Source organism: Coffea arabica, chromosome 11e (assembly GCF_036785885.1).
Source record: "Coffea arabica cultivar ET-39 chromosome 11e, Coffea Arabica ET-39 HiFi, whole genome shotgun sequence".
Classification (NCBI taxonomy): Eukaryota; Viridiplantae; Streptophyta; class Magnoliopsida; order Gentianales; family Rubiaceae; genus Coffea; species Coffea arabica.
In genome coordinates this window covers 56,577,562-56,647,442 of record NC_092331.1, presented here as the reverse complement: position 1 = coordinate 56,647,442, position 69,881 = coordinate 56,577,562, and the positions used below count along the sequence as shown (strand labels likewise).

Here is a 69,881-nt window from a genome sequence, read left to right as displayed (position 1 = left end):
TAATTAAAGAATCACACGGGTTAATATAAGACAAGGTAGTCGACATTTTAATTACCGGTATACTAAAGTCTAAACTAATGTTTACAAAGGAAAAAGCGAACCAAGGAGAAGGTTTTCACTGAGACGTGTCTGAAAAGGATTGCCTGTCCTCAATGATTGAGATGATGATATGTAAATTGTGTCCTGTGGGGCAGTTTTTGCAATTATTTATGCATGTGCAAATTTGTTTTCCATTTTCTTTTTCTTTTTTTAACCACCTTTTTCACCAACCCTGCATTGAAGGAGCAGGTAATTCATAATTGTGCACCCTTCAATTTGCCTTCGATATCATGCCAAATCTAGGCTGAGGATGTTTGGTCCACTCCACTAGCTTGTTCTTGTACATCTTCTCCTTTGTCATTTTCATCCTCGGAAAACTTTTTTTGACTGTCTAAGGATTGCATTGATTTGCTTTCTCTGATCAGAAATTTACCCCTTGGAAAAAAAAAGGAAGGAATCTTTAGGTACCCATCAAAGAAGAGTGCAGATTTGGGAAACTTTGCTTGTAACTCATCTTTCTAATTTTTCTCTTTCCTTGAGCTAATGGAGAGAAACAAGTGGACCATCTGAAAGCACTATTGTGAATCTCAAAGATGGTATCGTCCCTTTTGACTATTGTATTGTGTTTCCTAGATGAGGGGTTGCTAGAAACATGATTGAAATCACATTGCCAACATTAAGTTTCTTAGAGGTCCCATTTGATGATAATGCCAAGCAGAAAACCGTCGGCAATTGAATCAAGTTGAGACGTAATAGAGAATTGTATATTTGCTTGAGGTAGGATCCATTCTATTTCAGTTACTGTAGTGTGTATGTTTCCTATGAATCTAAAGGACTTAGTTGGGGTTCATTAAGTAACCTGCTTTTTGTGTGGATCCTAAGTTTGACAGTGTTAATGTTGCAAACTACCATTTTACCTAACATCCAGTATGGCGATGTTGTTCCTCTTTTTGGCATTGATGAGATTGTGATAGGCCTCTCTATGGTCAAAACAATGTTGAAGGCATCTGAGGATCCCATTAATGTTTCTTTGAAAAGTCAGCTACAATTCTCTGTTCACAACCGACTGGACTGGTTATTAACAACCAGTGTGATATGGGAAAATGTCCTTAGTTGAAGAATGGTTGACGAAATGGCAAAAAAAATTCTTAAAAACTTGCTGCTTGAAGTAAGCTTTTCTTAAATATCTTGTCGATGGCTCCAAGAATTATTAAATGCGTTGAGGGACCTCCTATTTTAGTTTCTTTTCTTTTCTTTTTTTGTTTGCTTTTTGTGTTGCAGTAAATGAATTTATTTTATTTATTTTCTTAAATATGTTGATTAATGCTTTCACCATGTTGCAAAATGTTATTTATCGTGTTGCCCAATGATGATATTAAAAACTCTACTCTAGGGATTTGCAGCCTAAACTTAAAATAGATTGTAAGGCTAGGAGGCTAAAAAGTGCCCGACAAAGTGGGAAAAAGCGTCTCCATCATGGAGAATAGAAATATGGTCACCCTCTTACCAAAGATTATTTTCTTTCTCTGTTGATTAAAGAGCACGTTGAGAATTCTAATGGGGATATGCTTGTTTGGAACTCTGCTGTTTGTGAACTTTCTATATGGTTTAGCCTCGGACGCTCTTTCTAAAAATTGGCCGTGCCTTAGTTGTCTATTACTCTTCCCTTGATTTTCAAAAGATGAAGGTTTGACGATTTGTTTAATGTCTGAAACCACAGGTTTCCATCAATGCAGATGGGGTTACCATAACCTATCAGTTGTTGAAGATGTTGTTGAGAACTACCAGAAGGCCAAAATTCCACTTGATGTGATCTGGAATGATGATGATCACATGGATGGACACAAGGATTTCACTCTCAACCCTGTAAATTATCCTCGTCCAAAGCTACTGGCGTTCTTGGAGAAAATTCATGCCAGGGGCATGAAGTACGTTGTGATCATAGATCCTGGAATTGGAGTAAACAACAGCTATGGTGTCTACCAAAGAGGTCTAGCTAATGATGTCTTCATCAAGTACCAGGGGAAGCCTTTCCTAGGCCAAGTCTGGCCTGGAGCTGTTAACTTCCCTGACTACCTGAACCCCAAGACGGTTGATTGGTGGATTGATGAAATTCGTCGATTCCATGAACTTGTTCCCGTTGATGGCCTCTGGATTGACATGAATGAAGTTTCCAATTTCTGTAATGGTCTCTGTACAATTCCGAAGGACAAGCAATGTCCCTCTGGAACTGGACCAGGTTGGATATGCTGCCTAGACTGCAAGAACCTTACGCTGACAAATTGGGATGATCCACCTTACAAAATAAATGCTTCTGGAATAAAAGCATTACCAGGATACAAAACAATAGCCATGAGCGCAGTGCATTATAAAGGCATATTGGAGTATAATGCACACAGCTTGTATGGTTTTACAGAAACAATTGCAACTCACAGTGGTCTGCAAGGGCTTGAGGGAAAGCGCCCATTTATCTTGTCCCGCTCCACATATGTCGGTTCAGGCCATTATGCTGCACATTGGACAGGGGATAACAAGGGAACTTGGGAAGATCTGAGATATTCAATTTCAACAGTGCTAAATTTCGGTTTATTTGGTGTTCCAATGGTAGGCTCAGATATATGTGGATTTTATCCAGCTCCGACAGAAGAGCTTTGCAATCGTTGGATCGAAGTAGGTGCTTTCTACCCCTTCTCAAGGGATCATGCAAACTTCGCTTCTCCTAGGCAGGAGCTTTATCAGTGGGATTCGGTAGCTAAATCAGCTAGAAATGCTCTTGGTATGAGATATAAGCTGCTTCCCCACCTTTATACACTGAGCTATGAAGCTCACATCAATGGAGCTCCAATTGCTCGACCACTGTTCTTCTCCTTTCCAACAATCACTGAACTTTATGGATTGAGCACACAATTCTTGGTAGGAAGCAGCATCATGGTTTCTCCAGTGCTAGAGCCTAATAAAACCGAGGTCAAAATTCTCTTTCCCCCGGGGACTTGGTACAGCTTGTTCGATATGACACAGGTCATTGTGTCCGAAAAACCTCACAACCGTACATTGGATGCTCCTTTGAATGTTATCAATGTGCATTTGTACCAGAATGCCATAATACCAATGCAGCAGGGTGGATTGATATCTAAAGAAGCAAGGATGACTCCTTTTTCCCTTGTCGTGGCATTTCCGGCAGGGGCAACCACAGGAGAAGCAAAAGGGAAACTGTTCCTTGATGATGATGAGCTGCCAGAGATGAAACTTGGGAATGGATACTCAACATACATTGAATTCTATGCAACAACCGGAAATGCAACAGTAAAGGTATGGTCAGATGTTCAAGAGGGCAAGTTTGCATTGGATAAAGGTTGGATCATTGAAAAAATTACACTGCTAGGAATGGATACAATTCAAGGCAAATCATTTGCAATTGAAGTGGATGGAAATCCCATTTCTGATGTCTCCAAAATTGAATTTAGTGAGACGATGCAAAATTATCCTATGAAGTTGGGAGAAGAGGGAGACAAGAGGACTAGTGTGGTGGTTGAGGTTAAAGGATTGGAATTGCCTCTTGGTAAGAAGTTCACTGTGTCCTGGCAAATGGGAATTATAAGCTGAGGAATATAATCTCCTCCATTCTTGTCATGTTGTCCACCATTTTTTTCCTTCCCTTTTTAATTGTTGTGTTAGGCAAAAATTCGCTCAAATTCCTGAAGATTTTATAATTTATTTTAATAAGAAGTTGGTTGGAGAGGAGATGGCCTTTAAGTTGTGCTCATCCTTCTCCATTCAGATAAATTCAAGCGAATTAATTTGCGTGTAGATTGTCCTTCCTGTTTTTTTTTTTTTCAATCTACCTTTTTCCTCACCTTCATCTGTTTAATTTTGGATATCTTTTTTTTTTTATTGAATTAATTTTGGATATCTACTTCTTCAAATGTTTAAATTCATTAAAAGACGCAGAACAACCCCAGTAAAAACAATAAATTGGGAAGTTTTGAAGTTATGCTTATTGCTTTCTAACCAACGGAATAAATTCTGGGAAGTTAATCATTTATCATGATGAAATTATTTCCTTTGAATTTAACACCAACCAACATTTTAATCCAACTTGCATTCTGGACTTGTGGACCTGGGCCCAAGGTGACCCATCGAACGATATTAAAGTTGGAGTAGCCCAAGTTGGCCCCAATCCATAGTTATCCTCCTTTGACCCATGGGTTCCTGGTGTCGGGTTAATTTTTGTTGAAATATGGCAGAAACTGATTATTGGGCTAGCCGGTCCTTTTTTTTTTTTTTGCTATGTGAATTGTGATATATTTTTTGTGAATAATTATTTTAAAAGTTGGGAAATACATTTTTATACATTTAAACCTACTCATTATCTATACCACTATATATATACTATATATGAAAGGAGAACAACCGCTATGGTGTTAACTAAAGATGTGTCATATTGTGTATTTCTAAAAATACCCTTTATTCAAGTTATGTAGGTTTAAATTAACATTAAAAATATATATATAATTTTGATATGTAGCATTACATGAACGAGCTTACAGTATTTAAAAACAAAAAAAGAATCTCTTATGAGTCATTTTTGTAGTTGTTTAACACTGTCCTAGACCAGCTATTAATGAATATAAGCATGATGCGAATTAACAAGCAATTCACAAATTATAAATTTTTGTTGTAAAACACAGATAAATTGTTCTAGTATATTGTCAGACTTAATTAATACTGCTGGTGGACATTTCTCCCATCGGACAATATATATTCTTAAAAATAATTATTTAAAACAATACTGTAATATTTATTCTGATGTGATGTATGCGAGATAAAATGACATTAAAATTGTGTATATGCTACAAATTACAAGGTGAATAATATTTGAAAATTCATTTTGTAAATTATGCTAATCGAACTAATTTGACCGTTGTAAAAAGTGAGCCCAAATATGCTCGTAGGAAATTGGTTTGTTTGGATAGCTATTTATTTGCTTGTATTATCAACATATTTTTCAATCACCTTTTTATTTCACATACATCACATAAAAAAAGTGTTACCGTAATTTTTTCAAAAAACTTATTCTAAATAATCTGACGGTTACAAGGACTAATAATAATAATGCATCAGAACAAGGAGTAATAATGCATCATTCCTAATTTTAGTAAACTTTTACTATAAATACTATACTCTTACCTGATATCTTCCCCACTCCACCTATAATAGATTCGGTCGGCAAATGTACTGTAGTGCGATGTAACACAGGGATTGTACTGAAGTGGGTTGGGCGACGGGTGAAAGACTTTACAGAGAACAGGAAACATACGACTAACAAAGTTAAAACTTAATATAAGAGGAGAGAAGGGGGGGGGGGGGGGGGGGGGGGGGGGGGTGGGGTCCATTCACGGACCAAGAATGAAGCTAGCTAGGCCCATATTCCTGTGACAGCAAAATCCCGGAGCAGATCCCAGATTTTTCAAACGTATGTACTAATAAATGGATTCACGTTCATGAACCTCTTTTTTCTCTCCCTCTTTTTGTTTATTCTTCAGAACTGACAATTTCACATTTTCTTGCCCAAGTGCCAGCAGCCATTTGTTGGAATGCTACGTCAATGAATGAAGTAGTCATAAATTGGATGCAAGTCCAGCAGGGTATCTCCACAGTGGCAAGCGGTTGCCGGTGCCCATACGCAATTCCTATGCAAGAATATAAGTTGATGCTGAGTGAAACTCTCTTCTTTTTTTTTTGGAATGCTGACTGAAGTTAAGAAGAGCAAAATAGCGAAGTAAAATTATTATTGCAATATTGAAGTTTTTTTTTTAAAAAAATATATAGAACTCGAGACATCTTATTCACGCTCTTTCTTTCCATGCAACTATTGCCACTGCAGAATTGCAGCTTTGTCCTGTCTAGGGAAAAGACATCTAGTTTCTGGACCTTCTGGTTCGAAAACGAAACTGCAGACTTGAAAATCGAAATCACTTGTTGAATTGAATCAGTAGAAGACGCCTTTGCCAGGCAGCTAGGGAGCTGTGCGTCAAGTAAAAAAACCTTGTTCATTTTGATTTGATTTTAGGTGTTCTGTCCCTGAAATCTCGAAATTGATTTTTGACTAAAATAGAAAGGCATAACACATGCAACTTGATGGACTACACATTTTTCCAGGGAAAAGACATGGAATTTTTTAGATGTTCTGGAGCCCGGGCTTGACAGGATGATTTAGCTTACCTGTGATCTGGGAGTTGTACCTCGGTGCAGATTTCTGCTGAAAAATTGACCCTCACAAAGACTGCAGATATCTGCCCTTCCCTTACAAGTATTCCTCTTCCAAAGTAAATTCTTTTTCCTCCCTCAGGGCGTGTACGTGTACGTGTTTCTTCAACTATTCAGTTTAGAGCTATAATCGAGTCGAGCAACTCGACCAAAAACTTGATTCGGACTCTGGTTGATCGAATTCGAGTAATTCGATAAGGCAAGCAAATCAAGTTCGAGTATCCAGATGTAATGTTTGAAAATTCGTCGAGTCTTATTGAGTTTTTAAATTTTAATTCTTTAATATATTATTATTATGAAATTATCCTTATGTCCAAAAGAATGGTTGAATTTACGAAATGTTTTAGGTCGTATGAAAATTTTTAAAATACAATAACGTCTTTTCGCTCAAAAATTATCAAAAAAAAAGAAATTTTCTAACTCGACCTTGATAAAGCTCGCATTGACTCGAGCCAATGCAAGTCAAACTCGAGTTCTGTGAGCAATCATCGAACTCGAACTCGAGTTCCAAATTCCAATAATACTCTTTGCTCGTCCTTCTTACATGTCGAGTTGAGTTTGACTATCGCCAGTCGAGTTCGAGTACGGCGATACTCGAGTTCGATTCAACTCGATTACATCACTAATCCAATTTTGATGATCGAAGCTCCATATTTTACTTTTGGACTAATCTTTCTTTCTTACAATTTTTTTTTTTTTTGGTGGGTTCTTGAAGCTCAAGCATCTATAGTCATTTTTTGTGACAGTTTGTAAATCACCAAACCGTTTTTCTCCTAAAACAAACACACTATTTGGTTGCTAAATGACTTGAGGAGGGAAATAATAAATAGAGGAAACTATCTATAAAGCCGTGGAGTTCTATAATTGTTTTGTATAGAAATCCTCTTCTCTCTCTTAGAATGAATATTCTAATTAGTAATTTAGCAGTATATATCTTGAAATCGATGAAGAATGTTATAAAAAGTTGTCTTGTTTGGATTAAATTTTCTTAAATTTTTTACTCATAAATTTTTACGTTTTTCGTGAATATATTTTTTTAATCACCTTTTATCATATATATATCAAATTATTGCACTACATTTTTTTTAATGAAAACTCTAAAATAAATAGCAATTCAAATGGATTCTTAAACGATATTTTTAAAAAATTTAACGGTCGGACTAACTACGAATTGATACTTAAACTTGAGGGGAGGTTTTCAAGATTGTCCCCAAAAATTTTGCACAAAATGATTATCCAGGGTAAATTCAGCAGGAGAACCAAAAACAAAAAAGGCTACTGCTAGTAGTGGTATTTTGCAGGAAATAAATAATAAGGGGAGGAAATTGACTGCTGGGGGTGGGTCGGAAATAAATACATCGTCGCAGATCCAGTCGAAGGATCTTTTGACCCAAAAAACAGAAACAAGTCTTCCCGATATTTAAAGCCTTGCTGACCTCTAAGATGCCAACCGTTCACCGTTGAGAACGGTGCAACTGCGTCACTCATCTTCTTCACACTCTGCTTATATATAAATCTTGAAAATATCAACTCAGACAAAACCACAAAAAGTCACCCTCCCTGAACTGGACTGCGTTACTACCTAGTACACTGCAGCCTGCAATTTTCCAGGCCAATGCTTGCCACCGGTTTCCCAGCAAAGCCTACCTACTCCACCAAATTTTCCCTGTCTCTTTCATCAACTTGGGACCGGCGGGAAAGGATGAAGCCCAATGGATGAATGCTTGGTGTCCAAATCACATCTTGGGAAAATAAAAATGTTCTTTAAACACGTAGTAATTCATCTATTTTTATCATTATTTAAGGAGCGAGAAGAGAACACGAGATTAATTATCGTCTCAAAAAAAAAAAGAGAAGAGAATATGAGATTAGAATTCAAGATTTCTGATTCTTGAGATTTTAATCTTAGTCGTTAGATAAATTAACTATTTTTAGAAACATTATTGTATTTTAAAAGTTGTTGTTGCATTATTCTTGAAGCCCTTATTGGAAATATTTTATTTTAAAAAACTAGTTGGCATATTTGCAGAGAAACTTATTTGATATAATTTATTTCGATTAGTTATCATAATATTTTTTACAATGTAATACGTGTATGGTAACGTTATAATTGAAAAAACGTGTTTATGTGACAATAAAAAAAATTAAAATAAATTTCTATTGAATACAGTACTAATTATTATGCTCGAAGTGATTCAATAGTAGGAGTCAAAGGTAGGCTAATAAAGAACATCAACTAACGTTATGACTTTCACTGCAAATAACAGTACTAGTACTACGTAGCACATGCCACCCGATGACTTTTTTATGTGATGGGTAAAAAATACTAACCTATACAATTAAATGTGGACTTGAACAAAACTAGAAAACTTTTCCATGACTCCCAATATAGACAATCCAATCATCATAAACACATATTAGTGCAAGATACAGCTAAGTTGCAATTTATCCCACATCTATTATTATCTTTTTTATTTTTTTTCAAAAAGTATCTTAAAATTATTGGAGATTAGACCCCATATCAAGTCAATGATGATAATTAAAATATCAATAAATACTCTTGCTATTTTCTCCACATACCCCACGCCAAATAATCATTCACTTAACCAGATGATTAAACGTCAAAGCTAAACCAGACTTATTGTGTTGGATTGGGAGATCACAAATTCAGAATCTCTTACTTATAATTTCTTTCATTTTATTATTTAACTCAACTCTTCAAAAATAAAAAAAAAAATTATTTACTCGTATCACAAATATATTTTTCGATCATATTTTTATCTTTTTAATTATCTTTCTATTTTACCTACGTTGTATTGTATTGGAAAAGAAATGTTGCAATCATATTATTTCACTGTCCAAATTCGCTCAATGGGCTTGTCCTCTAGCATGAAAAAAAAAAAATTGGCCTTCTTAGGTCATCAATATGCATCCAACAACTGGACGACACATGTTGGAAGGTCCATCCACGTGTCACAGTAGGCTTCGGGCTTTACCCTGCACTTTGGCGGGAAAAGGAGTGGCGGGTGGGATCCACGTCGGCGTCCAAGGCGGGAAATCGAAGCAACTCTTTACTCTTCTTTGGTCCACACATCTACACTTGCGTAGCCCACTTTTCCTCCACTGCGGCCCCCAAAACTCCATTCTCGAGCATTCTGACCATTTTGGTCAACATACATGCATAATCGTATGTATATGCAGGAGCTTTTGTATGTATACGTGACATGCATGGTGTTATATGATGATGGCAACAAGATGTCTGGGCATGTTATGTATACATGCCATGGTGGGCAGGAGCGCACGTGACCTGCAGGACAGCGACACGAGGGGTCTTCACGTGACTTGGTTATGGCAACTATCTAGTGAGAAGTTAGAAAAGAAGCTCTGCACTTTCTGATAATTTTTTAATGCTGCATGGAGAATATATATATATATACATTATTTATTTTACATCTGAGCAAGAAATGGGGAAGTTTTTTGTAAGTGATATTCATTATGTGTTGTTTTTAAGTGAGTGATCAATGTCTACCTCTTTATATCTTAAAAAAAAGAAAAAAAGAGAATCTGGTTCCTGGCTCCTTTTCATTCACACTCTTGCCCCATACAGAAAGGGAATTCTAATGAAGATAGTTTTAAACTTAAACTAGTTATGGTATGTGTAGAATATACAAGGGCATTTCTTTTCTACATAAAAGGGCGTGATTTGTTATTGGGTTTAGAGTTAATTTCATAATTATAGATTTTTCATTTGCCTTTATTCTCATGTTGTCCTTCCCTTTTTCCTTGTTGCAAAAGATTTTTAAGGAGATATAGAAAAGTTTATACTCCACAGAGAAAAGGGATTAATTTTTATACACTATTAATGCAGAGATTTTCGTACGCAAGCAAGTTCAGATAAATGCCATACTATTACCGTTCAAATTTCAAATTCACTTTTTATCTATTTGCCATCTATTTATTAAATGCCACATTATTAACTTTCAAATTTTAAATTCACTTTTTTTTTATCTATATGTCATTTACTTATACTTGATTGTGTAAAAAAATATTTACACCTACCGCGTATGTAACATTAATTCTAAAGAAAATGACGCCAAAACGTGCTTCTATGGAGATTAGGTATGCTCCATATTCAAACGCTTTGAAATCTCTTTAAATTGGAACAATCTATAGCATTAACATTTAACGAAGTTAGTTCAAAATTTTCAATATAGATCCACATCACAGGTTTATTCAAAAATTTGTTTGTACAAGTTTACTTTATCTATATCAAAAAAGTTCAAATCTTGAATGATACTCTACTAGCATTAAAAGTTTTGCTGCATAAAAATAAACATATTTCTAAAAGCACGGAGTATGTGTGTGGGGCGTACCGATTGGTTGGGGTAACGGGACAGGGTTTAAGTGCCTGAGTCGGGGATGGATGGATGGATATGGACCGTGTGATGGGGAGAAAATGGGAGGTTTGTGAATATCGAAGCAAACAGCCAACAGGTCACGTGCTGCGGGGTTACTGACCGGTCAGTAGTTTTTTTTTTTCTTCTTTTTTTTTTTTTAATCAACTTTACAAAATATATCTGCAGAAAATAAAGATCTGGTCTGGTATGCAATGCAACATTAGTCAAAAAGAAAATGGTGGCAGGAGCCGCATGATGACGATGAGATGAGGCCGGCCCAACCCTGAAGGATCCAAAGTAAAAGACAAGGAGGATACTTTAATTAAATTAGTAGTAGTCGTTTCCTTTTAGAAAGCTAGTAATTGCTGCTTGCACACTCAATAAATTTGTCAATTGCTATTTGGTTCATGAGTTAATGTGATGTTACAATTAGTGCCAGAGTTTCCCCAAAAATTCCCTTGAAATTGGTAGTTTAGACAATTTTCCATAGAGATTAGAATAAATGCATCTGTTAAGGCAAAATGTTTGTCCAATTTCACAAGCAAGTTAGTAAGGAAAAAAAATTTTTATGGTGACAAATAGATTTGCCATTTCTCAATATCAATATCTTTCATACATTAAGCTCAGAAAGAAAAACAAAAAGGGAAAAACCTACTTTAGGGGAAAAAAAATGATTGTATCCTTTTACAATTGGAAAACTAGTGCGGCATTTTACAAAAGAATCAGTCTTAAACACATTTATACGGTATTAGTATATAATTGTTTTTTGGTTGACATTTCTTTTAATTTTCAATTTATTCAAAGTCACAAAACATGTCTCTTTTATGCATAGCAAAAAAATAATAATAATAATTTGGAGACATTACGTGGAGGTAGCTAAAAACATTTTTCTCATTTAATTGTCCCGTACAATCTCATTGTCCAACTCCAATTACAAATACAAAAAGCGTAAAACAGAGAAATGTGCTAGTCTCTGCATTCAATCTCCATGATTAATTTGAATGAAACATATATGTGAGATTTTCACCTCATACGGCTCCTCAAAGATAACAAATAAATCTAAGGGCATTTCACGATTATTTATCTTGGTATTTTGTGAGATAGTTATCCTATAAGTTCGTGAATTAGATCGATGGAATTCTGTTTGCTATATTTTATATTGAAAATCAAAAAGTGCTTCTGAATTCATCTTATCTTTTTTTTATTTGGTAGAAAAACACGTTGTAAAGATATACGAGATAGAAATATAAATTTCAAATATTGCATGCGAATATTTCGAAAATTTGTTAATGTAGATAAACGCAAACATGATAGGCATGTAATTTGGAGACCATGAATGTTCAATTCAATGATTTTCGGGCCACACCATACAAGAAGATGCTTCAACACTAATTCAGGCAATCGAGACAGGATTCTACAACTACTATGCTAGGTTTTATTATTTTAATGAATTAAAATTATGAAAAAAATACCACTTAAGGTGCAAGGTTAGGTATGTGCGTTTTTTTTTTTTTTTGGGTAAATAGTTAGGTACGTGCATGATGTACTAAGATGCTCGAAGTTTGACTTTGCAGGATGTTTTAGATTACTAAACTTAGAAATTTATTTACTAATATTCATGTGCTAGCATCTTCTTTGTCCCCTCCAAATCTTAACAGACTACTGCAAATAAATAAGTCCAGAAAACAAAAGGCATGGTCTAAGGATCAAGATCGTCCAAAAGCATCTATAGATTATGTTGGCGGGATAGAGCATGGATGGTTAGAATTGCTGCTATCAAAATTCTCATACCTTTTTGGGAGAATCTTGTTTACTTCTTTTTAGGATTCTTCTCACCTTTAATTACGTATATAAAGATACACTTTGATACTTTTGTGATTGGTAAAAAATTCAAATTTGGCAAAAGGGATAAACTCAATTCAAGATGATGCGTATTCTCATTAGAGTTTGCCATTTCATTTGTGGAATTTTTATTAATAATGAGATTACTTAAATGTATCGTTACGAACTGAATTTGCACCTCTGAAGTATTCATCCCATAAAAAAAACTCTTGACGTACAAGAAAATGGCCTCAAGCCTCCGAAATGGTTTGACGCTTTGAAAGGTTCCAATCTTATTTGGATTGTTGTTTTATTAAAGAAAAAATTTTACATTTTTCATGAACGTATTTTTTAATCACATTTTCATTTCACATTCATCAATAGATACAAGGCAGGCACAGTATATTTCTCTATAAAAAATTCCAAAAAATAGCAATTCAAATGGATTAAGAATTCAATTTAAAAAATGAAACTGTCATTTCTAGTTGAAAACCTCGTATAAAATGAGACACAAGTCGGTTATATTCGCTCGTAATAAAATAAATTAAGTCATGTTATTGATACATTAAGTCGGTTATAGCAGTATATATATTTTTCTTTACGCTGAAAATAAACCCAAAGTCTTACCATGAATGGTGGTGGATTCATTGAACAAGTATTTGGTATTGGGTGGGCTGACCGGCACTTTTGGTAGATGTTATTAATGAATTTCAAAAGGAAAGAAATAAAAAATAAAAAGGGAGTAAATCTAAGCCATAAAAGATAGCAATGGACGGAAAGAAAGTACCTAAGAATTTTATGCAAAGAAGAATTTCTTTTTCAAAAGAATTACTTCGACAAGGAAGCACTTCAACTTCAGTGGCAGAAGCGTTATTATAATCAAACCTTAGCCCTAACATCGTCCTAGGAAAATTAGCTGTAAACCGCATTCCATGATATTACGTTGGCGGATGGCGGCATTACTCTCCTCCAGTACCAGAAAATGGTAGCAACGCCTCTCTGCACCCACACTCTCACTCGGTGCGTGTTTTGCACCGTGAATCATCGACCGTTCCTCACAGGTGTAAAGGTTCTCCGATTGGTGCGTGATACCAAAACAATCAGCTATTGGGTAAAGCTGCCGCCAGCTGAGGTAATTTTTTAACCAATAAAATTATACTCCTATGGTAACCATGACCACGAGGAGATGGACTCATGGCACATTCACGGGACCATGCCAGCTCAGCACACACTCACACAGTAAATCATCTTTAATTCACCCACCAAAAGTCCTACTACACACAATACAACGCACACTCATGACCCAACCAACACAACATTCCCCTTCACATTATGTATACCCATTCCTTTAATGCACCAATTTTGACCGCTTGGGCGGAGGAGGAGGAGGAGGTGAAGAAGGCAAAAAAGAAAAAAAAAAAAAGAAGTAATCTACTGCTACTAGAATTAGAATACTAGTAATAAAGAGTAAAGAAGACAAAACAGTCAAACAAGGTATGCCTCTCCACCAGATACCTTTTTCTACCTTCAAAAAAAAAAAAAATATGCACACACTACACATAGCAGTGAATTGTTTATGATTTTTTTGGTTAGATTTTCGATGTAAACGGAGGTTATTTATAGGAGCAAAATGTTTTTCACTTCTATTGAGATTTGCGTCTTGTCAGTTGTCAAGTCAATTGTTGCTGCTGGTCTTTTTTTTTTTTTTTGTTTCCCTCTTTTCCTTGGTAGCCAAACACACGCAGTACACACACAACATCTACCCACTTTTCGGGGAGTTTCTTCACTCCTCTATTACTCAGTAGTCTAGTAGTAGAAGGGGTCGTCTAAATCACTGTTACTATAGGAGAATTTCGATAAAACCCACTGAGCTGATCAACTTTTGCCATTATATTATAGAGGGAAGAGATAAAATAATACGAAAGAAAAGGAAACCTGGGCCATAGGTTTCTCATCCTCACTGTTTCCTTCTACACCGGGGTTTTAGTCTTTTTATTATTTCTATATATAGGGGTTTATTTCTGATCTGATTTTTCTCTCTTTTTTTGGGGCGATATTTTCTTGCTTTTTGCTTTCTCTCAAGAGCAAAGGAAGAGGAAGAGAAGAAGAGGGATTAGAGAGAAACAGAGAAGGGGTTGGGTGCTGAGATTTATGTCGGCAAGATTCCAATCGAGTTTTGAGAATATTGGGGCTTTATTGAAGAAGCTCTGCTGGATTTCAGTTTCCTCTGCTGTTCTGTTATTGGCTATCAACAATCAGAAATCCCTCTGCTCTGCGAACCGGCCGAGCTCTTCTCTTCTTTTCCCAACTGCTTCGATGCGTTTGAGGCCCAAAAGGTACTCCTTTTTCTTCTGCCTTAAACCCCAGAGGTTTTAGATATTTTATGTACATGCTTTTTTGATTTATGATTTTGGCTGTTTTAAGATTTGTGTTTGTGATATTTGTTGATTTTAGGGGCTGATCTGAAACGGGTTGGTGTTAGTTTTTGTGGTGCGTATTGATTTATTTGCGGATTTTGATTTTATTTGTTATATCTCTTCCTTCTTGCAGGACTTGTTCTGGAGTAGAGTGTTTTGGGGGATTTCACATAAAGCGATATTTATCACTTTTTTTGTTCTTCAGAGGGCCTCATACCTGATATACATCCCCTTTTCTTTTTATTTTTTTTGGAAGAATTTAAATTATCTTGGGTAGCTGATTTTTGTTTAATATTCTGTTGCGGGGATAAAAGCACATTCTTGGGGGATTTTCTGGGTATTTGATTCAGGGATTTGGAGTTGAGTGATTGAAAGAAAAAGGAAAATAAAAATGCCAGAGCCTCGGAGACAAGTCATACTGAATCAAGAGCATCATAACAAGAGGCAAAAAATCATGGCTGAACCCACCAGACCTGTGAGGAAGATTCGGGTGTTTTGTGACGACCCGGATGCTACTGATACTGATTCATCAGATGATGAAAGGGTGATTGAGAAGAAGCCTAAGAGGTTCCTTAGGGAGATTATCCTCCCTATTGTGGAGTTGAAAAGTCAACCCGGTCAGCCTGTGGCTGTGGCTCTTGCCCCAGAAGCTGAAAATTCCTGTCAAGAGAGCAATAATGGGGAGAAAAACAACCCCAAGAAAAAGAAGGGTTTAGCTAAACCATTGAGTCAACCTCAATCAAAGCCTTCCTCTACCAAACGCAAAGGTGTCAGGCAGAGGAAATGGGGCAAATGGGCTGCAGAAATTCGCGACCCGTTCAAGGGAAAGAGGATCTGGTTGGGTACTTATAATTCTCCGGAGGAAGCTTCAAGAGCCTATGAAGCTAAACGACTTGAATTTGAAGCTAGGGCCATGGCTGATCAAAATGCGTCTGAGAAGTGTTCTAATGTCAATGACGATAATAATAATAATAATCAGTCTAGCTCAACGGCGGTTTCGCAGCCACATAATCAGAACGAAGCTCCTGCTTGTGTATCTGAGGACTCTGCTGAAAGCCTGGTATCGCATACATCTCCGGCGTCTGTCCTCGAGTTGGATTGTTTGACCTCATCTGCAACTCCGGCTATGGCTTCTGTGGATGGTGAGAAGCAAGATGAAGAAGAAAAGGTGAAAAATGTTGCTGAGGGAACCAAAGTTGTTGAGCAAAAGGTGCCTGATCTGGATTTAATGATGGACGATGAGTTGTCATTGGCTGAACTAGCTCAGGGAATGGAGCTGGATTTTGAGCTAAATTCTCTGTTCATGGGAGAGGAGGAGTTTGGACAGCCTCTTGGAGACTTTGTCATTGGTGACATTGAAGACATACCAATCTGTGGCTTTGAAGATGATCAGCCAAGTGCTTTGCCTGATTTCGACTTCGATTTCGACTTTGATGCTTGCAATGAAGCCTTTTCATGGATGGATGATGGGCCAGCCCTGATGAATGGAGCATCACCTCTGGAAAATCAACATAGCGTGCCCATAAGTTTTGCAGCATAAGTTTTGCAGTAGTAGGAATTAATTTATTAGCAGTATAGCATTTAGTTATTAGTGGAGTATTATCTATCGAAGGAGTTGATGAGGAAGTTTAATCCCAAGGGATGTGTATAAAGTTCTTTGGGAAAAAAATGGTTTTGTCCGAGCGAGTTTATTTATTTGTTTGTCTGGCCAAAAAAAAAAAGAGAGGTCTTGTTCGGGGATGAGCTTTTTTCTCAGGGTTTTGTATTTTGGGGGGGGGGGGGGACGAGTCCGTTGAGTTTTCCTGTGCTATTAGAGCCGTCCAAGGGGCTTTCAAGCTCTTTTTCTGCTCCGAGAGTTTTTGTAGCCGTGCGAGGAATTTGTTCAATCCCTCTCTTTCTCTGTTTAAGATGTGATTATGAACCTCTGCTTAGCAGTGAAATATTTATTAGTAGTTGGTTTGTGCTTCTTGATGGTTGGTTGGTTTTTGCATCTAACATTGGATTCGCAACATTTGCGATCAAAACTAGGTGTCTTGCCTCCCAGCGTGGAGTCTTTTCAGTAAAAATCGTTGGGGCGAGTTCATTATGGCTTTTGGGGACAGCATGGGGTCTGGTCTTTTGCCTGCTTTTTGCTGCCTGCTTATTCAGGGGAGATCTCTCCTCTTGCTGCTGGCTGAGTTTGGGATAATATTTGCTGCTACAACAACAGTAGTGCTAAAACAACTTCCAATCACAAAATTTTCAAGAAAGTGCCAATTTTAACATCTAGGGCCAATATCATCGTCCTGAAATCTCTCTAAAATCTGGTCACTATCTTTACACCATTGAGCTGAGCCAATTCATTCTACTACCTCATCAGCTCTAAAAAAAAAAAAAAAAAAAATACAGAGGAGTCTGATTTTAGGTAAAAACCTAAAAGCGTGGGCCAAATTTCTTTGATGATGAGAGGAGAGGCGTTGATGGTTGCTTCGCCAAGCAAAAGATATCTGCAACTTGCGGCCGTTAAAAGATGTTATCTGTTGGGAGAGTCGATTTTGGAGCTAGCTGTGTGCCACTTTCTACTGCCACGTACTATTTGCTCACGCTGACTCCACTCCGCTCCAGTCCAGTCCAGTCCTGCGTGCTTTTGCACTTCTGCTAGTGCTGGCTATACACTCTTTTATATATATATAAAACAAAAATCAATTTCTTTCTCTTTCCCAAACCCACTTCTAGAAATAGGTGATGATGAGAACGGGAACCGTTGTCAAAACTTAAAAACAAATCAGGCCTATCCAGGTATTTGTCAAGACTAAAGGGGTGTTTTGTTAAACAAAAAAAATGTAAATATATAAAAAACCATTTATTTCTTGTTTAGTTTGTAACCTGGATCACGCGGCCGTGTATCCTAAGCATGTTTCATGAGGTCTTGCCATTTTCTTTATCCAATCTTTTTAATTAAAAGAATAATATACGACAATTTATTTCGTGGAACTAAAAACTAATGGATTTGCAGCCATGTTATATTCCCCCAAAGATTTATCCCCGAGTTTTTTTGTCTAATCCACTAAGTCACTCACCTGCCCATATTTTTTATTCTTTTTTCTTCATCGACTCAGTCTCCCCTCTGCTTGTGGATCCAATTCTCAAATGCATATTTACAATCTTTTGTATTACGTTTTCTTTAGAAATATACAAAGTTTTTAAAAAATCCTAAATAATTTCGTCAACCACTTTCTAATTGCATAGATACATTTATCCAAAAAAAAAAAATGATGCAAGATAATTTTTTCCCCTTAAAATACCTAAAACCAGAGTCAGAAAAATGGTAAAAATTAGCATGTGCTGGTAATCATCAACAACCAATCAGAACACGACTCGTCGGTCCCCTCGAAGAACACTATCAATATGTTTAATCATGGGTTTTGGAAGATGTCTAAATCGGATGTACTGCAGGAGAAGAAATGCAACTCTTTGGCCGCCCCTTTTGATGTATATTGAGTGAGTGAGTGGTTTTTAAGTTAGTTTAATTCCGCAATCTAAGGCCTTGCTTGGATTGAAGGTTTTCGTCGGAAAATATTATCGTTTTCCGTGATCACATTTCCCTATCACCTTTTTCCCTCACATATATCAAATCGCTACAGTAATTTTTCCATGAAAAATGACGGAAAATGCAATCCAAACACAACCTAAGGCTGGCTGACTTTTGTCTTTATTGGTTGAGCATCATTGTCCATTCCGTTAACTTTGAAGCCCTTAAACACAGTTGTCTTAGGGTATGTTTGTTTGGACTGAAAATATTTTCCCGAAAAAGTTTTCCAGAATTTCTGGTGTTTGGAAGCAAAAGAGGTTGGAAAATGATTTCAGCTGGAAAATGTTTTCATGCCACCGGGTGGAAAATGACTTCCACAACAACTTTCCTGAAGTTAATTTCCGATAACCAGATAACCCGCCCCCAGTGCAAGAGAATCACCAGCAGCAGAATCATATTAGTCACAATATCAGTGGGTATTCCACTGGAATTCTTAACAACTTTGGTTGCACATAATTTGCCGAGCAATTTGAATTGATAAATAAAAAGTATCTGCACTCAACCTGCAAACTAAAGTATTGCTGTAGAAGTACTGAATTATGACATCAAACCTTCGTGCTATAACACATAACGACCTATCTGCTCTTCTCCCTTGAACCCATGAAAGATCAGACAACAAGAATAAAATCAACAGCTCTAGTCGGATTTGCATTCATCTCAAAAATATCCCAGACATTTTCCTTTCTCCTTTCTACTAATTAGAAGTAACTTAAGGCAAGTAAACAACGTTGCAAGAATATCAAACTGTCCTACACTATTCTAATTCAATTGCTAATATGTTTTATGTGATAATCAAGTCTAATGTGAAAGATTGCATTTGTGTCAGGTGGTGGTGGTGGGATTTGACAATTTAGTTCTTTTAGGATTACAAGTGTCTTTTTTTTCTATGAATGATCGAAAGAACCACTTTAATTTAAGTAATGAATATTAATTAAATTTTGAGACGAAAGAATTCAGTTTCTTTCAAATATCAAAATATCCAATATTTTTAGTTTGATCTAGATCTATCCTAATTCCACCCTGTATTCGAGTTGGGAAATTTAAGAATTCATGGTGTAATATGAATAAATATTTTATAAAAATGATAATATGATTATAATGGATAGAAACTAAAATTAACTTGTAATGAAATGAATGTTTTGAGAGTAGAAAAATATTTGCAATATATCAACAAACATATCAGAAAATATTTTCATTGACAAACCAAACACCGGAAAATTATGAAAAAAGGAATTCGGAAAATATTTTCACTTAATAACCAAACACTGGAAAATTATGGGGAAGGAAGTGATTTTCCAAGAAAATGATTTCGATGGAAAATATTTTCCTAGGGAAAATATTTTCAGTCCAACCAAACGGACCCTTAGTGTTTGTCATTTTAGCGTCTTCAAGGCTCAAGAGAAGTACTTTTACAAGTATGGCCAAAAGATACGTCTCTTTTTTTTTTTTTTTTTGGGTTAATAGTTATCATCTACATCTACATCTACATTTACACCCACACCCACTCCTACTTCTACTTCTACTCTTACTAGAAAATTATGTTAGTAGACGCTGTGTAAATGATTTATGATTATGTAGGCATATTTTTTATATGTAATGGTGATTAAAGTTGAATTTATATAAAAATTTTGGACTAACACAAAACAATAATGTAGGTACTAAAACATCAATGTGCCAAAAAAGAATCTGCATTAAAAGTTAACTTCATTGCTGTATTGATATCTACATTTATGGTATGTTACAATTAACAATAACAATTGTGAAAGTCCTGGGTAACATTTTTGTCGGGTCTCTTCAAAGAAAGAAGGAAGTTCTTGAAGGGAAGAAAAATTAAAAGAAGAAAATGTAGATATATTTCTAAATTGTTGCAGTTAGAATTAGAATGCTAATAATGATCACTTTCAAATCCAAACTCCATACCTTTGTTTGTTTGTTTGTTTGATAATTATGGCGGATAATTGGATTTTATGGACAAAGGGCTCTGAGAAGTTTCTACCTATATGTGCTGTCACGTTTGTGAGTCCAATCCATAATATTGACGAGATTGTCTTGTTTGAAGGTAGATGAAATGTCCTTATCATAGTATAAATTAGTGACAAAATTAAAGAAGGTTCAGAAGGGTAGCAGTATAACTCTTGAATTCTCTCAGTTTTGAGTTTCACTTAATTGAGTGGCTAATGTGATAAGATGCGTTCCATCTGCGTCTAGTTGTTAGCCAGTGATGGAGAAGGTCAAAAGCCGAAACACCCTACCCTGGCTTCCTCGAACTCAAAGAGAAAATTGTAAATCCCTACTCATTTTTTTTTTATAGTTTAAGTGAAAGGTCTTAAATTATAATTCCTCCCTCCATATCATCTAAGTCATCCCCTTCCTCCTAACAAAACAATAACTTAGAAAAAAAAAAAAAACAGTATCATGTCCTAAATATTAGCATATAAAAAGCTATACGAGGAAGTCTACTACCGTTAAGTCTGAGAGATTTATACTTTAGGAGTAATTAAACTTGTATTTTAATAAAATCACTAGGGTTATTTTAGTGGTCAGGAGAGAGTTCTTAAAGTTCTTCCCGTTGTTAGGTTTAGAGGTCCAATCTTGGGTCTAGCAGTTGAGGATGGGAAAGGGTGAATAATATCTTGTTTTTGGGTATTAGTACACTAATTAATTAGCACTAATTTTCATCAATTGAGATTCTTCAACGGGCCCCCCTTGATAAGTCGGGCCGCTTAACGGCCTCACACCATTTGGACCTGCTAGCATAACCTGCAATCGATCCTCTCCAAGTAGCAATTTACAAATGTTGAACTCATTTTGCTCTTGTATGAAGATTGAAATGCCTGTTTTGAGGTTTGCATTCCACGAGCTTCAATACTGCAAAAGCCCCATTTTGGTCAAGAAAGTAATGAAGGATTGCTTATGTACCACCCTCCATGCTGCAATAATTCATTCAAGGCCATGCAAATAATATGAAAATCTGCAGAATCTTAAAATGTGACAAGTATTAAGGATTGCTCAGTCCTCTGGAAGTTTTTTTTATCCTACTTTAATATTCAGATTGTCTTTTTTTTTTCCCTACCAATTGTTGATAATCGTGGTTTCTTATTAGGCTAATTCAGCAAAAGTTGGAGGACATTTGGATATTGCAAGAATCGAAGGCCTATGCTGTTTCTTACGTCTGTACTGTTTGTGTATGGCACTCGCCTCTTTAAATTGGTTTAATAGCAGAGCATTTATTACTACCGAATTGAATTTTGCGCAAGTCTTGGAATGTCTGGTGATTTTATTTCAATCAAGATATTATTTGTTTGAATGAAGATTACTTTAGCATGGGAATTTAACAAGCAATGCCGTGATTGAAGTTTGAGTCGTGCACAATATTTTGATCAAGAGCCTGGCTTCGCAGGCCAGCATTATTTGGCATAATGATATATTTGCATGGTTAAAATATGTTTTAGCAGGACAATATGATTCAAGAACAGTCGGCAAATCAGTATATGTACTCCTAGCGGAGTAGGATCTTTGAATTGAGAGGGCGTTTCAGAAGATTTGGTTGATCTTAGAGGAAGCCCTTCTCTTGGAAGCTTCTGATGCAGTCCTCAAACATTTGATCAAGGGATTTCAGCGGTGGGAGCCCAAGCTGTATGATTTTATTGCTGTCCATGCTGTGTGGATTATCATCTCCTTTTGTGTTGCTACACCTAAACATGGAAAACAAAACACTCAAGACTATATAAGAAGAAGGTGAAGTTCAGAGACACTACGGCACCAATAGAAAAAATCTGGTTGATTCAGAGAGTAAAGTCAAAACAAATAACAAATGCCAGTTCCATAGAGGAAAAACAGGACAGAAATGTATACAATGTTTCTCTTGCCTGTTTATGTAGTTGTAGGCTGGATACTTGTTCCTTAGCGTCTCAATGATCTCGGACCAGTGAGCTACTGAGCTTGAACATACCAGTCTGCCTGATGCTTTGCCTTCCTCCATTGCTAATATATGTGCTGCAACGACATCATCTATATGCACAAACCCTACTGTTGTATTCGGGTATTCTTTAATCAGACCTAATCAATGGTATCAATAATTGAACTCAGTCATTTATAGATTAGCGAACATAGCTGATAATGTAAGCCACCATTTAACTCAAAATCAGATAGAACACAGCATTCTCATGTCATTATATAACAGATTAGCTACTCAAGTGTTGACCTTTTACAATGGCCAATATCATTTGCAGCGTACTGGTTGGTTGGGGTGCGAGCAAAGGACCTACTACGAAAGAGGGGCTGACCACCACTAGATCAATTCCACTTTCTTCTGCAAACTTCCAAGCCTCTTGCTCTGCTATAGTCTTTGCATAGGCATACCACAGCTGAAAGAAGATTCCACCAATACAGTTAGAATTTAAGAACCAAAAAAATTTTTGGGTGCAAAATATATGTCAACTGCTTAGGCTTTAAGATTGTGATTCAGCATGAAAAGTTATAAGTTGCACTTAGAAACATTGATACATTGTAGCGTTTGCAGTAATCTGTATCGCTCCAGTGAGATTCATTAAGTGGAGAAATTTGCTGAGCATCATCTCGATATCTTATTGCAGAACACGAAGATGTTAGGACCACCCTTCTACAGCTCCTTGCTTTCTTGCAAGAGCTTAACACATTCAAGGTGCCCTTTATACATGGATCAATTAAATTTGCCTGCAACAGAGAAGAAGAGGTCAATTCTATTGTTTTAAACAACTCAGCCATACACAATTCTCATGGTTGGTGACCAGGTCGTAGAATTTAGTCTGCTTATTACATATTTTTACTTAGTCTGCTTATTACATATTTTCTTCTTCTTTCAACTGATTTTAATCAACCAAAATGCTAAATTTCACCTGATTGATTTCTTCATCTTTTGCTGAGAAAGAAAATTTCTGTCAAATCTTAACTTCATTTCCAGGGATGAAAAATGAGCTTTCTAATATTCCAAATCCAAAGTGAATTTTCTTTTTGCATCAAAGTGCGCCTATTTTAATGTCCAAAGAGTGTTCATCATTCAGTGGAATCAAGAATGGCACCTTCACTATTCCAAGTAAAGGAATTGCAGATGGTTCTAGACAAGATTACTTTTCGTAACAGAAAGAAATGTTGTTGATAGAGGAAAGCATGCAACTAATCAACACCAATGGTCAAGTATAACTTGCAATTGCTGGGACTTGCCATGATGCCATCATCCAGAGTTACTGGTTTCTCTAATCCCTTACCTTAACATTTTCATCATATGGCACAAGCACTGGAGACGCTGTGTGGAAGACTCCATCAACCCCCTCAATTCCCTCGTCAAAGCTTCCTTCCACGAGCAAGTCAGCTTTGAGAACCTTGAGCCTCTCCTTAGCTCCATTTAGCTCCCAAAGGTATGCTACCTTCTCCACATTTTCTGTCAAAGAAAATTAGCCTTGTTACTGTCCAGAAATTTCTTGAACTGCACCTAGAAATTATGCCAATATTTGTGAATCAATATAAATTTTATTGACAGTAAGAATTATTTCTATAAAGCCTACTCTCCCGGCCAGCCTCTTCTTCTCCCCTCTTACTTACTCTATCCGATTGCTTCCACGCCGCACCCCCTCCTCCCCAAAAAAAAAAAAAAAGGAAACTCTGATGATCACTCGAGAGAAAGTTAAAAACTTTCTTGCTCTCGACTATGCCAATGAACAGATTTACTAACTTTTGTTTGTTTGATAAGCATGGAATGAACCAAAATATTCAAGTAACTTGTGTATGTGGAGATTGCAGCTACATTCCTCAGGATTTTATCTGCTAATATTGTCACCCGATAGTTTCTTGTTCAAGAGAGCAGATTTGTGGAATGGAAATCAGAAAGTTCACAATTCAATTTGATAAAAATCTGACCAAGACATGGAATGATCAAGAATAATTAAGCTTGATTACTGTTTCATAAATTAAGCAGCAACTTTGGCTGCAGAACAAGAAAAGTACCTGGATCTCTTACAGTGGTCCTCACAGTATAACCCTTCTCCAAGAGAGACTTTATAAGATAAGCAGCTATGAACCCTGTGCCCCCTGTCACACAGTATTCTGGCATCTTTCCTAGTCTTTCCTCTTATGCTGCAGGAACTCTATCTCTATCTTCCCATAAGATTCAATAACCCCAAGGCTCGGTAGATATATATTGAGCTGCCAGGGATCTTGGGGTGATTAATTTCAGAATTGGTCGACAAGAAAAGCCCACGGCTACTATTTCATTCAATTTCCCATGAATAATCTGTTATTGCATCAGAAACAGGCAGGGAAGGTCATTCTGAACAATTAACGGTCAAGATTGGCCCCAAAAAAAAAAGCTGTAAGGCTCAGATTCATGTGAAGTTCTTAAAAATTTGTTTTAATATTACTTTTCATTGAAAGCAAACTACATCGTGAAGAGTATATCACCTGACAACCATTTGTGCCCCAAATTCGAAAGTTAGTGACAATCTTGATCTGTATTAGGTGATCTGCATGGCTCGTATGAAGAGTATATCACGTCCAAGGCGTTTTGGTATTGATTGTTGTTTTGGTGACTAGATTTTAAGCAGACCAGAACACCCAACTGCTGATTTTTTCATACTTCTAGTACTTCTTCCACTAAGCATACGAGTATAGGATGCTCCCAACAACAGTGCCATGCATCAAAAAAGAAAATAAAATGTACACTAACATAACAAAATTATTATTTATTTACAATAAATTAACAATAAATATTATTTTATTTTATCACAAGAAAATATTAAATTATTCATGTCATAATGCACGCGCACGCAAGCGCACGTGCATGCACCCGCACACAAATATATATAATTATAAATGAGAGACAGGCGATGCTAGAGATGAGCAGAATATCCTCCTTCACCCCATTTAAAGTGGGGATAGTTTTCTTTGTCTGACCCATCCCCTAACTTCGATTTTCTCGTCCCGTTAAGCCCCCACGGGACAAGTGCTCGTCCCTATTGTCTGATAGTTCACCCCTTTTTTTCTTGGGAGACTCCCAAATCTTAGAAGAGGCGGAAACATGGAGAGTTTGAGCGTCACGAACTCGTGTCACTTGACTCATATCCCTACCAATTGGACTGGGTCTTGGGGATTGGAAAATTAAAAATGGTTTGGTCTTTACTAATTTAATTTATGAGATTAAACATTTATTGTGTTTTAGAATTACATTCAACGTGGGTTTCATGGTCCGACAACTAGCCCAAGAACAGACAAAACTGACGAAGACACTTTGGTTTATATGGTAATGAGACAGCAGGCCATTGTAGCCCAAAAATATGTCACAAAAATTCAAGCGTCATGTCATATTCATGAATTTTATATGGATCGGGCTTCGGAGTTCTATTTAATGATTGCAGATGTGGTACTACTAAAATTGGACCAGCCCTTTACAAGGATGACCTGGTCAAAAGCTATATAGTAATTGCCATGTCGAAGAAAATTAGGGAGTTGTTAACAATTTTTGCATAATTTACATAGACATATATTTCTTGAAGCTTACTGAAACTTGATATGGATAAAATATACATGCTTATGAGTTTTCATTTCCAATAGTATCTAGTCTTAATATGGTAAACTGGCTTCAAGAATGTTGCAATCTCAAACCAAATAAAAAACAGTAGTACTAATTTTTCTTAACTAACTGCATCATATTCAATCCCTAAAGGCCTAAACTGCTTAAAGTTAGAAAATTATATGATACTACTGTATTTTGATAACACCTATCCTAAAGCTGCAATTGAATTGAGAAATTTGACGAAAAACTTACAATTCTCTCAATTCTCTCTAATTATTTAAATTACTCACGAGGTGTTTACCAATTATTTTAGTTTTTAAAATATATTTAAATAATTAATAAACTACAAACTCAAATATCTCTTAGACAATCCATGCAATTAGGGTAATTTGGATGGATTTTAAATCTTTTATCAAATCCTTCAATCCAAGCAAAGCATAAGATAGTCATCCAACTTGTTTCCCAGACAACTTGTTTGCGCTGGAAATGCTACGTCTCTAAAGGATTACCATTTCTATCAACTTAATCTTAGACTAGTTTTATGCAAGGCTGAGCTGCGAGAAAAATAAAATAAAAAGGTTGAGTTGTGAAAATTGCTTAAGATAGAATTATCCAATGAATGAGAAGTCGCATGAAACCGTTGACTCTTTTTGGAAAGACATTTTATTAGTCAAGAAAGTGGCAATCAATCCTTATCTAAGTCTGCTTTAGACTTAATGACACCTCATGCCAAAGTAGCTAGGGAGCAGAGAATTACTACGTCAAATTGATGGTGCTGAATACCAGCTACCAGTTCTCATTAATGACACTAACGAAGGTTTCATTTGGTCGGGTTGAGAGTATAACCAAATGATTTGTAGTTCAGATTATATGCATTGATATAATAGGTTTGGTGTGAAATAAATGTGCTAATAAGTGTGCACATTAGACACCAGTTAGAAAAATAGGATTGTCATGGAATAGGACTACTAGTATAGCTTCTTGCCCATTGATGGAACAGGACTAGTAGAGGAATGTTCCTCCGGCCCCCACGTCAACAAACTAAAGGAAAACAAAATATATGAACCAAATGCAATCTTAAAGAAAATTTGTAACTGGGGCTCTGATAGCTTGAAGATCTGCGAGCTTGAAGATTTGCCTTTCGTGCTTATGAGCAAAACCGTGATTACTAGTATTTGTCCACTTATACTTTGTTTTTTTTTTTTTCCTTTAAAAAAGATCAATTTTATCTCTTTCAATGAGATTAAAAAAAAAAAAATCTGTTACCCTGTTGGCAAAAAAAAAAAAAAAAAAAAGAGATTAAAAGTATGATCAACTTATTACGTATTACTTATTTGCACACTTGATTTGGACCCGGAGAGAACCAGTCAAACATGTCTATTTGGTTTGTTTCCTTGTCAGATTTAAAAACTTAGGGACACAAATACGTACGGATGGAAAGGCCACTAAAGACTCAGAACCGTGTTGAATTGTCAATTATGCGGAAGATTCAAGCAGCAGACATGAAGTGACAATTTAAATTAAGTACCCCGCTTGGAGTTCCACCGACGACTACGGACGATGGTTATATTATATGTCATTGATTTTAAGCAAAGCTACAGATAGTTAAAGACATGGCCACGGCAGTTTTTCTTGGAGAACACAAAAACAGCCGTAGAAATAACTCCACTTAATTTTGTGGAATCGTCAAAATTGCCGTCTGTATTCCACAGTCTCAATTTTGAATCTTAATTTTGAGGACTATCTCCAACTTGCACCTTTAAACTTGTATTACATTTTCACTTTACACTTTAAACTTCAATTTTGAATATGTTGCAATCTAAACTTTTAATTTTGCATACTTTACACCCTAAACTCTCAAGTTTATTGTATTTAAGTCCAATTAATGACAATATTAACAAAATTAAGGGCATACAAGACCCTACAAATTAATAATAATTTATTGAAAGAGGTCAACAAGAGTCAAAGTATCAAAGTTAGAACAAAACAATACAAGTACATTTTTATAAATTTGCATCATCTATTATCTTGTTAATCTTGCTAATAATATTAGTGATTCAAACTGTACAAATCAATAACAATGTACTGAAAACGGTTAAGAGATCCTAGGTAGAATAAAACAATACATTATTATTAATTTGCACCATCATTTATCTCATCAATTTTGGTAATGTTGTCCTTAATTAGATTTAAGTGAGATAAACTTGAAAGTTTGGGGTGTAAGGTGTCCAAAATTGGGAATGCAAAGGTGCAAAATGAGAGTTTAGAGTGCAAAATGCAAAAATTATATAAATATGGAGGTGCAATGTAAGATTAGTCCTAATTTTTAGATTGAACATAGTTGTTCTCTTGAATAGCCCTGATTGTGCCTTAGATTTACTGCTTTTATCATAGTGAATAGAGTATGTTTTTTTTTTTTTTATAAAATCATTGTGATTAGAATGTGTACATTTTTTTAAAAAAAAATTATCGCTTTTTATCTTTAGAGTTAGTGTACTAAACATGACGAATTAAAGGCTGCAGGTAAGTTTTGCAGTTCTTGGTCAAGTGCTTCAAATTATGGTACAGCTGAGCGGGCATGTAACACAAAGACACAGAATAAGACCAAGCCTTCAGTTCATAGTAACACGAACCGAAATTTTGGACTGACAAAAATGGGAATAGGGCTATAATTACACGTAACGCATAATTCGACAAGGGCACCAGCTTTTTTTTTTTTATAGTATTTTTATTGTTTTTATTATTAAATGCAACCCTCGTTCATGGGGTCAAAACAACAAGCTACAAAATTAGGAGTGAGCATGGGTCGGGTACCCGCTCCATGCCCGACTCATGCTCCATTTGGCTGATCCATTTGACCTGCATCTTACAGATCAATCATTTTCTGACTCTTATCTGTCCCACGTATCAACGAGCACTCGATAACCGAATAACCGTTGAGATAGGGTCAGGTGAATAGGTACCCGCCCCCTCCCATATATGATTTAATTTTTTTAAAAAAATGATTTATACTAATCTAATATTGTATATTATATATTCATCTAAGATTTAATAAATATTTTTTCTAAAAAAAATCGCCCACCAAGAAACAAACATGTGAAGAGAATACAAGAAAATGAGAAAAAAAAAAGAATTTGAAATCAATGAAATTTTGAAATAAGTAGTATATTTTTAAAATATATATTCCATATTAATTAAATTTTTTTCTAAAAAACATAAGATCATGACTTTTACAAATGAAACTTATAAACAAACTGTAGTCTCCCATATTTATAATGCAATTTGTTCAATGAAATTGTTTATTTAGCTATCAAAATATTATTTTGTAATATGTGTATAAAAATGAAAAATAAAAAAAATACATATGCAGGGCAGATCGGGAACTCGCGAATTTTTAGTTATGTGATCCTAATCCGTTCCATATTTAATCGGGTACCTGACACTTTTTTGATTCAATCAAATAATACGTTTCGGATATGGCAAATTTTCGGGGTAACGAATATTTTTGCCCACCCCTACCTGGGGGTGGCAATCGGGTCACTGACGGGTTGGCAAGTTGGCTTGAATCCCAGGTACAACAGATCCTGATAGGTCAGGATACCTGACCTGAATCCAAAATTTTTTGGAATGACCTGATATGACTCGAAACATAACTTACGAATTTACCATTGTAATTTCTAACAGACTAATTCCGCACAAGACTAATTACATGTTTAAACAACAAAAATTTCGATAAAATAATTCCAAACCAGATCTGAAATAAAAATTCAGTAAAAGTGTTTTATCCCAAATTAGATTTGAAATAAATTAATACACTATAAAATTAAAAAAATAATGTAATACATCATTTGTCCAGACATAACAATTTCAACTTCATACTAGTTAAACAAATTCATTTAGGATTAAGTGGTTAATACCTTTGAGGAAAAGAATAACTTAGTTTAGTTAAATAATATTTTTTATCTTATTAAATTATTTTTAATATCAACAGGCACTCGATAATCAGATACCTGCTGAGATAGGGTCGAATCAATGGGTACCCGTCCTACCCCTTTTATCATTTAATTTTTTTAAGAAATGATTTATATTAATCTAATTTTGTATATTACATATTCATCTAAGATTTAATAAACATTTTTTCTAAAAAAATTGTCCATCAAGAAACAAACATGCGAAGAGAATACAAGAAAATGAGAAAAGAATAAAATGAATTCAAAATCAATGAAAATTTGAAATAAGTAGTACATTTTTGAAGTATATATTCCACATTAATTAAATTTTTTTCTAGAAAACATAAGATCATGACCTTTACAAATGAAACTTATAAACAAACTATAGTCTCCCATATTTGTAATGCAATTTGTTCAATGAAATTGTTTATATAGTTATAAAAATATTATTTTGTAGTACATGTATAAAAATAAAAAATAAAAAAAATATGTGGGTCGAGTCGGGAATTCATAAGTTTTTAATTATGTGATCCTAATCCGTTCCGCATTTAATTGGGTACTCGACACTCTTTTGATTTAATCAAATAATACGGATTGAATATCCTAATTTTCGGATATGGTGAATTTTCAGGGTAGCGGATATTTTTACCTACCTCTATGTAAGGGTGGCAATCGGGTAGATGTCGAGTTGGCGAGTTGGTTTGAAACCCAGGTTCAACAGAAACTTGCTAACCTGAACCTGACACGCCAACTGGTGACGGGTCAGGATACTCTATCTAAATTCAAAATTTTCGGGTTTACGGGTCACACGAATGACCTAATATGACTCGAAACATAACTCTAATTTACGAATTTACCATTGTAATTTCTAACAGACTAATTTCGCACAAGAATAATTACATAATTAAACAATAAGAATCTCGATAAAATAATTCTAAACCAGATTTGAAATAAAAAAATATGGTAAAAATGTTTTATCCCAAACTAGATTTGAAATAAATTAAAACACTATAAAAGTAGAAAATAATGTAATACATCATTTGTTCAAACATAACAATTTCAACTTCATACTAGTTAAACAAATTAATTTAGGGTTAAGTGGTTAATGCCTTTGGGAAAAAAGAATAACTTAGGGTCAACTCATGGGCGATCTGAATTTGACCTGTTTTCTTTTCGAGTTCATCGAGTTCGACTCGATTTTGATCAAAATCCGTGAAATTTCAACCCAAACTCATTTATTTTGTATTAACTTTATATCGTGTTTTCAAGTCATATCAGAAATTGCCACCCCTACCCCTACCTACAATTTGAACAAACTCATAATTTGTGAAATTTTGACGGGCAACCATCACCGCCGCATGCAATGAATGAGCACAACTGTGTCGTTTTCTTTGTGTACTGCCTTTAAATCAATGAAAGCGTATAATTCAACCACTCCACGGTCATGCAATAATTCCCATTAACAACGCCCTCACTTACAGACGAAATCATACAAGACTTGTACGTGCATGACAGGGCAACATATAAAGAGGCATGTTCGCGTCAACAAAGACATTATTATTCTTACGAACGTGCCAATCTATCGATAAACTATGATCTAAAATACTTGCACCTTTACTAAAATATACAAATTCCAATGCATATGATACAAGCATGTGAATGACTAAGAGTCTAAGACCATAGTCTATGCAAACATGATCTATAGAAGAAACTTCCAAGAAAGCAATCATACTTAAAGCTTAACCACTTCAGGAATGTAAAAGGGATATCTGTCGATGCAGTCTTCCCATGGTCCTTTTGTTGGAGCTTTTATGGCCCTGTTACACTTCCAAACTGCACTATTGCACTTGAATCCACTCCCAAATGCAATCTGCCAAACTCTGTCACCCTTCTTCATCCTCCCTTTAGCTTCAATGTAGCTCATTTCATACCATAATGATGATGAGGAAGTATTCCCGAACCTATGCAGGGCCATCCTCGATGCCTCAACATGCTCAGCTGAAAGCTGCAGGCTCTTCTGCAGCTCATCTATCACAGCCCTTCCTCCGGCATGGATGCAGAAGTGCTCGAATGCTTGTTTGAAGTCGGGAATGTAAGGCTTCAGCTTTAGCTTAAAGATTTTTCTGCCAATTAAGGTGAGCAAAAACAGGAGTTGCTCTGATGCTGGAAGAACAAGAGGGCCGATTGTTGTGATGTTAGACTTTAAAGCTTCGCCCGCGATTGCCATGAGATCAATGGACAACGAGATTCCTAGATTGCCTTCAGAATCTACTTTTTGTTCTACACATCTGTAAGATTTATCATCGGCTCCTTTGTGAGTTCTTACAACGTGGACTAAACGATACTTTGCTCGCCATCTGTCTGTCCATCGATTGGACAGAAGAATTGCAGCGCCTCCCATTCTAAACAAACAATTAGGCAGAAGCATTGATCTATCATTTCCCATATAGCAATTTGGGGTGATAATCTCTGTACTTACAATCACAGCATTTGAATTTGGATGAACTTGAAGCAGATCACGGGCTAAATCGACAGAAATCAGCCCTGCGCTGCACCCCATTCCTGATAAATTGAAGCTCTTGATGTTACTCCTGAGCTTGTACTTATTGATGATCATAGCTGACAAAGACGGGGTTGGTGAATAAACGCTGCAATTTACGATGAGTATATCAATATCTCGTGGCTTAAGCCCAGTTTGATTCAGGATTAAATCCATAGCTGAGAAAATTACAAGTTCAGCTTCTTCTCCAGCAAGTTCCCTAGTGGGCGTTGGAGGGATGTAGTGTATGGCGGGGGGTAAACATGTCTCTTCACCTAGACCGGATCTTGCTAGCATTTTCGTTTGGAAACTTACACTTTTGGGGTGATCAGGCAAGACAAGTCTGGCATGTTCCACAAAAGATGCATAAGGTGCTCGGAAATGGCATGGAGGTTTGAAACATGCAAAATCTACTAGGTATACCGTACGAGGTTTGGACATGAAGTAAAAGGAAGTTATGAAAATGATGGCAAATGAGGAACAAACGGCGTGAACAAGTGTGAAGTTGAGAACGTTCCAAAGACTTAGGAGTTCTTCAGGGCTTCTTTGGAGGATTTGAATGAATACAAACATCATCATGGGAATGAGGAAGAAAGTTATGATGTGGTTTACTAGGTATTGGTATCCTAATTTGGCTAACTTGAGCTTGAATGAACCAGAGACCTCAGGCATTTTGGTTTTGGGGTATACTGATATGGGATTTGGGAGGTTGATTCAAGTTGGAGGAGTGTTACAAGCTACCATATATTGGGAATGCCCCAATATATAGGCCGCTGGAGGGGGGTCTCAATGAATAGTGGCAGATGAGTGGATCAATCAGGAAACCTGAAGGGAAAGGGACTATTCATTGGTAAAATTATGGTTTAATTATGTATGATTTGTTAGATTAGTATTAAACGTTTCGTCCAAGAAGGTGAAAATTATTTAAGGTGAGCATATTGATATTTTTGCGACGTATTCAAAGCATTTACGCCAAGAATAGTTTTTTTTTTTTTGTTTCTGATTATATAAACTAGCGCAAAGTAATCCCTAGTAGTTGTCAGTTTGTTGCAATTATTTTCGTAGTTATCATTTACATCTATATATAAAAGCTTGACAATTGAACCACTAGAGTCGATTCAATAGAGTAGATTCAATGGTTAGGGAAAGGTTTTTAGAGTATTTTTCGCTGTCAAAGTTAGAATCCAAATAATTTTGTGCTTGACAATTGGGTAATAGAAGGGTAAAATAAAAAAAGGAAATAAAAGCTTGAAAAGAAAATTCGGTGACTAGGAAAAGTTAAAATCTGCTCTACTTTTTTTTTTTTTTTTTTCAAATGCTGGGAGTCCAGGGCCTGCAAACGAATCGAGCCATTCGCGAGCGATTCAAGTCAAGCTCGACTCGAACTCGAGTCGACTCGTAAGCTAACGAGTATATATATATATATTTATTTATTTTAAGTATATATATATTTTTATTTTAATAGTAAAATTACATATATATTCTTAATATTTTATTATTTATTAAGAAAAAATATTATTTTATTTATTTTTTAAAAAATAAAATTTTTATTTTTTATTTTTTTGGAGCTCAAACTCGACTTGATTGCTCAAGTTTTAAATTGTCAGCTCGTCGAGCTCGAGTTCAATAAAATTAAATCAAATCTCGGGTCGATTAGGTCAAAACTCGACTCGGCTTGGCTCGTTTGCAGCCCAGTCCAGCCCGTGGTCTATTTCCTGAATTCCGTGGAGCAAGATGATCCGAGTTATTTGTTTCCTTGCGACACGTCCACAATAAGTGATTTTTGTGTAAATGGTTGTAAAAGATGGGCTTCATTTAATTCCTTGCGGTCCTAAGGAGGCCCATTATAGCGGATTAAACTAGGCCTGGCCAGAAGAGTTTGAATGTTTGGAGGCTTTTGTCAGTAGAACAGTCATTTTTGTCATGCATTTTTAACCACATATTTCTTGCAAAAAAATCCAGCCCAAAGGGGGCAAGAAAGAGCATTTCTTAACTTTTTATATTTTGTCTTCATCTGTATTAGATTTTCATAAGCAAGGAAAGAAAACTTTTTAGCTATGTAGATGAAAAGATTTAAAATAAAATGAATTTTATTCCGTAGATACTCAATTTAGACTTTTGAATATGCTTAAATAATTTTTAGTTTTTCAAGTAAGATATAGATTTTAGTTTCGTGAACTTCAAAAATCCTTCAATGAGTGACGCTTACTATTATTCAATAATTTTGAAGTAGTTTCTACATCAAATCCTCTTGTAAATCCTTTGTTTAAAGACCTAACTTTCAAATTCATCATTCTTAAAATCCCACCATGGATTGAGGTGATATCAGAGGCCTTATAAATTGCAAGGAATCAGGAATGATGAATTTAAAAATTCACCAACCATCCAAGTAAAAATGAAGATAAAGGAGGCAGCCACCAAATTGCAACTACCTTGGTTGAGGTGACACTGTAGACAATACAATTTTCGAATTTCTTGTACGTTATAAATTTTTTTTTTTTTTTTTGGGTACGAATGATCACAACTTTTAATTACTTGAGGCCAGTGGCACCAGCGTACCAAAACATGTTCCGCCTTAAGTTAAATTAGTATCAACAGCCTAAAGAAAAAAAAAAAAAAAAAAGGGAATAGTATCAACTGTCGCAACTGCAAAAACAAGAAATAAGAAAGCACCTTTTGCTATTCAGTCTTCTTGCCTTGTTTTTCTTCAGATTGTTCTTATAGTAATCAAGAATGTCTTTATTTTTTCCCCTTTAAATTCATGCCCTCAGGAACTCGCCTTTGTTTTGAATGCAGACCTGAGGGGAATAGGTTTTCCCCTTATTTTGGTCTGTCATAATTAATAGGTTTAACTCTTGTTTCTATCCCAAAAAAATTTTTTTTTTTATCAGTAATCTATTTCTATTTTTTGTTTTTTTTTTTTTCTGAGCGAACATTACACGAGGTTAATAGATAAATGGAAGACATGATATAGGGGATGTAGTGACTGAAATGGCGAAAAGAAAAAAGGGGTATCACACAAAGTCCAGTCCATATCGTGATACGTTTTGGCAATTTCAAAACAAAGCTTTGTCCCTCAGAGGAAGCATGTCCTAGGATCATCGGTCATTGAGGTTAGTTTGGTTCGTGTATGAGCCCTTTCCTCTCTAAAGTCAAAACAGATCCAGTTCTATTTGTAGGGGTATAAATAATCCCAATAATAAGAAAGAATATCGTAATGTTCAAACTTAATTGATTATTTTAACGAATTTGAAATTTTGTTCAAAATTAACTTATTTAATTGTCGAATCAAGTTTGAATAAATTTGACAGTTATCAAATTTATAGAACGTTGTTTAAATTTGGCTTAACTAATTGATGAAGCAAGTTCGAATGATTTCTTAGCAAACCAAACTTGATTTGATATCGAATAAATTAATTCATCTTTAAACCCTATCTATTACTATTAGATTGAGTTACCTATAAATTCTTGCATGAACATTATCAACTTAATAATCTAACGTGAATTTCCGAATATGGTAAGTATACGACAAGACTATTGTATAAGAGTGATCGTTGGGAGAGGTACGACCTACATTTAATCTGCTCATCTGCCCCCCATTCATTTCCACGGACCCCCAGCATTTACATTCACCCTATATATGCTCCAGAGCCTGATTACTCACTCCACGACTCAAAAAATTTCTCTTCTGGAATCCAATTTTTGGATCACCCTCCTCACTTCCTCTCCCTCTTTCAAAATGCCTCAGCGATCGCCCGAGTTTTCTGGCTCAGTCAAACTCAAATATGTGAAGTTAGGCTACCAATATCTAGTGAACCATTTTCTCACTTTCTTGCTTGTGCCAGTAATTGCTGGCATCCTATTAGAACTGATTAGATTAGGCCCTGATGAAATCGCCACGCTGTGGAAATCTCTCCAATTCGATTTTATCCAAATTTTGTGCTCGTCATATCTGATCATCTTCATCTCCACTTTATACTTCGTGTCAAGGCCTAGACCAGTTTATCTAGTCGATTATGCTTGTTACAAACCCCCCGTAACATGTCGTGTACCATTTTCTTGTTTTATGGAACATTCTAGACTGATCCTTAGCACAGAGCCAAAAAGTGTCGAATTCCAAATGAGGATTCTTGAACGCTCAGGCCTTGGTGAAGAGACTTGTTTGCCTCCTGCAATTCACTATATCCCACCAGCACCATCCATGGAAGCTGCAAGAAAAGAAGCTGAAATGGTTATATTCTCAGCAGTTGATACACTTTTCAAGAAAACAGGACTCGAGGCTAAGGATGTCGATATTCTGATAGTAAATTGCAGTCTTTTCTCCCCAACTCCATCCCTCACGGCAATGGTGATCAACAAGTACAAGATGAGGGGAGATATTAAGAGCTTTAATCTCTCGGGAATGGGCTGCAGTGCAGGGATGATTTCAATTAATTTAGCTCGTGATCTTCTTCAAAGTTATCCTAATTCAATTGCTGTTGTTGTCAGCACTGAGATTATCACGCCGAACTACTATCAAGGCAAGGAAAGGTCAATGCTGCTTCCAAATTGCCTGTTTCGAATGGGGGGTGCCGCTATTTTTCTCTCGAACCGAAGGTCTGATTCAATAAGAGCGAAATATAGGCTTCTTCACGTTGTTCGGACTCATAAAGGAGCTGATGACAAGGCTTACAGATGTGTTTTTGAAGAAGAAGATCCTGAAGGAAAATCAGGGATTTCTTTGTCTAAAGATCTCATGGCAATTGCAGGGGAAGCTCTGAAGTCCAATATCACCACAATAGGCCCTTTGGTCCTCCCTGCGTCAGAGCAGCTTCTGTTTTTAATCTCGCTGATGGGGAGAAAATTCTTTAATCCCAAGTGGAAGCCTTACATTCCTGACTTCAAACAAGCGTTTGATCATTTTTGCATTCATGCAGGGGGCAGAGCTGTAATTGATGAGCTGCAGAAGAATCTGCAGTTATCAGCTGAACATGTCGAGGCATCAAGAATGACTTTGCACAGGTTCGGAAATACTTCTTCATCATCATTGTGGTATGAGCTAAGCTATATTGAAGCAAAAGGGAGAATGCGGAAAGGGAATAGAGTTTGGCAGATTGCATTTGGAAGTGGATTCAAGTGTAACAGTGCTGTTTGGAAATGTATCAAAAGTATTGAGATACCAACAGATGGACCTTGGTCTGACTGTATTGATAGGTACCCTGTCGACATTCCTGAAGTGGTGAAGCTCTGAAGGGGAACATCCCATCTGGTGTTGACGCTGAATATGAAAAGTTGATCTCTCTCATTGGTTTTTTATTTATTCTCTTTTAAAATTTTCTTTTTTTGAAGATTTCTAAGTTTTGGAACTTCAACCTTAGTCACTAATCTGTTTACTTACTTTTTTTTTTGTTGTTGTTGTTTTACTTGTTGGTTGCATTTACATGAGATGTTCACCACTTATCTATGTCAATACAGTTCATTGTTATACTCTTTTCGCTCCCTCAGATTGTCATGCACAAAAAATTGATAAGAGCATGACAAGATTAGCTTGAAAATCAATTACATAAACTAGAATACTTTCGGCTCAGCAAAAACTAACCAAATTTCTTCACATAATTGACATTGCAAAGCACGAACAGGCTCTGTTCTCCATCAATTAGATTAGGATTGATTTTTGTAGTTCTCCTACGTACGCAATTGACTAGCGAGAAGGATAGGTTTCCTAGAGGAGGAACAAATGGTTATTCCTGGCGTTGCCAAATAATTCTTTCCCAATTGGAAGAAGTTTCTTTCCCAATTGGAATCGTAGATTAGCTCATTACCATACTTTTCTCACGTAGAGACAGACACCTTGCAACCTGTGTCACCTACCCACTTTCAATGTAGTATGACCCGTGTAATTTAAGAAAGGATACGGCTGCGTCAGCAAGTATTACTTCTCTTGGATGTGTCAAATTCTACTCAACCTTGATGGAATTGAAAGCAACTGCAGATTTTGACGAAAATATTGAATTGGTTATATTGCACTGTTAAATAAACTTAAGGAAATGGGTGGAGGGTGGAGCTCCGCATATGTTGGAATTGGGTGTTTTATGCCGGACACAAGTCTGGTTTCGACATGGACGATGATTGAGATTGAGTGGTGAAATCAACCAATATATTTATCCAAGGAATGTTATTTAAAGGTTAAAAATTCTATGGTCGTGCAGCTATATGCTACGAGAAATAGTTGCACGATTCAGAGTCACTTAAAAAAACAAATGCACTTGTAGCCATGGAAGCGTACAAATCTAAACACTTTCGAGTATAGTTATTAAACCCGGTTCGGAGCTCAATTCGGAGAGGTCATCAATTCAACCGTGGATTGTACAATAGTTATATTATATAATATAATAAGATCTTTTAAATTATAAAAATAGTAAAATTTTTAAGTTGGTGGTTCCACTGACGATATTTTTCAGTTCACCGGTTGAATTGCCGAATCATTGATGATTGGTCAACAGATTTGTTACTTAACTGGTTTAATTTGCAATCTAACCCGATTTTATGGCCGATTCATGGAGTTGACCGCCAAATCGGGCCGAATTTTATTACTATGCTTTCGAGGGCATTTATGGAGATTTAGAATGGTGTAGACACAACATTAATATGATATACTTTGTATTGTCCAAATTTCAAAATTATGCGGATGACTAAGTTGTCTGTGATTACCTTATATGCTGCATCTGTCATGCCAAACATTTGTTATCTATTGGAAAAATCCATTGAAACGTTAGTTTAATTGATCGTGTGGAAAAATTTTACAGAGTTGGATTGATATTAGTGGATCATTAAGGCTTTCCTATGCATTGTATGGGCGAATCAAAAGGAAATTCGTGAAATCACTATTAATAAGGATGTTTGGTTTGAAAGGTTTACTTATTTTGATTTTGCTCCGTTTTTTTTTGGGTGGGTTCTTCGGCTGGGTTTGTTGGGTACCAAATGCCAAATAATAGGACAGGACAGCGCTAGGTCTGAATTCTTTAGGCTTCCCGCTGATTTCCACCATCATCTGTTTCAATTCATGATGAATTCTTAGCCCCAACATGTAAATCGGCCCAATGGTTGTGGCATAGCATGTCTATTTACAGATGACAGAGAAGCCCAATGAAGAATTTTTTTTTTTAATTTTCTAATTCCTATGCTTCTTTAATTCTTCTCTCATTCTTGCATCCAACAAATTGTTCATTTATTATTCTTTTAGAAATTAAAATTTTTTTTTTTGAAAGAACAAATCTAGCACTTTTTTTTTGGTTAACCTTATAACTGTCAAGTACAGATTCAAACCCTAAATTTGATTGTGAAAAAAACTTTAATGGTCTTCCTTTGATCACTACACCAACCCAGCGTTTTTATGTTGAGGATCACACTTGGTCGTCCTTCACCAAATGGTCTTCAACATTGTGGTGGGTAAAGTCAAGGCCAAGTGGCCAACTATATAATTGTCAATTTTTTACCAACTCCCCTAGCTAGACACGTTTTCAAACCTTTTTTTTTTTTGGGGGTTGGATTTCCCTGTTTTTGAACTTTAATAAAAGTTTCTTGATCTTCGAATCTAGAACGTTTCCAACAGGGATACTTATTGTGAGGTTTACTTGTTGAACTTGAAATTTGGTGAACCAAGCCACCGTATTAAATTTTTAGGGATAATATCAGAAACCGGGAGGTTTCTCTTAATATCACTTAGCACCCTTGAGATTTTAGAAACATCACTTACCTCCCCGGGTAATTGTAAAAAGACTATACTAACCCTCACTTAACACATAATTTACAACATATTAAATAAATGAAGCTCAAAAATAAAAAAAAGAAATGGAAGTCATCTTTCTTCTTTTTCTCTTTTTTCCATCATTCTCTCTTCCTCGTATTTTTTGGATGAATATGCAATATTATATTATAAATTATAATAAATTAAATTTTTTTTTATCTTTTACTTTTTGTGATTGTGATAAAGTGGGGTACTATTTATTTGCTTATTTTGAGTTGATTTTTTTTATAATAATTGGTATAATTTAATGGTTTGAGCAAAGGTAAAGAAGTTGGTGGAAAAAATGTAAATTCATAAGAAATTGATTTTGAGCATATTGAATTCAATTGATACAAATGTATTTCTTTTCAAATATCATTTTTATTTTTCAAATTTATATTTTTATGGGGTATAGCATTGTGATGTAGTAGTACTACAAGAGATTGCTTTTGAAGTGATGATTTTGTTGAAGTGAACAAAGTGACTTAGGAACATTTTTATTTAGTAAGTGAAAGGGTAGTTTAGGGTTTTTAAAAATTTTGTTACACAAATAACTAAAGTAAGGGAGGTAAGTGATATTTTTGAAACCTTAGGGGTATCAGGTGATATTAAGAGAAACCTAAGGGGAGGTTTCTGATATTATCCCAAATTTTTATACAAAAATTTTATTCATTGTTCATCAATGAATAGTAACGTAGAAGATTGACACACCAACCCTTTGCCGCCTCTACTCGAATAAAATCGTGGCACGTTGGTTTAATAGAAATTGGGACTTATTTTACGTTTCTCCAGTTCAAGAAATTGTGAAGTATAAATTCTTATCACCCATCTTCCAAAGTCCAAACATGTAAAAAGAAAAAAAAAAATTTGCATGTTCTTCAATGATGTTGGGTGGCAATTAGATATGTTCTCCAATCTTGTGGGAAAGCCAAGAATTACGTCAAACTCTCCATCTTTTCAATTAACCTTTTGACTTAATCAACAACTAATTGAATACATTGCATTCACTTCGTCAACCTACGAGGCAAAACTCATTAAATAAATATTGTTTTATGGAGTTATAATTTTGTATTTAACTTACATTTGGCAAGCCACCTACCACCTCTTGGAAGACGGAAGTTGAAGGACCCCCAAATCTATCTTCTAAGTTTCGGCTAGAATCGGGGGGGGGGGGGGGGGGGGGGGGGTTCTCCGTGCAATTTTGTAATTTTTGTGCATCAATTTTGTCTATTTCTCTTTTTCGTTTTCTTTTTCTTTTTTGGTATATCGTTTTGTTGCAATTCACGATCTTGTATAGTATTTTAGTTAAAAAAAAAAAAGATGCTGAAAATAAAGGAGATGCTTAGCATTCTTTGCAAGGTAAGCATATGCCCATTCTCTAACTTTACTCTTCAACCAATTCACTTTTTCCAGAAAAAATGGATGTGAATGGAGGTGCTTGAGAGATGAAAAAGTAATTATTTGACTTTTCTTTGGGCTGTTATCTTTTCAATCCTAAATCTGTAGTGTCAATTGAAGAAAATTGAGAATTAAAAATGAATTAATAGATTTATAAAGGTCCTGTTTGATAATCCAATTCATTACTTAAATTCAATAGATTTAGATCTTAACCTGCTCAAATGCGTTTGATAACTAAAAATTGAACATCTAAATTAATTAAGTAATACTAAATTTTTAGACAAATTTGTTTCAAAAAATAAGTGATAAAATATTCTAAAAATAAACACGTGGGATTTGATGGTTTGATGCTCATATATTTGCATAGAGGTTTACCACATTCATAAAGACCTCCACTGAATTTTTTTTATTTGAAATTACAGACAGTACTGTTTAGATAGAGTTTGTTTGGATAGAGTATTATACAGAATTTGTTTGGATAGACCATTATACAGAGTACTGTTTACAGACAGTACTGTTCGTAGTAATTCACTGGGTAATAAATATTCTTTAGTATTACTTTTAAAGTTAAAACTTGTGATATTCACAGGAGGCATATTTAGTATGCACGTAAACTCAGAATTACGTATTTCTTATTATGCCAAAAAAAAAAAAAAAGAATTACGTGTTTCTTGAAATTTAAGTCTAGGGACAACAGGCAATAATAAAAAGGGTAAACTATAACTTCCAAAAAACTAATTGCATCAGCCAGTATAATTACTACGAACCTCAGGGGTCTTGAATGTAAATCCCAAGTCGAAAGGAAGCACAAAAACAAAGGGAAAAACAAAAGTGCAAAAACAGGAGACAAAGTCCTCGTCATGAGTCTAATGCAAGAACCTGTTTTATGAAACCGACCCAATGGAAGACAAATAAGAACCTGAAAGCATAAACCGTCCGCGTTCATTAGCTGTTATCTATTCATACATTCCAATCCATCCATATCCTATAAATTACTCCCAAGATTTAGCAAGAACAGCCTATACATCTGTAAACCTTAATTGGCTTTATCCAGCAAAACACGTAAATCTCTTCCTCTGTCACCGGCGCCTTTAAAGCCACAACGTGGTGACATATTATATCCTCCCTCTTGCCTCTACCTCGTTGTCCCCATCATCCCACGCTATTATTGTTGTACTAGTTGCATTTTTTGTTCAAAACGAGAAGGAAAAGAGGAAGAAGAAGATAGAAAGTGAAAAAGAAAATTGAGAAATATGGGGATAGGGAAAGAAAGTGCTACATTGGAAGATTTTCTTGAAAAGGCAGGTGGTTGTGCGGTCCTGGATGGTGGTTTTGCTACTCAACTGGAGAGGCATGGTGCCACCATTAATGACCCTCTTTGGAGTGCTCTTTGCCTGATCAAAGACCCTCGTCTTATCAAAAAGGTAGAACTTCTTGTTCATAGTTCATACATACGTCTTCTCCAGAAAAACATATGCAATCCATTGGTTACATGTAAATATGCAATTAATTAAGTTGCATCCAAACATGTGGTTAAGTTTCAATATGTCGTCTGGCAATAAATTGAATACGTGATACACTAGTGGAACTTGAATCCTGAAATTATGACGATTGTTCTTTCACTAGATGAAGGTGGTTACTAGTACGTACAATACCTAAAACGAAATGGTAGAAGGAAAAACTCAGGGTTTGTGATTTTGTAACAAGTGAATATGTGTAACATAGCCAAGAAATGGACTAAATTTGGAGAATTGGATGTCTTTGGATGAGTGCAGGTACACCAGGAGTATTTGGAAGCAGGTGCAGATATATTGGTCACTTCATCTTATCAGGTTCGTCGTGGCACTTTCAACAGTTAAGAAATGAGGCTTTATTGCTTACGATATGTACCTAACTATACTAGGTTTAGGTTGATGTGTAGTTCTTTAAATTGGGAATCTTGAATTGCATCCTAGGATAGGAAACACATTGCAGAGGACAGGAAAAAAAGGTTATCTGCTTGATTAGTTCAAGGCCAGAATACAAGGATTTTTGAGAGATTTGGATATTTTTTGTGAGGTTATTAACATCAAAGATTAAAAAAAAAAAAACAACGTGCTCAATGAGATTTGGTCAAATCCCAATTTGTGATGATATTTAGTAATTCTTTACAAAAGTTAATATGCTATTATTATGTGAATGCAGGCTACTATTCCGGGATTCCTGTCAAGGGGACTATCTATTGAAGAAGCAGAGACTCTGTTACGAAGAAGTGTGAAATTGGCTGTTGAAGCCCGGGATAAGTTTTGGGATGCCATTAAAACGAATCCGTACCAAAACCGTACTAAAGCTTTAGTTGCAGCCTCCATTGGAAGTTATGGCGCTTATCTTGCGGATGGGTCAGAGTACAGGTAACATTTTTAACATGCATTGTTTTGATTTGCAAAAACAAAAGCTTTTAACGTTTTCTTTTGGGCAATTTTCATTGGATATATATCTTATTTATGTGATTTCATTCTTGTGTTTTGTCTGGCAGTGGGAATTATGGGCCGGATGTGAATCTGGATAAGCTCAAGGATTTTCATAGGCGAAGACTGCAAGTTCTTGTGGAAGCAGGAGCTGATTTACTTGCCTTTGAAACCATTCCTAACAAGTTAGAAGCTCAGGTATGCTCTCCCAGTAATTCCTTGGGTTGTCCTCCCCCTGAAGTTTGATAACTGTTTAAAACATGCATCTAAATCAGTATGAGAGACAAGAGTTTCTCACATGAAAATACCAATACGCATTGTGCAGAACAATGAATCAACACATCTTGACCATTACATTGGCAGGTATTAGTGTCCCCTTTGGTTTAATTATTAGGCCAGAAATGAGAACACAGCACATGGGACATTCTTGCAACACTTAGTTATTCAAACATGAGATGTTCCATGACGCATGTGGATGTCATTTATAATTGATAAGCACACGACTTACTCAAATTATCTGGCAGGCGTGCGCAGAACTTCTTGAAGAGGAGAATGTACAGATTCCATCTTGGATCTGTTTTAGCTCTGTAGATGGCAAGAATGCTCCATCAGGAGAGAGCTTCAATGAATGTCTAGATGTATTAAACAAAAGTAACAAAGTTACTGCAGTAGGGATTAATTGTGCTCCGCCTCATTTTGTCCTAGCCCTGATTCAGAAATTCAAAGAGGTAATTGCAAAGATTCCTTCCAGTGAAGTGTATGAAAAAGTATTTTCTTATTATTATATTTGTTAATCACTAACATTCAGTGTTCTAATCTAATTTTGTTTTTGGCAGCTAACTGGGAAGGCCATAGTAGTTTATCCCAACAGTGGGGAGATATGGGATGGAATAGCTAAAAGGTGGCTGGTGAGTAATTTGTACCTTGATTTACATGTAATTCCTTTTGAGTGTGTGTAGGATAGAGCTTTTTCATGACTAAATCTTGTGTGCATTGTCCAGAAACTGGCTCCCTAATTTAGTTAGTGTTTGTTTAACAGCCATCAAAATGCTTTGACGATGAAAAATTTGAGTTGTTTGCTACAAGATGGCGTGACGCAGGAGCTAAACTCATCGGTGGCTGTTGTCGGACCACGCCTGATACTGTTCGTGCCATCTCAAAGGCCCTCAAAGAAAGGTCCTGATGCCTCCTCAGTTCAAAGGGTCACCGTCACAGACATTGCTCCACCAACACTCTTCCCTTATGATTCATGAAATGATAGCTTTGTTCCACTTATTCTTTTTAATTTATATAGCTGTTAGTCTAGCTGCATAATTCCGGGCAAGGGATAGGAGGGGATGATGAGCAGTGGGCAATCTTTAGGAACTTCTGTAACCTCATAGTCTTAGTCCAAAAGGGGTGCAAAGAAGTACAGTTATCCTTTAGGATTACGTGTTCATTTATTCAACTTAGAAATACTGCATGACTTCTTGTAGTTGAAAATGAAATCATGGACAGCTTCAATCAGAAGAGCAGGAAGAAGGAAACCTCGACGAAAAGGTTTTAATAGATCTAGAACTTCGACAAACGCAATGTTGTGAGGGCTTTTTTAATTGGAATCCTAGCATCTTCGTCGAATAGTAATGCTGCGAAAGTACATGTTTGGTACCGCAGCAACTTCGTGGCTTCATCTTGGACGTGCTCACAGAAAAATTGGTCAAGAGGAGTTGGTAGCTTAACCAGATCAAAATGGGGATAATCAACATCCAAGATAACAAGAAAAGAATGAAAATTTGGGCGACGGTTATTATCCATAGACAATGATTAGAACAACAACACTATACAACCCTATACTTCAGCACTGACCCTTCATTTCCAGCCTCAGTATCAAGGGAGACAATAACAATGCATATAAACCAGCAATACGTTGTGCAGTCCAATTTTACATTCCAAAAGCATAAGAAAATGGTAGATCTCTCGAACGGTCGCGAATGCACGGGCGGCACAAAGGTCATATGACAACATTAGTTGTTGGTTACATAAAGTCGTACAAATTTCACCAGCACTTTTTGCAAGAAAGAAATAAGAAAAAGTGCATATCAAAACCAGCTTATTACATGGATGAACAAAGTTAGTACATCAACCTGTATCAGCTATAGCAACCGGAAAAAGTCCGCCAATGTATTTTAGTTCCAGAAAGATCAGGCATAAACTTGCTTGATGGAGACTCTGTACACATTAGCAAAGATGAACAGTAGTGAATGAGAAGCTTTCTTCTGAAATTTCCTCAGATCAAAAGCAAACTCATCATCTCTGTACATGATCAGCGTCTAGGAAGCCCTCTCTTATCATAGGATCCCCAAGCTCCACTGCCATAGGGATCACCATAGGAATTACCTCGATATCTCATTTCAGGACTTCCATTCATCATTCCATAGGTCCCAATACCTGATAAAATACGAAAGTTTTGACATGCTAAATAGTTGTTCAAACTTGAGATAGCAAGACATGTTACACATGACTAAAGCAGAAGCAACACCATCCAGTGCCCTCGGTGGGGTGGTGGTGTGGTGTGAGGGGAAGAGAGTGAGAGAGCAATACCAGGACCACGTGCTCTCCTCTCTGAACTAGCTTGCTCTGCTCGGAGCTTTTCTATTTCACGAGCCATGGAGACTAGGTTTTTCTCCATTGCTTGGTTTTGTTCCACCAGTTGCTCATTTGCTTTCTTCTCAAACTCAAATATGCTCCTGGAATATCCATCAAAAAATGCCAAAAAGTCATACTTGATCAGAACCTGACAGATTCCATAATTCATCTCTCAAACAGATGATTTTGCTCTCTTTAGACATGACTTTCCTCTTAACTGTTAACTGGTCAACCATGGAGGACAGGAGCAGGAAGGCTCGATTGGATGAGCCAGCAAGAACATAATCAATATACTTGTAATAAAAAAATTTATATGTCCATACCTTGCTTCGATCAGTTCTTTGTGCATCCCCTCAATATCAGCCTTCATGGCAGCTACTTGCTGATTATCAGCTTTACATCTATTAATATCCTTATTGAAAGCTTGAACTTGGGCAGCTAATTCCTGTCGTAATGCATTTAATTTCTGAGATTCTGACCTTAATTGGACTACCTCTGCCCTGAGTGGTTCAGCAGAGCGAAGCTCAGCCTCAAGCTTCATTCCTCTCTCGATCAACTCCCTTGTGTGTGCCTCTTTATCAGCTCTTATTTGAGGAAGGACCTGACTCAGTCTGTGAATTTCGTCCTTAACAGCAGTCAGTTCACTCTGAAGAAACACATTCTCATCAACCAAGAGGCCATTTTCGGCAACAATCTTTTGCATATCTCTATGTTGAATTTCAAGTTCCTCCTCCAGGACTGCAGGATGCGGAGGTAGAGGTCCACCTCCTCGGTGCATTATAGCCCGTGGGTCATTGCGGAAGCCCCTGATATTATCTGTTTGACGGAACATCCGATTTCTCCCTGCCATAGCTGTTGTCCAACACAACTAATATTAGATCACTATAGGTAAATTCATGGATTAAAATATATTTTGCCTTAAAAACAATTTTATAGATGCCCAGATACTTTTAAGTGAAATTGACAGAATGCATAGAGATGAAACAGTAAAGGTTTCCTTTTACATTTTGGCAGAGATCAAAACATAAAGATCTGAGGTGACAAATAAACACTTTAAAGTTCAAACTACAATAAAGCTCATTAAACATCCTCCTGACTGCAAGAAAAGAAAGAAACCACCAAACATTATCCACAGGTAAGTTAACTAAGCCCGTCAAAGAACAAGTCAAAGGCATCTTTGTTAAGGAAAGATTTCAACATCCTTCCAAACTATTTCTCATGGCATATAAATTGGAAATAAATGACAATATCTGGCTTTATTGACATTTCTGAGTAAGTACTGAATGTGGATGGCCCATGTAACCTGATGCAAATGCCACCTAAGTCATTTGTCCACATGTAAAAGTATACATATGCCTTGCTACCCAAGTTTTCCAAAATAACGTATATGAAGGCTCATTCGATGTGGAATTGAAGTGAAAGAAACAGTATTGATAAACTCCATACTCATGACATTTACAAATGAAGGTAAAATTGTGAAGGCAAATTACATGTTTAAGCACATTTGAAGTCCATAACCATCAAACTGAATGCATTTGTTACCTCTGTTCTAACTCGAGTCTACTTCATTGCAATCATATTACTGAAACTTTCGAGCTTCACTAATGTCCTCAAGGTTAAAATGCAATGAAATTGGAAAATGCACATAATGCAAGCCACCTTCTCCTTAAGGAATTCCAAAAACCCAGCTATCTAGTTGATCCTTAAGGAATTCCAAAAACCCAGCTATCTAGTTGATCTTTCACAAGATAGATTCACTATGTGGAGCAATACAAGCTCTCAAGACCGAACTTCTAGCATCAATAATGTCACATTCATATTAGGTTAACCTTCTAAAAGCCTTTATTACTTGAGTATCATTCACAGTTTTGAGCAACATTAATTGCTTTCCGATCCTTGAGGCCCCATGCTTTCTATTCCTAGAATGAAAATAGAAGTGATAGACAAGCACTAGCAACCCCATGATGAACTATTGGCCATAATTGATAGAAGATAATAAGACTTGAACACAACATCTTATAGCTAGTACAAAAAATCATGAAATGCTTATTCTAGAGGATAATGAAATACTTATTCTGCAACATATCCACCTCAAATACCCTTCAACTTCTCTAGAGGAGAAATTCAAATGAAAACCACCTAATGCTATGATCTCATAGAACCAATCTTTCAATGCCCGTTACTATCATGATTAAACATTTGGGCCCCTTTAAGGAACTATTAGACTGTGCAACATTCATCACATGAGAGGCTCTTCCATGATTGTCACAACAAATACAATTATAACATTTTAGATGCACATTACTTCATTCTGTTCAAGAGGAAGGCAATGAGCAGCATCCATGTCTCACAATACGATCACAGAAGGATTGTCATACTAAACATTTTCCATTTTCTTACTTTTCATAATCCCCCCATGCTTTGCTTGCCCTAATTAGTTACAAAGTCATTATTCTGCAGTCAGCATCCAGATTTTCTAGATTTCTGCAGTTACAGGTTTCAACCAAAAGAATACAACTAAAATGATGAAAATAGAAAAAGAAGCCAAGACATAGAACCTTGCAAAGTAGCCAACTCTATGTGTTAGCAGATCAGCAAGTGGATATACAAACAGGGGCTAAATTTCTGAAATCTTATCTGATGTCTTGTAAACTCAAGCTGAAATTCCACACTATTTCTTGAGGAAAAAGCTTATCCATAAGACCAAGATACAAAAGAAAAAGCCTAAAGGGCAGTAAGTTCTAATGCCAAAACTGCACTATCTATGCCCTATATCTGTGACACAGCTATTTTCTTCATGTTTAGGTTGACCCAAGATTCGCGACACTGACATGAAAGAGAAAAATAAAATTGCAGATATGTAATGATGCAATTTGCATCGACAAACTCATCCTGAGCAAGAAGCCATCATTAACCAAATTCCATTTAAACCTTGGGATTAGAAATCACAGCAAGTCTAGCAGCAGGGCAGCTACTGGACTGATGATAACTATTTCCAATTCCTCAATTTTTCTTTGTCCCCACAAATGTGCAATCTCAGTCATTCACTTTTTTAATTTTTATCACTCATATTCAAATCAAATGCTCCCACCAATTCATAGACTTTACAGTTAAAAACCCAAAATAAATGACTAACTTACATTCTGAAAGAACAACAATAGCCTAATAAACTTGTGTTCTATCTATAGCTTAAGTATCAAGATTCAATTTTCCATCAAAATACCAACACCAAGTGAAAGATATAATTAAATTCAGAACATTTTCCTTACCAGATTAATTACAGAACAGTCCGTAACCTAATGTTTTGCTTTCTGCTGGACCATCAAAGGAAGAAAAAATCTATTTTTTGCATAGATTTCAATTTCTTGAGGGTAAATTGTATCATCAAGAATTCCACCCTGCCTTACGAAAAACAACATAAACTCGAGCCTCAGAAAGAAGTAAAGGTATTATCCTAAACAAAGTAACCGAAACTTGAACAAATAAAGGTAAAGGGAAGAGAGATTACCTTGCAAGAACAGCGGATTTGGAGATAATTCTGATCTTAGGACGAAAATTTTTACGTTTGTGAAGTTACAAGGTTCCCTGCTGTCCCGCTGAGCTCAGGAGAGGTGCTGTTATAAGCCATAAGAGAGAGAACCATTCGGGCTGTGACACTCCTGCAACAATTTTTTGGCCCATTAAAAGCCATCTTTTTCTCTTTAAGTAAAAATGAAAAGTCCCGAATTCATATCTTTTAATTATATATCTTTCTCATGTCACTTTAAGTCATCCTTTTTTCAATTCATTTCTTTTTCAAATTATCTTATGCACAATTTTATTTTTGGTTCTTTTTTTCGTTCTATGTATTGAGATCGATTTTATTTGAAAAGTTAAAAACTTGCGTTGAATTAAATCTTTTTTTGGGATGTCTCTCTACCACTACATCTACAATTGTGCATCTTTTTGCAGCCATTAAATTGTTTTTTTAGAGGGTTGATGTCTTCTCTAAGATGCAATAAGAGTTATTTTTAGTCAACAATGATATAAAACTCCGTGCATATATTGACATTTCATTTATTAGGGGTGATAAAGATTGAGTAAACTCGAAAATGTGTAGGTATTAGTCTTTTAATCACTCAAAAACCAAATGTGAAGAGAATTTTGGTGAAATAGTATTTGAAAATTGGAAAAACTTGGTGCTTACCGTTCCTTTATGTATTTTTTGGAAATTTTCTTTTGATTGCAAGTATTGGGAAAACTCAGCGCTTTATTATCTTTGAAGATTCATTTCTTTTTCTTTATTGCAAAAAAGTTTGTACTGCAGAATCTAGCAATTTTTCCTTAAGAAAATAAAAAAAAAATTTCAAAAAGTGTTGGTTCAATTAGGATGATCCATTTGGTAATAGTGGCCTTGTGCAGCACTAGCCCGTTATCCTTCCACTGCAAGGAGCGGGAAGTTCTCGTTGCTCTGTCAAGCCAGCCTCACGCAGTATCCTCCACTCTAGGAGCCAAGCGGTCCAGGCCTCCGCCCAAACCACATGGCTCAGCTCTCCGCTTGGAATGGGCAGGCCGGTGAATAGCTTCACAAGCCCTACCATCAGGGCCAATCCAATGTTCCAACACATTAATGCCCCCGCTTGGGTCACAAGCTTGCGCTACGAAGCTCGGCGGCAAGCGGCTCCTGGGCATCTGCTTATTAAGTGACGAAAAGTTAGATTTTCTTCGATGTGGGAAGCATTTGTTTTCTTTTTCATTCACCAGTTCTCGTGTGTTTCGATACGTCTTTACAGCCCCGCAAAATATTCTGTTTCTGTTTCTGTTTCGGCACGTCTTGTGTGTTTCTGGGAAACGCTTCAATGGAACCAAAAGAAATGTGCTAGATGTATGTATGGATATTGGGGTAAATAAGTGCTGGTATAATTGAGGATGGAAATGCAGGCTTTAAGAGAAGGTTGATTGCTGCCAAATCAGCATTACTAACTAAAAAGAAATTTGAAGTAAAAACTAGTACTCATCAAATTGGTAAATGTTAGTCGTCAAAAGGTATAAATGTCTATGGAAAACCTCCAACGAGGATGGTAGGCAAAAGACACTTTTGTTTTTGAGATTCTTGCTCGATTGCCTAACACTAAGGGCACCTCATCTTTGTCAGAATTACTCTACAAAACCTTCGAAATGGTGGATGAAAGATTAGTTAACTAAAGTAATGGTCTCACCTTTTTATTGATATGAGCTCAAACCTCTTCAAAAGCATACAAAAAGAGAGAAAGAATGACCACATTCGAGCAAAACACCAGCTGATTACACCAGATTATGTTTACTGAAGCGCACCAAAATTGCAGGTAGTGATGCTTGAGAATGAGCATTCTGCAATAAAACTTCGTCATATAGATAACAAAATGTTAATAATGGCTGAAATACTAAATCATCCCGGATACTTGACCATATGAACAAATTTTGTGAAAATTGGCACTTCAACTATTGTACTAAGACCAACACCAAACACCAGATTGACAACTAGTTCCCGTTCCACGGTTCTATTCCTTAAATATACTTCACAAAACGCATGCAGGGGAAAAAAGAAGAAGCAACAAGCAAAAAGCTTTTCCGTTGGTATGATTTCATTAATTTATTTTGACGCACCATTCCTGTTTAAAGCCCTTGGCAAGTTTTTCTTTATTGTAAACTACATATCGCTCCAATACATAAAAAAGTAAACCAATGCTATTTCTTTCCGTTTATCATTCAATCCAATGAACTAGGAAGATGGCCGCCTCCAACCTTAAGATTTAAAATTGGCTACATGCACATCTTTTCCCTCTTTTCAGGTGAAGTTTCTATTTATCTTTAGATATTCTTCCTCGGTATATAAGAGCAAGTATCTAGAACTGAACCCCTATGCATATATCTCTTAAATATTCCTGGCTTCGATCGCCAGTTACTGAGCGGTACATTTGCTATTAACAATTTAGCTACTTCATAAACAGCCATGAGTAATTATTCATTTTTCACTTCCAAGATGGGTACGAGCCCACACTGGAGTACAAAAAACCTGGCGGAATTGGACTTTTCCATGATGCCACAGACATCCCATGTTTACCCATCACTCGTCCATGCCTTCTGCAGTCTCAAGAGATCTTTTCAACTATCTTCTCCCTCTGCACGCATTCTGCAGTTCTTCTGGGAGTCTCGCTTGGACCATTGCCCATCAGAGTTTTAAAAAAATCTACTTAAACTTTTTATTTTCTTTTGTTCAATAATCCATTATTCAGACCGGGCAATGTACAATACACAGAAATAAAAAGCTGATGATTAAATTGCAATGATGCCATATCATCTGACTGGCCTACAACCCAATATAACTCCATTTGTGATGAATCATGTGCCAAAGGTTTCTTCATTTTAAATCAAATATCTGGAGTACTCTAGATATGTATCAAAAGTTCCTATTATTTTTGAACAATTTAGAAAGAAATTATCAATGTCATTTCTCTGACAATTTTCAGTTGACGAATATGCACTGTGACCTATGGACTCTGCCATTTGTATGCATAAAAACATTTACGTGTCAAAGATAGAAAGCGGAGGTAACAACAAAGTGGGTCATTTTCATGTCCATGATCCTATCATACTTTCTCAGGGAACATCCAAGACAATAGAGAAGATTTTACTCTGCTGCTGTTGCTGCTTCTGGTTAGATCTACCAGCATGGATGAGGTTTCCACATCAGAGTTATCCTGTGATATTTTCTCCCCTTCCGTTTCCAATTTGTCAAGTGTTCTTAGCCAATTAGTCTCGTTATCTTTACTAATTAAATCAAAACCTTAGACAGACAGATATCTTCTTCATTGTCAAAGGCTTAATTCCTCATACTTGAATGAATACAATCCCCATGCCGGTCATAAACAATTTCTATGAAAGAGAAAGCTCTTCAATTTTGCCTTTTATGGGATATATGTATGATCCAAATCCAAGGAAGGAGGATTATATGGCTTATGACTAGGCTTCATGGACAGGTAAAGTGATAGCCCAGGGGTAAACATGGGGCAATGTGTTTTCCACGTACCCTTCAGTCCTAGCTCATATAAGCTTATTGATTATGACTCACAAAGGAGCAAAAGGAAAACATCAGAAATAAGAAGTTATAGAACATTCTCTTGTTTTCTCACCTTTCGGCCAAAATCAAGAATTGTCAGAATCATTAGATAATACAAAATTTGCAACCCACAGAAAATTTGAATGTACGAAATAAAGATCATTTTGTGAGAATAAATAAAATATCAAGAGATGAGGTGCATATCACTTTGGAGAAACTCCATTGATAAGGATCTCTCACCTGATGAACAATTGATTTAGTTCACTCGAGTACTTTCATTTGGTTGAGGTGAAAGTTTTAATTTACCCGCATAGTTTCATTTGGTTGACATCAAATTAATCAAAGTTTTAACTTAGCAATCAGTTGATACTCGAGTTTTATTTATTCATTTATTTTTTTTAACTCAATCAAGTTGATAGTATATAAGAACAACAAAAATGATGACAAAGAGTAATTAGAAAAAATATTCATGGTTGCATTACTTCACCAACTTTCTTTTATCTTTGCTTGTATGGCATACCCTGCGATTACTACAATTTTCATTTCATTATCATACTAAAATGCAGTAAGCTAACAATTGTATGATAAAAGATGCGACACTGGTAACGTTTTGGTATTACTTTGAAAGCACTTGTTGATTAGCTTTTACGCCTTTGATTATCAAAATCTCTTTAGGGCTCCATGATTCCATCACCATAACAAGCATTGAAACACATTGGGTTCACTTGGTAATACGGACAAGTCAATGCTTTTCTTCGCATTTCTTGCTCTATGATACGTTACCACTGGTAATATGATTTTTATGGCACGATGAATTATTATGTAGTGAAACAAGGTAATTTGGTGTGGGGTTTTGATGCTTTTCGGTGGGGAGGGAAAAGCGAATGAAAAGGGGACCGCTGGCAAAGAGTCCTGAACTTTAAACAGGTGTAATTGAAAAGAGACAATCCAACAAAAGGGTCTTCTTCAAATTTAGTGAGCGCTGAAGAAATCGACACTGGAAAGATTGAGACTGTGAGGGAGAACCCATGGATCGGATCAAGGACTAATGCTCATCTTTCAGCTACTGGTCCCCTCTAGAAATCCCATTGATTGGATATTTAGCCAATGAAAAAACAGCAAATTGGATGATTTTTCTAGTGCAGCCAATGGAGCAACAGATAAGGCCTCATTGGGGGCCCCAAAAGTGCAACTCTCCCTCCCAAAAAGGTGCACCCTAACATGGCCTTCAAGTCCTTGTATAAACTGAAAAAGTGCGCAGTGGGTCACACTCTCCTCTATACAATAATTGCACCAAATGTTATTTTTCTGTAAAAATCACCAAAATTCTCCCACACCCTTCTGGATCCTCCATTGATATGCATTGGATTTTTGCAAATTCAACCTGAATCGAAGATTGAGTATATAGTAAATAGTTGTATTAAACGCTGATTATGGTTTCAGACAGAAAATTAGCCAACGCTATGGGTGGCAAAACTGCAAGAGCTTGTGACAATTGTATAAAAAAAAGGGCTCGATGGTATTGCGCAGCTGATGATGCTTTCCTTTGCCAGAATTGTGATGCTTCAGTCCATTCAGCCAACCCTTTGGCTCGCAGACATGAAAGGGTTCGTCTCAAAACTTCATCTCTCAAACCCTCCAAAGAACTTTCTTTAGAAATTTCCGTGCCGTCTTGGCACCATGGTTTCACAAAAAAGGCACGTACACCAAGGTCAGGAAAGCATGCAAAATCAAAATCTGATCAAGAGCCAGCAAGAAACCCTCTTCATCTTGTCCCTGAAATTTGTTCTGATGAAATCGAAACATCCCATGAAGAAAACGAGGAGCAACTTCTTTATAGGGTTCCTATATTCGATCCATTTGTAGCTGAATTACGCACGAGTGAAAATTCTAATGAAGCTGCAACAAATATGGGAAACGATGGGGAGGCTGCTGATGCTGTAGGTGTTGATGAATCTAAGGGTACAGTTTATGACTGTGGAAATGATATCAATCAGTTCCATGGACCTCTTCCATCTGAAATGGAGCTTGCTGAGTTCGCGGCGGATGTTGAGAGCTTATTAGGCAAAGGGCTCGATGACGAATCATTTGCTATTGAAGGGTTGGGACTTTCTGATTGTAAAGAGGCAGATTTAGTGGATAATAGCTCTCTGGGGAGTGGAAGAGTGAAGGTTGAAGATGAAGGAGAAGCGGAGGTTGCCATGGGAAATAATCAGATTGATGGAGAGATTGATATGAGTAGAGGAGATCATGAACCCTTTGAGCTGAGCTTTGATTATGATTCTCCCATGACCTGTGAAGAAGAGGACAACAAAGCAGGAGTAGAAAGGGCAATAGCACTCAAGGATCATTTGAAGAGTGAAGATTGCAAAGTAGAGGATGCAGGTATCAACACAAATAAGAAGATTTTGTTGAGTCTTGATTATGAAGGAGTCATTTCTGCCTGGGCTGATCAAAGGTCCCCCTGGACAACTGGTGAACGGCCTGAGTTGGACTCCAATGACTGCTGGCCTGACTGCCTGGTACGATTTCCACATATTTATCAACTGCCAGTTTCTTTCTTCAATTCCTCTCTAACTTGCACATACTTTCTCAATATTTACATGGCCTAGAACAAGATTATCAAGTAGATGATACCACTAATCTAACATGTTATACATGCTACATAATTGGCGGCACCCGATCCTCTTAATCATCATCAGTTCAACTTTAGTGCAATATGAAAAGCAGTAGCAATTAATTAATTTAGGGATGGTGGTATCTAGTAAAAATTACCCAAATTCACGTATCTCATGTTTAAAGGATTAGAACCATCATAAGTTCCTCATCAGGTGGGATTTTTTTTTTTTTTTTTTAAAAGCTCCTCAAGTGATGGAGCAGAATGCTTTGACAAAAGTAGAATGATGGTTGCATTCTCTTCTAGGTTTTGCAAGCCTTTTCACTTTTGTCCCTTCAGTTATTTATTCATTTTTGCGATGTGAAGCTAGTTTTAAAATATATGCCTGTTGGTTGGTTATAAGTTGAAAAGTTGGGGTCTTTTACTACAAGAATAAATGGAGTTACAGAACTAAAAGATTATTGTGAAATTTTTTCAGGGCACTTGTGGAACAATTCATAATCTATATGGGGAAGTGGGAATGTTTGGACATCCCGCAATGATGGATGGAGGAAGAGAAGCAAGAGTCTCTAGGTACAGAGAAAAAAGGCGAACAAGGTTGTTTTCCAAGAAAATCAGGTACGAGGTACGAAAATTGAATGCTGAAAAGAGGCCCAGAATGAAAGGGAGGTTCGTTAAGAGGGCAACCTTCTCAGCAGCTGCAGCAGCATTTCCTCTGCACACCAAATAACTGTTAAATTTCTACTCTAATCTTCTTTTTCCTTAGTACGGCTAGGAATGTGCAGTAGTCCTAGCAATTAGCTTAATCACCTAGGATGTGAATTTCTCTACAAAATAAATTAATATATAGCGATATTGCTATAAATTTTTTTTTTTTTTTTTGCTTTTAACAAAAGAGACAGCGGGCAGCGGCATTTCTTTCTCCCTTTTTCTTTTATGTGCTCTTTGTTGTTGTTGTTGTTGTTGTTGTTTTTTTTGAGGTGGCTAGAATGTTCTCCAATGATTGTACATGATTAAAAGGATTCCTTAAGATGAAAGCACAAATACATATATCCAAGTAGGTTTAGTTTTTTTTTTATTTTATTTTCTTTTAGCATTTTGTTTTTGTGAAAAATACGTTCATTTTTTTTTCTCTCATTTCATTGTCACTAAGCAGTCATGTCACATCCAAGTGTGACGGGAATTACGAACGATAGCTGCTGTTTTCACCGCTAAACATTTCATTTCAACTCCAGAGGTTCTGACAAGGGCAAATTTATGCAGGCTTATAATTCGTACAATTGCATGAAGGCTTGACAGTTATATATGAAGGGCATATCAGATTAATCTTTCTCAAAAAATTTACAGGAAAAAAAAAAGAATAAAAAAGCAAACACCCGTCAAAAGAGCCTTATATTAAAATAGAATGAGAAAAGTCAAATTATCAAATTATTATGAATAGGGCAGCCACTAAAAATTGTGTCATATAGGAGTAATTAAGTCTGACAAATAGCACCACCTTTTTCTAAAAATAACTAAATCAAAATCTTAGCCTTCCTTATCAGTACACTGGTTGTGAGAATAACAATTTGGAGAAATTTTCAGATGAGTAAATTGCTTGGAATTTTTCAATTCATGAATAGGCAGTAGTCATCCTTTTTTTTTTCTCTATTTATTTTTCTGCGTACCAATACATTGTGGTGATTTTTAACAGAATAATTTAGTCATTTCGATTTCTCAAAGAAACGAAAACTATATATTGTCCCTTTGGTATCATTTCTACCTTGAGAAAGTTGTTTCATAGTGTCATTGATGGATGTACAATTCAGGAAATACGATCTGCTGAAAATTTCTAGAATAGAATAGTTCATAGATTTTTACTCTTTAATTGTTAACTGGAGTTTACAAGGTATTTTTGTAACCTATTCGGATTTAATGGTCAAAAAGAATGATAAGATTGTAAGAAAACAAAGGCGAAAAGAAGAAATGGATATCCAATTCTAGGATTTCTTCTTCTATAGATGCATGTGGATACGGATCAATTATATGAAAGAGCCAGTGTTTCATTTGCTCCTCAAAAGTCATCTTATCGGGTTCGCATTCCAGATTTTTGGTTGTTCCTTGGCCTGTAATTGTCCAACCAAACATCGATTGAAACCCACACCAATAGTAATCAAACAGATCCTAGAAAGATAGCAGAATCATGGTTGAGGTCGTTGTTGAATTGTTTGCTGGGCACACGTTGCTGTTGAAGAGGGGAATCTAAGACATCGATCGGAAAGAAATGCAAAGCTGCTTTTGAATCTTTGTCATAAATTTTACAGCAATAATCATCAATCCCTTATCCACTTTTCTGGAGGATAATGAAAAGTATGCCTTCTATGAACAGCTAGGCGGAGAAGAAAAGACTGAAGATAGATTGAGCATAAATTGATGGCGAAACCCTTGCGTATTGGCCCTGGCATTAAATTTTGACCTTGGCCTTTTATCTCTAGTGTCCCTAGTTGTCAATGCATCGGTGGTCCTATTTCATTGTTAGTTTTGGATTTTGAAAATGGCATCTTTCTAGTTTCTCTAGAAATATTGTAGAGGAATTTTATAAATATAAGAGCGAATAATAATTATTAGATACGATTTAAATGTATTCTGATGGGTTCTCGTAGAAAAAATCCTTAACACTATAATTTAATAATTGGGAGAAAATAAAGGGGATGGAAACAAAGGCACACTCACAAAATAACTAGTGAAAGGTGGAGCTAGCAATAGGAAAGCTTGTGTGCTATATTTTTTGCCATGTTTTATAAGGCATCTTTGCATTACTAAGTACTCAAAAGGAAAAGAATAAGGGATATGTATTTGCAATCAAAAAGTTGCTTTTTTTCTTTCTTTTTCTTCTTTTTTTTTTTTATGGAAAAAGTTTGAAACTGCTACAAATTTCACTTTCATGATGAAAACAAGCAAGGTAGAGAAGACAATCGTCAAATATGAAGGAAGTGATTGAAAGCGATCTGGAAAGCTGGACCGCAAAATTGTGGATCAGTGTTATGTTTACGGACAACCCAGTGCATTATGTAGCCCACAATAATTGGACCGTTCCTGGAAATCTATTACAACGTTGGCTGTACGATGTTCGTGGCAGACTATATAGTAGAATTCATGATAACCAGCTACGGAGCACGCCGAGGATCTCTCGACCTAAAGCACTTGGAAATTGAATAGAATCCCAAGCGAGGCAACAAGCGAGTACATGGATTTCAACTCAATTAAGATGAAAGCTCACGTAAGTAAGTTGGTTCAGTTGACAAGGACGGGTTATTTTTTCGTATAAGGTTATATGTTCGAATTTTGCTATCGATGTAAAGGTTGTGTTGGTATTATCGATGTGAAGATTATGTTGGTGGGCAATCTGTAAGAACCTTTGCAAGCGGCCTAGGATCCCAACCAAGAAACAATTAAGATGATGATAAAAGCTAAATATATGGATTTGGTGACATTTTTATTCTCATAAAAATGGATCGGGGGAATGTGGATCGGAGGTGCAATAATGCAGCAAAAACTACGGAGAATATACTAAAACCACCATGTGTGTATTAAAATTTGCTTTAAGTAATTTATTTATTGTGCTTTAATTTAATAAGTGGTTCCAGAGTCAATATCTTGCTACAAGAGGAGAGGTCCACCTGTATTTTAGATGTTTTGTGAAGTCATCAAAGAGAAGATACAATGGGATGATTGGTCGTAGGAAATCAGCATATGGACGCTAATGATAAGCAACCATTCGAATAGTAAAAGGTTAAGAAATAGTTTAATGTAGTAGAAAACCATGAATAATGCATCTGTGACTGTGAGATGCACTCATATATGAGGAGAAACTTCCACGCTTAGGCCCCTTTTTAATAAACTTATGAGTCATTAGCAAAGATGGAAATAAAAGTACACACAGCATATCAAAATCGAAGCTCCTCACTAATTTGTTAATTGAAAAGAGTATCTGATCCTTCGTGGAAAAGTAAGACGTGATGCATGATGGAATAGGCAGATACTAATGAATTAGTACTTGTAAGTAAGAATATCCCTTTGGCATGAGAAATGAATCATTTCTTATCAATCAAATTCTTCATTGAAGTATAACTTTTGTTAAAATAAAATCAAATAAATTGCACAAGCATTTCTTATTGGTGCACGTACAATTTTGACAGAGGCCATGTTTGATAATGCAGTTTAACACTTAAACTTAATAGATTCAGATCTTAACATATTCAGACTATTTGATAACAAAAAATTGAACATCTGAATTAATTAAGTGGCATTGAATTTTCTAGGCAAAATTTGCTCCCAAAATTAAGTAATAAGTTATTCATTTATTACTGAATGTGATATGCATTTAAATGTATTAGATTTAGTACTTAACAATTCAATAATTTAATGGATTCAGATTTCAGATTTCAGATTTTAGACTTCAGTTTTCAGAATTCAGTATTATCATACGCACCCTGAGAGTATATGACTTGCAATTACTAACTTAATTGACTACCTTAAGAAGCTATTTGATACGTAATATATACTTGGTATGGTTGGAGAAGAAAAAGTTTTTTCAACGTCAATCTTACACATGAGATTAACCATATTGCTTCCATTTTTTAATAAACCACTCAGTAATATTTTATCCTTTACATATGTAGAAGTGACATTAGTTTTGTTTCACAGTATAAATTCAGCCAGTAATATTATGCTTTCAAGCAAGCTCCCCTAAAGAATCAAAACTTGAGCAATTATTTTAAACTCCTAGAAAAGGATAAGATGTGTACACTGGGGATGTAAGCACTTACGCGGCTAACCTACTAAGTTTACATCCCCTTTAATAATTGGTTAAACAAGTCAATTGCGTCATTAGCAACAAGGTCCCAAGAAAAGTAATCTCAATTATAGGTTAAACAAAGCCAATTGCGTCGTTAAAGGCAAGTTCCTAAGCAAAGTATGCCTAATTTGCATCATGGTCCCCAGTCCCAAAATCCTGTAGGAGCAATTTTGTGCCATAGTCAATATCCTGCACTAAAAAATAAGGAAAACAAAAGACGCATGGTCATCAAGGAGAAGATACGATGATTGGTTGTCGCTAATGCTGATTCTAACCAGGTCTTAATAGGCGCTTAAACACCCATTACAAGAAAAACGACCTTATTAATTATATTAATCCTGTAGAAAATGACGGGAAATGCACTTATGCGGCAAAACTTCGTCGTCTACAGGCACTTCAATTATTGCTTTTAAACAAGTAGCTAAGTCATTATCAAAGAAAATACCAGGAACAAAACATATACAATTGAAAAGCCGGTGAATCATCAGTAATTTGTTAGTCGCGGTTTGCTCAGCCTAGTTGTTTCTCTTCAACATGATGATTGATCAATTAATTAATTGAAAGAGATCTTCAATCCTGTTTGTGAAATGATTCATATACTTTCTAGGACAGCTTCATAAACATTCATTAGTATTAAATATTGATCTGTCTAAGGGGTGCCGAACAGACGCTCGTTAAGATGCATTTCAAAAGTCAAATTTTTTACAAATACAAGATTAATTAGAGAAAGTTGTGTGTGTATTCATTGTAAATTAGATGGAATTTAGATGTGTTAACGAGTGACTATTGAATACCCATTAAAAAAACCTTCAAATGTTATTAGGATGAAATAGATTCACATGAAGAAAATTATCTGCATCATTTGTCGCGTATTTGAACGAAAACATAATAAGAGGACATGGTTGTGGAGGATAAACTGATACAGTGCAATTTTTTCCAAGTTATCATACCAAAAAAAGAAATACTACTTCCCTTTTGCCAAAAGCAATTAGTAAATTGGGACCTGCCATCAAACCAAAAACGAAAAAAGGGACCTGCCATCTTCCTTGTCTTTCTACCAAATTGTCTTCCTAGTCTCAAACTCCACAAATCATAAGGTGATCCGAAACATGTTGTCATAAAGCAAAATCTACCATAATTATATTTAGACGAAAAGAAAAGAATCTCCGTTGTGACTTTTCTATTGGTCAACTAATCAACAAGGAACAAAGGATTATTGGCTTTAGCCCTTTAATTAATATGGATGGATGTTGCCATTACCCATGATAAGATCTTAATGTGCGCTTATGCAGCCCTCCAAACAACCAAAGGTTAGAAATTAGTCTAATGCCATGGAAAAGGATTGACAGTGAATCTCGGAGATGCGCTTATGCGGCAAAACTACTCCGTTTACATCCCCTCTAATAATTGCTTAAACAAGTAATTAAGTCATTAGCAAAGATTAAGAATTGATTAGACACCAAAGGGCATGTTGATAATTTATTAGATGCCTAATCAAATTTGATCTCCAAGCAAGCACTGGGAATCCAGGCACAGAAGCAACTGTGTGCGTTGTGATGTTGTAATCCAAGTTCGACAAGGAGCAATAAAAAAAAAAAAAAAAAAAACTCATAGAGAACACGTAGATATAATAGTTGCAAGACACTTCTATCAATGGATTCTAGTTTGACCAAGTATCCAATGCCAATTTATATTATACAATTCCCAGTTGAATTTAACTGAAAACGCTAGAGGAAGCTACGACAAAAGATTCAAGAATATACAGGGGTTCGCTGAATGAGAATCCTCATTAATAAATAAATAGTTTTAGGAAGGAAACTTCCAAATATAAAAGAATATAAAATTGCATATAGAACCCCCTTAGTCCATTGGAATAGCAGCTGCTTCTGCTGACTTTGACAAACTGGCCGGCCCAAAACAAAGTTAAAAGGCACGTTTTTAGGTGGAAAAAAAAATTCCAATTTTGTTATGGGGATCAAGAAATTTCTTTTGTACGAAAATTGTCTGTGTTGTCAAAAGTTAATGTGACCACCACATGACATAAATCTTGATTAAGTCAGTCCGATCGACCATGAGGTTGTCTATTGATTACTACGCGCCACCCTTCAATACCACTCTAAGGATGAATATGCAAATATGGAAGGCAAGAGAAGAGAATCAAATTAATTGGATTTTCCTGTAATCCCTATTCCCTCCAAGCAATTTGTTAAATTAGCGGTAAGAAAGGGTAAAACAGAAGAAAAATGAAAACATTTTTTCCTCTCTTTGCATAGAATTAAGGCAGACAAGCATTTCGAAGAAACTACGAATTAAGGGTGTAAGAAAGCAATCACCAGTTTTAACATAAAAGAATCCTCTGATTATTGAATATTGAAATGCTTACATAGTATTACATGATGGCTTTAAAAGGGGTTAGAGAACTTGATTGACCTCTTCGTTTAAGCATAGAGGCACATACAAGAAGAAATTAAGAGGTTAAAAAGAAAAGGTTAAACCAATCCTTGGAATCAACCAAGAAGCACAAATAAAAAAACAGAATCCGCCAACCATTGAGGACATTAATGCAATTTTCCCAAAAAAAAAGAAAAAAAGAATTGGCCTGTGCGTCATTGCCCAAAAACTAGCAACACCCTTAGGCAATAAAATATCAAGTTACATATATACTTTAATATTTCAAAGAGGGCAGCTCTACGTAGCAAGAATGAGCTAGTTCTTCAACTAGAAGCATCAAATTTTTTTTTTAGGTTTAGCAGTTCTGAATCAATGAATCTGGATACAAAATTGAACCCCTGGATGGATAAACAAAACCCTATAGTATTAGTATTTTCCGAGCTTATTCCGTCACCTGGGCAGTCATCGACTGAATATTTTATTTTCTGGCCTGTGGCTTCAACAAGCCCTTTTTTCAGTCTAAAAAGTTGGACAACGCTGCATCGAGAGATTATCCTATTTGTTCAAGAATTCGTTGTTAAACCTCAATTTGATTGCTGAACAACTCAGAAGCTTCAATCACAGACAGCAGCGTCATTAAAAATTTCCTCTACTTGATTAAGAAAACGTAATGTGTGACGAAACAAACGATGTCTAAGTAATACTCATTTATCATGACATAATTTTAATGTGCTTTTCTTTTATGTCGGCAATTAGCCCACAAATTTGTTAATTAGTTGTATGGTAGACAGATTATTCAAGCGAGATTCACTTACATTTGTTATACGTACTGACTTCGGCTAAAGTTTTATTTATATAAGCTTCGTCAATAATATTTTACTTCCCCTCCTCGTCAACGATCTAATTAAATATTCTATACTTGAAACACAAATTCAAACATTTATTATTTTCTCATTGATTAATTCTATATCCCAGCCTTTTATTTTCGTGTTCAATAATTATTTGATCTTGCTTTGCCTCATCTAGCTAGTTAGGAGCATTAATTTACAGTTTTTACCCCAATTCTTGAAATGGATGTCTCACAATTTGCATTAGCAACATCATAGCTAAAGGGTCTAGTCATTCCCGAAACAGAAATGACTCTCGAATTTTTCTCAATTATGAGACATATTAAAATTAAAATTTAATATAATAAATTGTAATTAAACACAATATAATATACACAATAACTATGAGTTTTGCTACATCATCATACATGACTCATCGTCACTTTCTCTTTTATATATATAAAAAAATAAAATCAATTTATTGATATAGCAAATCTCACCAACTGTGTACACTACAAAAGATTAAAAAAAAAAAAAAAAAAGAACCACTCCCTATGTACAATTTTACCAACCTAGTGATTATACCTATCACCTTTCTCATATTATCTGACATCATTACACATGGAGAGCAATGCATACAGCATGATTTATAAAGGAAATTGCCAAGATTACAATCTGTAACTTGAAATGAGTTATGGACAATTATGGACCATTAGTTTAGTTTTATTAGAAACTTGTTACCTAATGATCAACCTGTTGCCTTTAAAAATTTGCCAAAAGTTCGATGAGTACTGCTTAATTAAACGTTGGTCCGTCTTTCAATTGTCACTTGACTTATCAGTTACTAACCCCAAGAGTTCTTTTGCTTAGTCCACTATGCCATGTTGTCATCATGTAATGTTACATTAGTTATTAAGCATGAATTGAATGTTAATTAATTTATCTATTTCGATTTTCTTTTCATGTAATAGAAAAGATAATTGAAATTTTTATTAAAAACTGATCAATGGAAGCTAGAAAATTGTCTAATCTGGTTCTGGTTAATTACCCACATCTTTTCTCAAGTACTATCTATTATTATATTATCTCATTTTTTATTTAGTAAAAGAAAAAGGTACACAATAGAAAGTGAAAATTTCATATTCATACTTAGTTGAGGTATATAACTTATATACACTACAATAATAATTAAATTAGTATATATTTTTAAATTAAATTAAATTAGTATTTCAGTTTCACCCATTATTGTTATTTGATGATGTATAAATTTTTAATTTTTTTTGCTTAAGGAAAAACTTAAGCCTTGCAAGGGGAAAAAGAAAAAAAGAGGATTTGAGAGTCGAATCAGGAACTTTGCAGCCACTTGGCTAATGTCCTTATTAACTAAACTAGCTAGGTCTTAGAAACAAATGATGTATAATTATTTGACAAATTAATGCTCCACAAGATATTACTTTAACTATAGTGATATGACATGAAATGTTCTTATACTCTAGTTTCGAAGTTAAAATAGAGAGAGAAAAAAAAAAAAGAATACTTGGTTTAACAATTAAAAGAAAATTCCTCAAAAGATTAAGATCAAAGAAAAGGAATTAAAAACAAGTTCAAGTAAAAGCCAAGACTAAATACTTGTGAGTAGTTACAACAAATTAAACACACACTAATAAAGAAAAGAACAAAACAGTCACAAATCCTGACCTGGTCGCCCTAAATTCATGGGACAAGCCCTGCAATGGATGGAGTGACCCGGCCCCATGGGCGTCTGCTTCCGGAATGCAGCTGAAAGCCTGAAACTTGGCAACTCCAAGCTCCAAGGGCAGCTGCATGAACAGCAGTTGTCAAATTGCAGCATGCTGTCCACGTGCACCTCCATGCCTCCTGACCTCACTTCTTTCTCTCTCATTTTTTCACACAAAACAATAAAACCTATAGCTACTTCTCACTTTCCCAATCTCTTTTGGCTGCATTGCCATCCGCCATTGTCACTTCTCAGCACCTTCCGAAAAGGAACAAATTTTTTTTCTGTGCGACAGCTTTAAACTTTTGTCTCTGCCAACGTGTAGATACAATTTTCTGTGTTTCGATGCTATTGGAGTTTTAGTCGAATCTGAGATAAATTGTAAACTGAACTTCACAAAATTAATTAACACTCTCGCACGCGCATGTATTGCAAAAGAGGAAAAAAAATGCTAGTAAAAGGTACAATATACTTGTAGTGTTTCAACCATTCTACCACCCTTTTTTTATTTAGACCGTAATAAAGCTACTTAATTGGTCAAGTCAAACTATCCAACAAAACTAAAACAAGGATGCAAGAGAATTTATACCATGTTAATAAAAAACTAAGACCAGGGTTCAATCGAGGAAGCGGTGTTTTGTTTTTTAGATTTACGTTATACACACTGATAGTACATACATTAGCGGGTACGAACCCATATTGCTACATATACAAAAATTGAAGTTCAAAAAAAGTATAACCATATATACCTGTTGGTGTGTCAGTGCATATGAGAAACCCTTTTTGTTTTAATGTATTAATTTGCAACAGTGTCAAGAATACAACTGAATATTGTATTAGAAGTTACTATTCTTTATTATTATTGGCATGCACTTAAGGTTCTAGCCGACTAATTTAGCAAATTAGTTTTTTTTTATGGAAGTGGATGGAGGTGGACGCAAAAACCTAATACAGTGGAGGCGTGTAGGATTGGGATACACGACTTTCAGGGGCTTAGTGAAGTAATAAAAGTAGCCTCCTATAGAGGACCAAAATCAATCTGCGAAACTTTGCTTTAGATAAAGCAAGAAGCGCGAAGAGGACCAGAGGAGTGTGCTGTGCCCCCGTCTGGTTCGGTGGTGGTTTAGTTCCCTCCGAATTATCTCTGGGCCTCCTTCGGTCCGCCCCCTTCCCCTTAGTATAGGATAGATTAGATTTATCGTCTCAAAAAAAAGACCAGAGGAGTGAACAATAGACGCAATAGTAATGCCAATTCTTAATTATTAGCCATATTACCACCCCCAAAACCTCAAGTGCTCGCTGATGAGCTATAGTTATAAGCTTTTAAAGCAAAATTTCCTAAATTTGCTTAAAAACAAGTTTCTTGGATTTATTTCTCAAACTTTCCGCATAACGTATGAACGGTGAAAAAACAATGTCAAAATCCTGCTATTAATGAATTATTAGGTCTCTCACCCAATAAATATTGAATCTACCTAGTTCACGAACGTGAGTGATATGTGTCTCCAAATGTGCACGATTATTCTTATATCTCCCGGAAAGAGGGAGAATTAAAATAAAAAAGATAGGCCAAATCTTGTGAGTTATAATTAGTTGAGAACATTTTTGTATGTAAAATATTCTACATATAATATCTTTCCACCTCCTGTACATCATCAAAATTAGTCATAACTCAACCCTGCAAATGCTAAAAAACTCACAAGCTTTGACACTAGACTAAAAAAAAAGGGAAAAGTAAGGACTTAAAACTCAAGAGGTAACAACAATCTAATTCTCTAAAAGATCAGCCAAAAGCAAGAGCCGCCAAAATCTGGTACCGCATTCTGCTTAGACGCGTCTGCATCAGAGGCGTCTTCCACCAGCAGACAGGTGGGTGCGTACCACTGGATTCACCCCTAAAGTCAGGTCCAAAACCAAGTCATCATCTTCACCAACCATGATGGTCTCAGACTTCACAACCCGACCCTGTTCAGCCCGGTTCACCAGAGTGGGCTCCACTGTTTCGACCGAGAACGAGTCATGACTCGGCGCCCTCTTGATCAACTCCTCCTCGGAACCATCGTTCTCCTCATCGTCATTCCAGCCGGTGATACTAAACTTAGTTGTCTCGTTCATGAACTCAGGCACCGAGTCAACCTGGCTTTTGAAACCCGACCTCTTGAACCGGTTCCGGGTCCTGACCCGGTGAATCCCATTTGACTTCTTGCTGAGGTGACGTATGTCACAGTCCTTGAGGGGCGTGATAGGGTGTCCCCCTGCTGCAGCATCATCGGTAGAAACTTGCATGATCGGAGAGCCCTCCAAGACTGCCTCCACAGCTGCTTGGCAGCGTTGCCAATTTCCAGACCACAGCAACCCCACTGATCCATATATAGGGTTGATGATTCTCCCACATGCTTCATAAAGCAGTGACCTGAATATCTCTGTACACATAACCAAAAAAAAAATCAGCACATTAAAATTCAGGTAACATCCAATTATATATTTGCATATGGAACACTATCTTGTTACAAAAGTCGCAGACTTTAGGTGCAGGGAGGAGGTACAGTCACCTCCAAAGTTGAAAAAATCCAATACAAATCCTTAAGAGTTTTTTTTTTTAAATTTAAAATCTAAAACTTTCTGAGTCCGTCCATAACTAAACTGGGATATATGTGTGATATACCTGGGCGGAGGTGATCAGGGCCAGCATTGATGAGGTTGACGAGGCCGGCACGGCCGTAAAACTTGGCAAGAAAGACGGTAGCATTGGCTTGGGATTCAGGGGTTTTGATCCATTGAAGGCATGGTCTGAGTGTGCAGTCTTCACCGCAGCCTTTGCGGAGGACTCTGCAGCCATTGCAGCTCATCCTCATATCAGCTCAAACACTCTACAGACGCAGAGAGAAGAGGGGAGAGTGGACTAGGAAGAGAGAACTCTCTGAAAAACTGTGAGAAGGAAGGGATAGAATGGGAGGAAGAAAAGAGAAGGGGTATTTATTGTGGGAGTAGAAAGCTATGAGGGATGACCCGCAAGCGGCTTCCTCCAATAGAGATCACTGGGACGATAGCACACGAAAACTGTATATTTTATAATATATATATATATATATATATATTGCTTAATAAAGAATTAATGCAAGTTGGTTCGTGATGCTAAAGATTAAAATATTACCACCAATTACATTGGGGTTTTGCATGATGTCTTACATGGGTAGTACGTACGACATCTTGTGTTTTAATTATAACGGTAGACAAAGTTTTGGTAGAAGCTCCTCTTGGTCGTTGATGAGAATTTCAATTAAGTCGACTTGGCAGCAAGCCCAAGTTTTATTGTACTTGAAATTTATTAGTGTTACTTTTTGCATTTATTGATAGAGAATTATTTATGCAGTTAGTTTAGATTAGTCATGCATGTTCCCTAGGATCTACTATGACTCTGTGATTAGGGTAAATCAGCTGCCTAATGTTTTAAATGAAAGGAATTAACTTTAAGCCGAAATGAAAAGAGAACTAAGATCTAAGAATATTAGCTGGATTAGGTAATTAATTTTCCGTCCAATATGAGGATAGCATGAAAAGAATTCTGCATCTTGTCAAAACAAGTAATATAATTAACACAAATAGTTCTT

At 36.0% G+C, this 69,881-nt stretch overlaps 9 protein-coding genes across 13 annotated transcripts in view; 5 read left to right on the top strand and 4 right to left on the bottom strand.

The window, feature by feature from the left end:
* The window catches only part of LOC113718845 (alpha-xylosidase 1-like), a 6,326-nt gene extending 2,480 nt beyond the window's left edge, over nt 1-3,846 (top strand). The window contains exon 3 of the mRNA XM_027243766.2: nt 1,760-3,846. Within this exon, the coding sequence (XP_027099567.1) occupies nt 1,760-3,642 (1,883 nt within the window). The 3' untranslated portion in view covers nt 3,643-3,846. The remainder of the gene's footprint in view (nt 1-1,759) is intronic.
* Nucleotides 3,847-14,561: 10,715 nt separating this feature from the next.
* On the top strand, nt 14,562-16,907 carry LOC113719190 (ethylene-responsive transcription factor ERF118-like). The gene is made up of 2 exons (XM_027244316.2): nt 14,562-14,860; nt 15,075-16,907. The coding sequence occupies exon 2, from the start codon at nt 15,333-15,335 to the stop codon at nt 16,479-16,481; it is 1,149 nt and encodes a 382-aa protein (XP_027100117.1). The 5' UTR covers nt 14,562-14,860; nt 15,075-15,332; the 3' UTR covers nt 16,482-16,907.
* Nucleotides 16,908-21,886: 4,979 nt separating this feature from the next.
* Nucleotides 21,887-25,161, bottom strand: LOC113718825 (tetraketide alpha-pyrone reductase 2). 3 transcript variants are annotated; one of them, XM_072071609.1, is made up of 7 exons: nt 24,948-25,161; nt 24,495-24,816; nt 23,759-23,931; nt 23,019-23,207; nt 22,717-22,879; nt 22,382-22,571; nt 21,887-22,207 (listed from the first exon to the last, which is right to left on the bottom strand). In XM_072071609.1, exons 2-7 carry the CDS (start codon nt 24,598-24,600, stop codon nt 22,066-22,068), a joined length of 963 nt encoding a protein of 320 aa, XP_071927710.1. In that variant the 5' UTR covers nt 24,601-24,816; nt 24,948-25,161; the 3' UTR covers nt 21,887-22,065. The 3 variants fall into 3 exon arrangements, with proteins under 3 accessions (XP_071927710.1, XP_071927711.1, XP_027099542.1); XM_072071610.1 differs by having other exon boundaries at nt 24,495-24,780; XM_027243741.2 differs by having other exon boundaries at nt 24,495-25,161.
* Nucleotides 25,162-31,544: 6,383 nt separating this feature from the next.
* Nucleotides 31,545-33,275, bottom strand: LOC113718711 (3-ketoacyl-CoA synthase 6). The gene has a single exon (XM_027243611.2). It carries the CDS (start codon nt 33,217-33,219, stop codon nt 31,741-31,743), a length of 1,479 nt encoding a protein of 492 aa, XP_027099412.1. The 5' UTR covers nt 33,220-33,275; the 3' UTR covers nt 31,545-31,740.
* A 2,893-nt stretch (nt 33,276-36,168) lies between these two features.
* Nucleotides 36,169-38,016, top strand: LOC113718010 (3-ketoacyl-CoA synthase 6-like). Its single transcript, XM_027242901.2, has one exon. It carries the CDS (start codon nt 36,188-36,190, stop codon nt 37,775-37,777), a length of 1,590 nt encoding a protein of 529 aa, XP_027098702.2. The 5' UTR covers nt 36,169-36,187; the 3' UTR covers nt 37,778-38,016.
* Nucleotides 38,017-42,692: 4,676 nt separating this feature from the next.
* LOC113719557 (homocysteine S-methyltransferase 1) lies at nt 42,693-45,724 on the top strand. Its single transcript, XM_027244781.2, has 7 exons — nt 42,693-43,134; nt 43,486-43,542; nt 43,895-44,100; nt 44,226-44,355; nt 44,682-44,885; nt 44,994-45,065; nt 45,197-45,724. The coding sequence occupies exons 1-7, from the start codon at nt 42,964-42,966 to the stop codon at nt 45,338-45,340; spliced, it is 984 nt and encodes a 327-aa protein (XP_027100582.1). The 5' UTR covers nt 42,693-42,963; the 3' UTR covers nt 45,341-45,724.
* Nucleotides 45,725-46,008: 284 nt separating this feature from the next.
* LOC113719558 (protein FLX-like 3) lies at nt 46,009-50,430 on the bottom strand. 3 transcript variants are annotated; one of them, XM_027244783.2, is made up of 5 exons: nt 50,291-50,430; nt 50,052-50,184; nt 47,106-47,634; nt 46,738-46,883; nt 46,009-46,584 (listed from the first exon to the last, which is right to left on the bottom strand). In XM_027244783.2, the coding sequence occupies exons 3-5, from the start codon at nt 47,630-47,632 to the stop codon at nt 46,460-46,462; spliced, it is 798 nt and encodes a 265-aa protein (XP_027100584.1). In that variant the 5' UTR covers nt 47,633-47,634; nt 50,052-50,184; nt 50,291-50,430; the 3' UTR covers nt 46,009-46,459. The 3 variants fall into 3 exon arrangements, with proteins under 3 accessions (XP_027100584.1, XP_027100583.1, XP_071927783.1); XM_027244782.2 differs by having other exon boundaries at nt 50,052-50,180; XM_072071682.1 differs by lacking the exon at nt 50,052-50,184.
* A 4,700-nt stretch (nt 50,431-55,130) lies between these two features.
* On the top strand, nt 55,131-57,555 carry LOC113717932 (zinc finger protein CONSTANS-LIKE 16-like). The gene is made up of 2 exons (XM_027242777.2): nt 55,131-56,382; nt 56,956-57,555. Exons 1-2 carry the CDS (start codon nt 55,294-55,296, stop codon nt 57,205-57,207), a joined length of 1,341 nt encoding a protein of 446 aa, XP_027098578.1. The 5' UTR covers nt 55,131-55,293; the 3' UTR covers nt 57,208-57,555.
* Nucleotides 57,556-67,835: 10,280 nt separating this feature from the next.
* Nucleotides 67,836-69,291, bottom strand: LOC113719686 (LOB domain-containing protein 40-like). The gene is made up of 2 exons (XM_027244961.2): nt 68,936-69,291; nt 67,836-68,693 (listed from the first exon to the last, which is right to left on the bottom strand). The coding sequence occupies exons 1-2, from the start codon at nt 69,123-69,125 to the stop codon at nt 68,113-68,115; spliced, it is 771 nt and encodes a 256-aa protein (XP_027100762.1). The 5' UTR covers nt 69,126-69,291; the 3' UTR covers nt 67,836-68,112.
* Nucleotides 69,292-69,881: the final 590 nt, after the last annotated feature.

What these genes read in the sequence shown, in the direction of transcription:
- LOC113719190 (XM_027244316.2), top strand. Translation starts at nt 15,333, where the DNA reads ATGCCAGAGCCTCGGAGACAAGTCATACTGAATCAAGAGCATCATAAC.
- LOC113718825 (XM_027243741.2), bottom strand. Translation starts at nt 24,600, where the DNA reads ATGCCAGAATACTGTGTGACAGGGGGCACAGGGTTCATAGCTGCTTAT. An exon ending in GACCACTGTAAGAGATCCAG is followed by an intron (nt 23,932 to 24,494) that starts GTACTTTTCTTG and finishes TTTCTTTGACAG; the next exon opens with AAAATGTGGAGAAGGTAGCA. An exon ending in CATATGATGAAAATGTTAAG is followed by an intron (nt 23,208 to 23,758) that starts GTAAGGGATTAG and finishes TCTCTGTTGCAG; the next exon opens with GCAAATTTAATTGATCCATG.
- LOC113718711 (XM_027243611.2), bottom strand. Translation starts at nt 33,219, where the DNA reads ATGCCTGAGGTCTCTGGTTCATTCAAGCTCAAGTTAGCCAAATTAGGA.
- LOC113718010 (XM_027242901.2), top strand. Translation starts at nt 36,188, where the DNA reads ATGCTCCAGAGCCTGATTACTCACTCCACGACTCAAAAAATTTCTCTT.
- LOC113719557 (XM_027244781.2), top strand. Translation starts at nt 42,964, where the DNA reads ATGGGGATAGGGAAAGAAAGTGCTACATTGGAAGATTTTCTTGAAAAG. An exon ending in TGGTCACTTCATCTTATCAG is followed by an intron (nt 43,543 to 43,894) that starts GTTCGTCGTGGC and finishes ATGTGAATGCAG; the next exon opens with GCTACTATTCCGGGATTCCT. An exon ending in TGATTCAGAAATTCAAAGAG is followed by an intron (nt 44,886 to 44,993) that starts GTAATTGCAAAG and finishes TGTTTTTGGCAG; the next exon opens with CTAACTGGGAAGGCCATAGT.
- LOC113719558 (XM_027244783.2), bottom strand. Translation starts at nt 47,632, where the DNA reads ATGGCAGGGAGAAATCGGATGTTCCGTCAAACAGATAATATCAGGGGC. An exon ending in AAAGAACTGATCGAAGCAAG is followed by an intron (nt 46,884 to 47,105) that starts GTATGGACATAT and finishes TGGATATTCCAG; the next exon opens with GAGCATATTTGAGTTTGAGA. An exon ending in GAGGAGAGCACGTGGTCCTG is followed by an intron (nt 46,585 to 46,737) that starts GTATTGCTCTCT and finishes GTATTTTATCAG; the next exon opens with GTATTGGGACCTATGGAATG.
- LOC113717932 (XM_027242777.2), top strand. Translation starts at nt 55,294, where the DNA reads ATGGTTTCAGACAGAAAATTAGCCAACGCTATGGGTGGCAAAACTGCA. An exon ending in ACTGCTGGCCTGACTGCCTG is followed by an intron (nt 56,383 to 56,955) that starts GTACGATTTCCA and finishes AAATTTTTTCAG; the next exon opens with GGCACTTGTGGAACAATTCA.
- LOC113719686 (XM_027244961.2), bottom strand. Translation starts at nt 69,125, where the DNA reads ATGAGGATGAGCTGCAATGGCTGCAGAGTCCTCCGCAAAGGCTGCGGT. An exon ending in CCCTGATCACCTCCGCCCAG is followed by an intron (nt 68,694 to 68,935) that starts GTATATCACACA and finishes TTATGTGTACAG; the next exon opens with AGATATTCAGGTCACTGCTT.